At 35.9% G+C, this 72,089-nt stretch overlaps 3 protein-coding genes and 1 non-coding gene across 4 annotated transcripts; all 4 read right to left on the bottom strand.

The window, feature by feature from the left end:
- Positions 1–10,517: 10,517 nt before the first annotated feature.
- On the bottom strand, positions 10,518–10,623 carry LOC145583538 (small nucleolar RNA R71). Its single transcript, XR_014100179.1, has one exon. It is a non-coding gene; the product is annotated as a small nucleolar RNA R71 (small nucleolar RNA).
- A 27,990-nt stretch (positions 10,624–38,613) lies between these two features.
- LOC145580871 (uncharacterized) lies at positions 38,614–40,071 on the bottom strand. The gene has a single exon (XM_081637957.1). It carries the CDS (start codon positions 40,069–40,071, stop codon positions 38,614–38,616), a length of 1,458 nt encoding a protein of 485 aa, XP_081494083.1.
- Positions 40,072–41,308: 1,237 nt separating this feature from the next.
- LOC145581975 (U11/U12 small nuclear ribonucleoprotein 35 kDa protein-like) lies at positions 41,309–47,112 on the bottom strand. The gene is made up of 8 exons (XM_081639014.1): positions 46,883–47,112; positions 46,702–46,799; positions 46,528–46,579; positions 44,964–45,034; positions 44,299–44,389; positions 43,327–43,402; positions 42,257–42,335; positions 41,309–41,884 (listed from the first exon to the last, which is right to left on the bottom strand). Exons 1-8 carry the CDS (start codon positions 47,034–47,036, stop codon positions 41,522–41,524), a joined length of 984 nt encoding a protein of 327 aa, XP_081495140.1. The 5' UTR covers positions 47,037–47,112; the 3' UTR covers positions 41,309–41,521.
- A 507-nt stretch (positions 47,113–47,619) lies between these two features.
- On the bottom strand, positions 47,620–53,704 carry LOC145582995 (alkaline/neutral invertase A, mitochondrial-like). The gene is made up of 6 exons (XM_081640086.1): positions 52,601–53,704; positions 51,673–51,838; positions 51,381–51,592; positions 50,169–50,662; positions 50,020–50,068; positions 47,620–48,262 (listed from the first exon to the last, which is right to left on the bottom strand). Exons 1-6 carry the CDS (start codon positions 53,390–53,392, stop codon positions 47,936–47,938), a joined length of 2,040 nt encoding a protein of 679 aa, XP_081496212.1. The 5' UTR covers positions 53,393–53,704; the 3' UTR covers positions 47,620–47,935.
- Between the last annotated feature and the right edge of the window lie 18,385 nt (positions 53,705–72,089).

Here is a 72,089-nt window from a genome sequence, read left to right as displayed (position 1 = left end):
TCCTTCTCCCCCCTCACACATGGCCACACCACCGGCGGCGACAGCAACACCGGCAGCCCAGCGGGCCGACGTCACTCTCCTCCCTCTCTCTCCTCTTTCGGTTTGTGTGTTAAAAAAAACTTCTTTAATCCTAAACTTAATTCTATTGATTATTGTTTTAAAGGCATGATTTTTATTATGTATTAGTGTTGATTTTGGGATTTTGATGTTGCTAATTTATTGAGATAAATTTCAAATTTTTATTTAATCAAAAACCCTAAATTATAAACCCTAGGAATTGGGGATTTTGTATAATTGGTTAGAGATTGAGGCTAGGTTGTTGTTATTAATTAATTCATGGTCTAATCATGATTTTGATGAGTTTAAAGCCTTCAATTCAATGCTGGAATTTTTTTTACACACACTACTTTTTAATTATTGGGTTAGGGTTTGATTACCCATAAAAGGGAAAGAGGTTTTAATGATTTATATATGATTTTCTAATCTAAAAGTAATGTTTTATACTAAATAAGTATGCTGGAATTTTATTTAAGTCATGAAAATCAAGTCTTTTTGAAAGGATTTAAAGTACCCACTTAAAGAAAAGGTTTATGGCTTTTATGTCATCATGAGGGGTTGATTAGTATGATTTAAATAATATTATAGTTGCTGGAAATTTGTGAGAATAGTGGATTAGTATAGTTATGTGTTTTAATAGCGGGAAGTTTCGAGCTAGGTGATTTCTAGCAAGTGTGGCCGAGTTTAGGCGTTATTCAAAGTACGCATGTGCACAAGAATATTTGTGTATGCGTAGTATCATGCTAGGATTGTGAATTGTGATTGAAATGATGAATTAGTAGCATGCTTGGTTGATTATATGCTTGGAATTGATGTTGGTTGAATATGAATTATTATGTAAGCATGTGAATATGATATTTGAAGCATGATACAAGTTGAATATATGTGAATCATGGAAGTATGTTTTATTTTTGAGTATCAAGGAAGCATGAAATTAATAAGCAAGGCTTATGTATGTTTAAAAGAGCTATAATTAGAATTATTGAACATGATTCATGAAATTTATTCTCACCCATTTATTATTGGTGTTGAGTTAAGGAAGTTTGTTTATTTATTTGCTCACTCAAGTAAGTTGATATTGAGTCAAGAAAGTTTATTAGTGCATTCTGTGCACCAAGGTAGTAATCGTGCAAGTGTGTGCACAATACTAGGCAAGGAACCTTAATTAAAATAAATAGTAGGTGCTCACTAATTAATTCAAGAATTAATTGGAAGAATGTGTTGGTTATTATTATGTTTATTCTTGATTGATTGGTTGGAGTCTTCACATGTTAAATGGATAAATCACGTAAAGTGTAAGAGGATACGCACCAAAATTCTTGGAATGTATATACCTTGAGTATGAACATATGGGGGGAGTTATGGGGTTTATATTTAACCATAGCTTCTACAAGGGTACAGGACGTTGTACTTTCTTTTATTATTATTTATGCACTGATATTCCATCACCAAGGTGTGACATAGTAGGTGCCAATTAGGGAAGCTCCCTGGTTGGAAGCTCCATTTTAATGGGATATATTTTTAAGGAAGGAAACCCATTCGATGCATAATCCAAAGCTATTAAATAATAATTCATATTGCTAGTTATGAGTCAAAGGTAAGTTGTTTGCGATTGTATGGAAAGCATGTTTTATTTCTATTCTTATTGATAAGATATTCATGTTAGCTAGTGTGGTACATATGTACTTAGCTTTTGCTGATTCGTACTTTTGTGTTTGTGTTTGATTTTCCTTTAGTTGGCCCTACTATGACCCAATATGGTGAGTAGAGGGTTGAAATAAATGGAAAGTGACAAGTACTTGAAGCATGAAGAGCATGATAGGAATGAGTGCCGAGAGTTACTTGTTATGCTATCCTAGTTTTATATTTTGAATTATTTTATTATGGACTAACTTTTATGTGTTATATTAAGTTGGATTTTTTGAAAGGGCCATGTTTGGAATGGTTCCGGCTTGTCATTTAATTATTTTTATTTTGTTTTGAGGTTGTTAACTCAAGTTTTATTTTGAAAGTTGGTTTTTAATTTAGACTTTTGTTGTGTGACTTTGAAAAATAGCCTTAGCCGTTATCACGGTGGCGGTAATATTTTGATTATTTCCTTAAAAATATTTTAATTAGAGTAAAAAGAGTATTTTGAAATAAGGGAATTTTCGGGGTATTACAACGGCCCTAAAGTACACTCGCCTCAAGCCGGAGTTTGGCCCTTTCGGTCCCTAAGGCTGAAGAATATCCTTTGTGAGGGTTTCTATTTATTACATTAGATGTTGCTTATAGTGTTGTCTTTTCATTTCTGTTTAGTTTATGTTTACTTCATATGTAAATATGCACTATGTAATTTACCATATTAATGAAAAGAATTCTTCGGTTTATTACGTTGCTTGTTTTCATGGTCATGGTACATTATGAGATAACTCACTTGCTTAATCGATGGACTGATTAAAGTCGGATGTGTGCACCGAGTGCCACTCCACTCTATAAAAAAACTGACTTGAAACTACGCAAGTGTAATAATGTGGGATGTGGGTAATAAGTCCTTAAAAGAAACAAGGTCTCTTGTGAATCATACTTAAACTTTGAGAATTCCAACCGGAATGGGGGACACCCTGCAAAGGTTGGCAATTAATTTAGGGGTTACGCCCGATTCTCAAAGTGATGAGTGGGGATGTTGAAGGAACGATGTTTATGATAAGGCAAGACCCTTCTCGATGCAACCAATCAGCGAAGTTGTTTAACTTTACGAGCTTAGCTTGGAGAGGTAAGCAAGTTAAGAAAAGCAACACGAGTCCTAAGGGGTTGGGCGCATGGTCATCTAAGGCCATGAAAATCCGAATGTCAAATTTCTTGGTTGTACTATGGGAACCTCTTGGTTTCAAAGGGGATGGCGTCAAGCATCCTAGCAACCAGGGTGTTGCACCCTTGCTAGACTAGAAATCTAGGGCATGGAGATAATGACTTTAATGCCGGACATTGGTGATCACCCTTGAGAAGGGTTTGGTATAGCAAAACCATGAATAAGCCATGGAGCATGGCCAAGTAGTGTCATTGCCTTGCTTAAGGACTATTCATATAGGTGAATGTGTGCCGAGAACGATGTTCTTGTGGCCAAAATGTTATCCTTGCACAAAAAGTCCGGATTAAAGGTAAGAGATCCTTTGATGACCTTAGAGGGTCAGTGAGCCTTGGTTGAGCCTGTGGCTAACCAATGAAGCAAGCAAAACAGCTTGTGCGCTCAATGCAAAGTGAATAGCATTGAGGTGAACAAAGTTTGAGACATTCAAAATTATGCCTTGTTAATGATTTTGATCAGGTAAGGATAGGTCTTTGATTGCTCAAACTTGGCTGACTAGGTCGAACACTTGTGGAGTGACCACAAGTGTTACTGGGAGCAACACTGTCATTGACGCTATGCAAATCACCTTGGAAATATGCTCCATGTATGTGTAATTTAATTGGGATGTCAAGAAAGTGGTCTTGACTGCAATCACTTTATGTTGGTTTCTAATCAAGGAACGTTGCTATGATCAGATGGAATGTTCGAGTTATAGTCTATGAAAGTTTGAACAATTAAAGGAGTCCTTATGTCCATAGGCATTACTATGACTAGAGGGGTCATGCTTGAAGGATAGTCCTGAACATGTTCATGCGATAGATGGAGTACGGTGGTGTAGGGAATATTTCAAGCATCCCACACTTGAGCCCCACTGTGATCATACGCTTAAGCATGGTGGCATCCAAAGGGAAGGAAGCTAGACCAAAAGAGTCGCCAACAAGTTTTAGGAACTTGTAAATCGTTCACAGGGTGAAGGTTTCACCCCTTCACGATCCATGAGATCGCTAACTCCATAGTGGTCCTGAACCATGACTGGATATTCGGGGATGAAGGTACAAATCCAACCTAAAAGAGATTGAACCTACCCTAAAAATAGGCCTCTACTTTATTCTTCTCATATTCATGTGTGCTTTCTGACTAACATACAATCATTAAGTTAATCCTAAAAACAGTTTCATCTATGTTGGTTGAATATTAATGCACAAACAAAACTATTATTGGCGATCACTTGAATTAAAATCACATTAGCCTAAATAAACTTATTAATTATCTTATTAAGCGTGATTACAAGTACAAATTCCCTTTAAACCTGCAAGAAAGGGCGTGATCAAGCAATAATCACAATAATATCAAGCAACATAATAATATTGACACAACAAATCATCATCATCATAATAATCTCAATCCCATCAAAGCATAATAATATTAGCAAGATCCTAGGCATGATACTAACAAGATTAATAACAAATCCTAGCATGTCACTAAACAATAAAAATCAAATCTTTACCCCTAACATGATTCTAACATCATAGAAGAAAATAGGAAGCAACCTAAACATGATGCTAGAAAGCAATAAATAACATCCTAACATGATACTAGGAATTAAAATAATCTAAGCATGATTTCTACAAAAATATAGCAATAAACTACTTACTTTGTTGCCTCGTATCTCTTTCTATCAAAACAATACACACGTTAGTAACTTCAAGGAAAATATTAATTCGAACAATTAATTTAAATAATTGAAATAGAGATTTGGGACCAAACCCTCATAAATTATCAACCTTTCACATCTAAAGCAAAGGCAACTTCGAACTTGGCTAGGTATGTCTAAGTCTTGTAAATGAGGAATATTGTATTTTGAAAAGGCTAGGCTTAGAAATCAAGAGAGAGAAGAAAAGAATAACCTTTAGCTTTTAGAGAGAGAAGAGATGATGATTGTTGGTGATTGAAAACGGGGAAAAAGACCCAATTTATAACACAAAAGGGTCTCGAAACGATAAGAAAAAGATCGAATTCAATTTGGAGTAAAACTGCTCCCATCGCGGCGCGACAGTGTCCATCGCGACGCAATGGGTCCTGTCGCTTCGCGATGGAGAATGTGTTATCTAAAATCCGTACGGAATCCTTAATCTAATTAAATTATATTAATTAAAGTCCGTACTTATCTTTTAAAATCTGATTTAATCTTTCAAAACACTTGTTTTATTCCAATAAAATTCTTTATTTTTCAAAAAGATATAATTATTAATCCTAATCCCACTAGAACTCAAAATAACCTTCTAGAATATTCTAGAAAATCAAAATCAATCCTATTGACCTTAGGAATGATAATTGATGGGCCCTCCACTTGATCATTGGGTCGTATATAAAACTCATTTCAGGCCCAATTTAGTATTCAGGCCATAACTTCCTCATTATTCCTCGGAATTGGGCTTATAATATATCGTTGGAAAGCTCTTTTAGATCCCAATACAAATACACTATTATTGGACCCTTATCATGGACCAAACTAAACTGGACTTGACATTTTCCATAAATAGAGTACGAAAAAAAAAATTTCGAAAACAGAAATAAGTATTTTTATTAAAACGACCGCATCACAAGACTTTTCACATTTTCACCTTGTTCGATAATCAAATGATGTGAAAGATATTCATCACTGGGTTTGATTTGGGAGACACAATCAGGTGTCTACAGGTGGGACCTTACTGCCATCATCTCTCATAGAAAGATAAGAATTGTTGAGCGAACTCAACAAAGAAGAGATACCATGGTAAGAATTTACTCAGAGAATGAGAAGGTCTATGGACCAACAATCATTGAGAATGATTGGGATTCTGTTGGGAAGCAATGATGCTTGCTGCCGACAAGCCCGAGGTTAGCAAAAAGCTAACGGAAGTCTTGGTAGTAGAGCTGCATGTAGATCCTGCATTACATGAGCCCTTCCAAGCAAGTGAATGGCAAGGGTGTGCTATCACTTTAACCCAATTAGGTGTTAACCTGAGCAAGGGGGACCTTTGGGAGAGATGTGGATCATCTTATAAGGAGCTCTGTGGGGGAGATTGCCTTTGTAGAATACGAAAGCAAGTTCAAGGAGTCCCGCGCCGGCTTTTAAAGGGAATATTGGACAAAAAGGGTTTATTAGGGACCTATGATGTTGCCTATTACACACTAGCGCTATGGGGTAGCCCAACTTAGTGTCAATGAGGCAAGTCGTGTTAGGCACGGCTAGTTCCGAGCAAAGGAAAGTCATAGTCCAAAGATGATACTAGAGATATCATCGAGGTTAAATTAGTGGCTAGCAACCTCAAACCAATGAGAACGGGGTAAAGCCCAGATTAAGTAAAGACGTTTGTGCTTGGAGAACATAGATCGAGTGGCGATCTACCTTCTTAATCTTTAACAATGACGTCAAGCTCATTTTTGTGGGGGAGGTTTGTCACATTCACTTTTGGTCGACCTAGGCTAGGTCGTTGACCACCCCGGATAGGCGCATAAGGCCTTCGGGATCTCACTTGCCTAGGCGAGCAAATGTACGCTCGGTGTTGGAAGAACGAGCCAAGTGAGGCTAGAATCTTGTCTAAGGCTTGTGAGGTTGTCAGGAATAACCCCCCAAGTGTTTAGGCTATGGTGCTAGCAAAGACTTAATAAGCTAGGCCTTGGGCCTATGGCTAGCACGCGTGCACACACCAAAAGAATCACGGAGTTTTTGGATGAGCAAAACTCCATAACAACCTTTCATATGATTGAGGGGACTTATTAGGACCCTAATAAATCATACATAGCCATAGGGCTAAGGTTGGGTTCGAGGATCGAGCTTGAGAGCCATTATTGTGTTATTGTCACTTGGGTGTTCACTAGTATTTCTAGGCCAAAACAAAATAAAGCTCTATAGGGGGCGAATGCTCACTCAAAGGGTTAGTGGCTGACCTAAGGGTGGCCCTATGGCTAGGAGCCTTGGGCATAGTATTGGACATTGGATGGCCTATGGAGACTATAGCACACTTGGAGGGCTATGCTGGACATTCAATAGAAAAAACCAACTCAGTAGTCTTGACTAGGGCGAATGCGGGATGACTATAAAGGACCTATGGCTTAGTATGGTGCATGCTAACCAGGTGGTGCGTGGTTTGACTAAGGGATGCTCTTAGGATCATGTTAAGGTACCTCTATGGTCTACTACAATGGTGGAGACCATAGTGGCTCCGGCATGGAGGAACAAGTGTTGCCCGGGTCACCGTTGACTATGGTGCCTTCGAGGGATCCATGGGCTTGCGTGGCCATGTGCTGGATGCTAAGGAAAGGTCTTTGCTTGTAGATTGGTCTAACGTCTAACCAAAGCTTCCTTGGTGGACTATGTATAGTAGGGACTCCTTGACGGTTATGCTTAGTAGTGGGGCTTGTGGGCGGTTGAGGTAACCACCCATGTTGCACCACTCTTCCTAAATTGTCATGACGGTTATGCTGAGGTGGCACATGGCTAATTATGGTTCCTAAAATATAGGACCATGATGTTAGTAGGTTGACTAACGGTTATCTTGACCGGATCTTTGACTAAGGTCAAACGAGAACGCGGTTAAGCCACTACGAAGGCAGTTCCCATAAAATAGGAATACCAGAATAGTGGGGTGTGGCCAAGTACGTGGGTATTTATTCTGAGAGGATAATGTCACGTCATAAGGAAGTTACACCACTCACTTAGTGCCCCTAGAAAATAGGAACACCAAGGGAGTGGGCGGTTACACCGATCAGCGGTTAAGCGCCACATATGCACACTGATGCATGTCTCCTAAAATCTAGGAGCATGGCATAGTGGGGCTTGGCGGTTACCTAGCAGTTGAGAGGATTATGCTGAACGTGGGTAACTCCCCTAACACGCGGACAAGGCCAGATGTATCCAAGTAAGCATGCAAGTAGTGGGCGGTTATTAGTTCATGGGTGTAGTAGGCTTAGTGGGCAGTTATCCTAGTTGAATGGGCTATAGTCGGTGCCTATAAATAGGCCAAGGCATTCATTTGCTGAGCATTGAATTTGGAGAGAGATTCTAGAGAGAGAAACTCCTTGTAATTTGTAAGCCCCGAAAATAATAAAGTGTTTACGTTGTTGGTGCTTTGTCTCTTGCTTGTGTGCGTTTGTTCTTTGTTGCTTGAGTGTTAGGCTGGTCTAAACTTGGTCTAGGCGTCATCATAGGAACCTCCTATGTTCCTAACACAACTAAAAATTAAGGTTTTTGCAACCGCCACTAACGGTCGTTGAATATAGTAAAAACAATTGCTAAACATATTTGCGACCGTCAACGGTCGTAACTTGGTGGTCGTAATTTACATGGTCGCAAAAAAACAAAATTACGACTGATTGACGGTCGCAGATTAAATTGCGACCGTTTTATTTATTTTCAACGACCGGTAGTGATAACTTGTTATTTGATACGATTTTAGGGTGATTTTTGAACCTTGTTTACTTGAAATGTTAGCATTTTGGTTCACTTTCTATCCTATTTTCATTCAATTTTTGTGTATCCCTTGCTTCACGGGTTTTTAGTGTTTTTGTTGAGTTTTCAGGACCAAAAACCGATGATTTGAAGCATATGGATGACAAACCAAGTTTAGAAGCCGTAACAAAGGAGCAAAACTGAAGAGAATGTGAAGAAAAGGGCCTAGAAGACCCTGCACGGACGTGCCATGTCCTGCACGGCCGTGCAGGACAGTCTCAGTCAAACTTTGCTACTGCCCGATTTGGCACGGACGTGCAAGGATTCAGCACGTCCGTGCATCTCAGCCAGCACGTACGTGCCATAAACTGCACGGCCGTGCAGTTAGCCTGGCCAAATCTGAGCTACTGCCCGAATCTGCACGTCCGTGCCACCTTGGCTGCACGTCCGTGCCACCCCTGGCACGTCCGTGCGCACCTGCAGAAAATCCCGACTCTTGTTTTCTCCGTCCTTTTTATTTGAGGGTCATATAAATACCCCCTTAGACTCTATTGTAAGGGGGGATCCAAGTTTTCAGAGCTTCCTTTTAGTTTGTAGTTGTAGAAACATAAATTCTCTCAAATCATTAGTTAGATTCAATTATTAGTTGGGAATTCTCAATCTCAATCATTGTAGAAGACAAGTTCCTCCATTGTTATTCAATTTCAAGCTTCAATTAGTAATTTCTCCAACCTTTTTCTACTTAATTTCTGATTTCATTTGCTTTTGCATGTCATTTAAATCTTCTTAAGTTCTTGGTAATTTGTTATTGGATGATAGTTATTTCAATCGTTAACCACTTTCTCCCAATTATTGAAGTAGTTAGAACCCTAATTGTTGATTGCATGTTTATAAATATGAGTTGTGAGTAGTCTTCTTGCTAGGGGTTGGGTGAAGCTCAACCTTTTGGGTTAGTTATGCAAATATGGGAGGAACATTGATGTTTGTATTGCAATTAAATTGATTATATGAGATTGCTTGTTAGTTCTTCATGATAGGATTAGCTACCCTTGACTTAGGAATTTGATAGCATGATGTGCCTAATTTGACAGGGAAGTGTAAATTGAGTATGTCATTACTTATTGTAATTTGATTATGTATCATCTATTGCTAGACTAATGAGGAATCTAAGTTTAGTAGTGTGAGTTGTTTTCCTATTGCATGAGGTTGATTTTACATATAGTCCTTGCTATAACTTGTCTATTTTACTCCCGTTTGCTTAATTGCCTTGGTTGAGTGGATTCCATTCCCTAGTGTCTTTAATCCATTGATTAGAACCATAGTTTGTTTGTCTACTTGACGAAACCCAATTCACCTTTGACTTCGAATTAGCTTAAGTGTTAAGATCTTTAGCAACCATATCCCGTTCCTTGTGGACCGAACTCTTACTTGTCATTACGCTTGGTTTGTAAGGTGTTTGTTAATAAATGTGTTTGATTGAGTGTGGAATGAGCGACCGTTCTAACGCCCATCAAAATGGCGCCGTTGCCGGGGAGCGGTGTTGTTGATTGCTAATTGATTACTTGAGTCTAGTTCACCATAAACCATAAAAATTTCAAAAAGAATTGTTTCTTTTTGGCTACACTTGTAGCCTTGGTACTAATTGCGTTTGTTGAGAGTGTATGCGCAGAACTCATAACAGGATCTTGGTACCTTACGATCCCGAGATTGAGCAAACTTATAGAAGGAGAAAAAGAACCGGTTTTAGGCCGTTCATTACTCCCCCAACTAGAGAGACCAATTTCGAGGAGGATCGAGATCAAATGGGTGACGCGGAACCACCACCTCAAAGACCTTTAAAGGAGTTGGGAACTCCGGGAGCTTATAGAGCTTCAAGCGGCATTGCTCCACCCGTCACTCAAGCCAATGACTTCGAGATTCGGCCCGCGATGATAAATTTGATTGAAAGGAGGCAATATAGTGGAGCAAAACATGAGAGCCCTCTTGCACACTTGAACGAGTTCGAGAAATATTGCAACACAATCAAGGTAAATGGGGTAACTCAAGAGTTTGTGAGACTAAAGCTATTTCCTTTTTCTTTGATAGGAAGGGCTCTTGAATGGCTTGAGAAGGAGGTGAGGCCTAACTCCTTGAGAACTTGGGACGAGGTCACCACGGCCTTCTTAGGAAGATTCTATTCTCAAAAGAAGACGGCCGAAGCAAGGGCTTTGATCCAAGGCTTCCGTCAAAGGGCTAGTGAAACCATATATGAGGCATGGGAACGATACAAAGAATATCAAAGGGAGTGCCCTCATCATGGCATTCCATCATATCAAGTGCTTCAAATTTTCTATGGGGGATTGAGCCCACAAGGAAAGACTAGCTTGGATGCGGGAGCGGGTGGCCCGATTATGAACAAAACGGAGGAACAAGTCATCGAGATAATTGAGGATGTGGTGAGACACCACATGGATTGGCAAGAAGGAGAGAGGGAGTCTTTAAGCAAAGGAGGGAATGCGGTCTACTCCGTCGATCACCTAAACGCCATCAATAATTTGACATCTCAAATAGCCAATCTTGGCAAGGAGATGACATCTATCAAGGCAAAGCTAGAGACTTCCACTTCACAACAAGAGCATCCCTCCCAATCTAAGGGGAGAGGTATGAATTCTAACTCTTCTCCTTCTACATCTAATAACATGCCACATGGGTGTTTGTTTTGTGAAAATTGTGGGTCATATGACCATGATACCTCTTCTTGTAATTATGATTCCCAACCCCAATCCCATTATGAAGAGGGTAATGATAATGAAAATGAACAGGTCAATGCTTTGTCTTATGATAATAGACATAGGAATGACAATCAAAGATATTTACCACCTAATCGAAGGGAACAAGGGGGAAATGCTTATAATCAAAGAGGAAATGATTATGATTACCATAACCAAAACCAATGGGGTAATAGGAACCAAAGGGACCAAAATCCCCAAGGTAACTACAACCAACAAGGTGGTTATGGTAACCATAACCATAATAATCAAGGGAATTATGGGAATCAAGGCCAATATCACCAAGGGGGGAACTCTAATAATAGGAATAATTGGAACAACAATAACAATAGAGGTTTTTCTAATCAAAATGCTTCCAATTCAAATGTGAGAGGTAATAGAGCTCCCCAAGATAACTATTATGCCCAAGCATCACCTAGTAAGTCTAATCTAGAGGAAATGATGGAAAGTCAAGCTAAAATGTTCAACACTTTCATGGCCACGAGTGACAAGAAGTTTAATGAAGTAATGACTCATAATAAAATGCTTGAAACTCAAATTTCACAATTGGCCAATGCTTTGAAGGAAGGGGCTAGCACTTCCAAACTTCCACCCCAAGGACTAGATCCTAAGAGGCCCGTTAACGCCATATCTACTAGGAGTGGGAAGGTGTTGGAAGATAGTGTTCCTAAGAAAAGCAATGAGAGAGTAAACATGAGTGAGCCTCCCTTTGAGAGTGATTGTGAGCAAGAAAAAGAGAAAAATCAAGAGAGTGAAAGAGAAAAAGAATGTGAGAAAGAAAAAGAATGTGAAAAAGAGAATGATTTTGAGAAAGAGAGTCAAGAGAAAAGAGAAAAAGAGAGGGAAACAAAACAATTGCAAAGGCTACCATATCCTCATAAATTTGTTAGAAACAAATTAGATGTGCAATTTGGGAAGTTTCTTGAGACATTGAAGCAAATTCATCTTTCAATTCCTTTTACCGACGCTATCAAGCAAATGCCTAATTATGCTAGGTTTTTAAAAGACATTTTGAGTGGAAGGAGAAAGTGTGAATTGGTTGAAACGGTGAATCTCACCGAGAATTGTAGTGCTATTATCATGAATAAGATGCCACCCAAGTTGAAAGACCCCGGTAACTTTTCTATCCCATGTGCGATATACAAGATGCAAATTGATAATGCTTTGTGTGACCTAGGGGCTAGTGTTAGCCTAATGCCATACTCGGTATACCAAAGACTTGGGATAGGGGAACTTCTACCCACCAACATCACCCTACAATTGGCCGATCGCTCTATTAAATTCCCAAAGGGTAAGGTAGAGGATGTTCCTCTAAGGGTAGGAAAGTTTGTAATCCCGGTGGATTTTGTTGTGTTAGAGATGGACGAAGATGTTAACATTCCAATAATTCTAGGAAGACCTTTTCTTGCTACTTCGGGTGCTTTAATAGATGTTAAAAGTGCTAAAATTTCACTAAAAGTAGGAGATGAGGTAATAGAATTTGACTTGAATGAGAGCATGAAATATCCAAGCTCTAATCTTGATAATTGCATGATGATTGATACTATTGATCCTATTGTAACTTCCATGCATGAGCACTTGCTCACTACTAATGATGCCCTTGAGAATGTCCTTTTGAACAAGGAAAAGATAGGTGACCAAAGCAAAGAGATGGAATTGTATGAGGAGATGCTTGAAGGAAGTACGGAATCAAGCGATGAGCAAGTGTGCATGGGAATCACAACACATGATGCACTAGAAGTAGCTACCTCAAGAGAAGGTAAGGGTGTTCCAATGGTAGAGTTGAAACCTCTACCATCACACCTAAGGTATGAGTTTTTGGGCCCCAATTCAACTTTTCCGGTTATTGTGAATTCTTCTTTGAATGAGTGCCAAACTCAAATGTTATGTGGTGTTTTGAGAGACCACCAAGGTGCTTTAGGCTATACCATAGATAACCTCAAAGGTATTAGTCCCGCTTTATGTATGCACCACATAACACTTGAGGAGGGTGCTAAGCCTTCCATTGAGAGGCAAAGGAAACTCAATCCTCAAATGGGGGAGGTGGTGAAGAAAGAAATCACCAAACTCCTTGATGCCGGCATCATCTTCCCCATTTCGAGTTCTAGGTGGGTTTCCCCCGTTCATGTGGTCCCTAAAAAGGGAGGAATGACCGTAGTTGAAAATGAGAATGGTGATCTCATTTCAACTAGAACGGTGACCGGTTGGAGGATGTGCATAGACTATAGACGTCTAAATGCATCCACCAACAAGGATCATTTTCCTCTCCCTTTTATCGACCAAATGCTTGAAAGACTAACCAAGCACAAGTATTACTGCTTTCTTGATGGTTATTCGGGTTTCTTTCAAATCCCTATAAACCCGGATGATCAAGAGAAAACAACTTTTACTTGTCCCTATGGAACTTTTGCATATAGGAGGATGCCCTTCGGGCTTTGCAACGCACCGGCAACCTTCCAAAGATGCATGATGAGTATTTTTGGGGACATGCTTGAAGCCGAAATGGAAGTTTTCATGGATGACTTCTCGGTAGGGGGCCTTTCATTCGAGGATTGTTTGTCCAACTTGGGCAAGTGCTTGGCAAGATGTGAGAAGGTCAATTTGGTTTTGAATTGGGAAAAATGCCACTTTATGGTGGAAGAGGGAATTGTCCTTGGTCACAAGATTTCGAGCAAAGGGATTGAGGTTGACAAGGCCAAAGTTGAAGTGATAGAGAAGCTACCGCCACCAATCAATGTGAGAGGAGTAAGGTCATTTTTGGGGCATGCCGGGTTCTACAGAAGATTCATCAAGGATTTCTCACAAATTGCTAGACCCCTAAATGCTCTTCTTCAAAAGGATGCCATCTTTATTTTTGATGAAAAGTGTCTCCAAGCTTTCAACAAATTAAAGGAGGCCTTAATCTCAGCTCCAATTGTACAAGGGCCAAGATGGGATTTGCCATTTGAACTTATGTGCGATGCAAGTGATGTTGCGATTGGAGGAGTATTGGGGCAAAGGGTAGAGAAGAAGCTTCACGTGATTTACTACATGTCTAAGACCTTGAATGAAGCTCAACGGAACTACACCACAACGGAGAAAGAGTTTCTTGCCGTGGTTCATGCTTTTGAGAAGTTTTGGAACTACCTCATTGGTTCCAAAACTATTGTCTATACCGATCACGCAGCCATTAGGTACCTTATTGCAAAGAAAGAATCCAAGCCACGTCTTCTTCGGTGGGTCTTATCTCTCCAACAATTTGATGTTGAAATCCGTGATAAAAAGGGGGCCGAGAATGTGGTTGCGGACCATCTTTCCCGACTAGAGAATGTGCGAGCTAGCGATGATGAAATCCCTATATGTGATGAATTGAGAGATGATGTGCTTTACATTTTGAATGAAAAGGAGCTTCCTTGGTTTGCCGACTTGGTGAACTACTTGGCTTGTGGAGAATGTCCACCCGATTTCTCCAAGAATCAAAGGAAGAAGCTAAAAAGAGAAGCAAGACATTATGTATGGGATGATCCCATTCTCTACAAACGAGGAGTAGATGGTTTGCTCCGTAGGTGTGTCCCGGATGAACAAGTGCAAGAAGTGCTCAAGATGTGCCATTCCGATCCATGTGGAGGGCATATGGGAGCCAACAAAACTGCATTGAAAATCTTGCATAGCGGGTTGTGGTGGCCTCACATTTTCAAGGACGCTTGGGGATTTGTGAAGACTTGTGACCGGTGTCAACGAACCGGCAACATATCCAAGCGCAATGAGATGCCCCAACAACCGATTCTTGAGCTTGAGGTATTTGATGTTTGGGGTATGGATTTCATGGGGCCATTCCCGAATTCTCATGGAAATCAATACATCCTTGTGGCGGTCGACTATGTATCAAAATGGGTGGAAGCCATTGCCTCCCCAACCAATGACCACAAGGTTGTCATGAAGATGTTCAAAAAAGTCATATTCCCAAGATTCGGTATTCCAAGGGCGGTGGTGAGTGATAATGGTTCACATTTTGTTCATAGTGCTTTTCAAAAGATGCTAAGAAAGCACGGGGTCCACCAAAGATTCGGCCTTACCTATCATCCACAAACAAGTGGACAAGCGGAAGTGTCTAACCGTCAAATAAAGCTAATCCTCGAGAAGACGGTTGCTAAGAATAGGAAGGATTGGTCGGAAAAGCTTGACGACGCTCTATGGGCATATAGGACGGCGTACAAGACCCCAATAGGCACAACTCCATACCGGCTAGTGTATGGAAAATCTTGTCATCTACCGGTGGAGCTTGAGCACCGAACCCAATGGGCGATCAAGAAGATTAATTTCGACTTGGCTAGCGCGGGAGAGCAAAGATGGCTTGATTTGCATGAGCTTGAAGAGCTAAGGTTGGAAGCCTATGAGTGTGCCAGGAACTATAAGAATCGCACTAAGGATTGCCACGACCGGAACATTGAAAAGAAAGCATTTCAAAAGGGCGATAAGGTACTCCTCTATAACTCTAGGATGAAATTGTTTCCCGGGAAACTTTTATCAAGGTGGAGTGGGCCTTTTGTCGTCAAGGAAGTGTTTCCTCATGGAGCCGTGGAAGTTTGGGATATGGACGGCAAGAGATTTTTCAAGGTGAATGGGCATCGCCTCAAGCTTTACTACGAGGGTGCTCATGTGGGTGTTTTAGAATCAACTCAATGTAATCTTATCTCCTAGGTGTGGAGGTCGTCAAGCTAGTGACGTTAAAAGAGCGCTTCCGGGAGGCAACCCGAGTTTCTCAACTCTCTCTCTCAATAAGCTATTACTTAATTTCCATCACTTTATTATTACTAACTTTTCTTTGAATGTCTTTTGTAGGTGTTGATGAAAAGAGAAGTACGAAAAGGTTTTTGTGAAAAGGAAGTAGTAGGCAATTTTTTTTAAATAATAATGATAATAATGGTGATAATAATAATTTTATTATTATTACTATGCCTTACTTTTAGTAAAAAAAAAAAAAAAAAAAAAAAAAAAAAAAAAAAAAAAACGGGAAAGTACAGCATCAGGTAAGCACGGACGTGCAGAACATCGCACGTCCGTGCAGAATCAGGCAGGAACTCCAATTATTGCTTCGAAGATAGGCACGGACGTGCCAAAATCAGCACGTCCGTGTGTACAATTCAGCACGGACGTGCATAACCCAGCACGTCCGTGCCAAATCAGGCAGTAACTATTTTGCTACTGCCAGATTACGCACGTCCGTGCCAAATTCGGCACGTCCGTGCGTACCCTGTTCCAGCTGCTGTAAACTCGGGTTTTAAGCTTAAAAAAAAAAAAAAAAAAAATTTCTCATTCTCCTCATTTCAATCTCACGTTTCTCCTCTCTCTCTCTCTAGAACTCCTTTTCCTCCTCTCCATACTCACTCAAATCTTCATTCTCACCCAAATTTTCACCCAAATTCAACTCTTTTTACAAAAATCTTCACTCCTTTTCACCATTTTCACAAATTACTACCTCCTTCTATCACATTTAACCCCAAAAATCACCCAAACTACTCAAACCCTAACCTTGAAAATTGATTTCGGGGTTTTCTTTGGGAGATAAATTTGGAGCAATTGGTTGAAGGAGTAAGTTCAAGGAAGCAAAGGGAAGGTTAGAAAGGTTCATTTGCGGGTTTTACACCCACGATAAGCTCGGTATAATCGTTCCTCCCTTCAACTATTTTTGTGCTTGAATTCTTGGATTTTTTCATGAAATTGCTTATGAAAGCTTGTTGAAATTGGTTATGAGTGATTGATAATTGATAATTGCCAAGTATTATAGAGTTTGAATGAATTTTGGTGTGTTTTGAGAATTGAACTTTTGTAAGTGAGGGTGAGGAATTGATTTTCATACATGACAAAGCATGCTTGTTTGAGTAAATTTTTGTGTTGGATTTGTTGATTCTAGTGCATAATCTTGATATTAGAATTGTTGTGGTTGTGATTGGATTAAGTCTTAGTGGCTTGGTGATTTGCTTGTTTTAGGTGGGAGACTTAGAGCTTGGCTTGATTGTGTAATATCTATTGGCCTTGTTTGAGCTTTGGTTGTGTTTAGTGGACCTAGTGCCTATTGTGTGTTTATTGTGTTGATTATTTGGTTGTGGTTTGTTTGATTGCATTGCATAAATCCGACCATGTCTAGAAGAAATCGACCTAGAAACACGGACGCTAGGTACCGCAACCCTTCTCCTCCTCCTCCCGTTGGTCCACCACAAGTGGATACAATGGGAATAATTTTCAACGACGAAACTTTTGCAAACAACTTTCTGAGAAATAGTAGGAGGAGAATTAGGCCGACCAAGTTCTATAGTGAGGAGGTTGCCGAGTCCCTAGGGGTGGGGGAGGACATTAGAATGTTATTCGAGGGATGTGGCCTAGGTAGTTGGCTAGACTTACATGCCTTGACCTACAAGAGATTAACTCTTGAATTCCTCTCCACCCTACAAGTCCAACGGGACACAACTAGGAACCCCCGCCGTATCACCTTCCAACTCATGAACACCACCCATACCATGACTATCGATAGGGTGAACCAAGCGTTCGGGTGGCCTACGAACGGAACCATTGGGGCAAAGGATAGGCCACCCCGTAGCTATAACGCAGGTGAGTTTTGGAGGAAGATCACCGGCCTCTTTAACTACAACCCCAGGACCGATAAGGCCACGGCCATTATCCACCCCGCATTTAGGTTGTCACAGCGCACCATAGCGAACACGACGTTCGCTAGAGGTGACAGTTCGGGGGTAGTGTCCACTAGGGAGCTTCACTTCCTATGGCACTTGAGTATGGGTAGTTCGGCCCTAGATGTAGGGTCCTGGTTTGTAGACCACCTAGAGGATGTTGCCACCGGGTCCGGTAACATCACCATAGGTGGTATGATCACTGTTATTGCTGCTGCTCTTAATCTTGATTTTGCAGATCAGCAGGTTTGCCCAGGAGCGACGCGGATCGATATGCATTCGCTTAGGACAATGAGGTGGGTGGAGGACGTCGAGGGGCCACACCCCTACCTGTGGCACGTCAGTGGCCGGTCCTACGCCTACCTCCCCGACCCGGAGCGGACCTTCATCGACGACGAGACCAACTGGATCTTCGAGAGAGACCACGATTGGGCTCCCGGCGATGAAGACGATGAAGAGGAGCAAGAGCAAGGAGAGCAGCAGCAACCTCCACAACAACAATTCCAACAACAACAACACGATCACCAACAAGGGTACCAGCAAGGATACCAAGGTCAAGGCATGGGTGAGGGCAACCCACCCCTCACCTTCGAGCAGCAAATGCATATGATGAACCAAGGGTTCAACCGGATGACCACCGAGTTCGAGACTATGACAAAGTCTCACGAAGATATGAGGTCCTCCTACGACAACATGAGGACAAGCTTCGAAGGACTTCGGTCGGAATTAGGTGAGTTCCGAAATGCCTACCGACATTGGTACCCCGGGGGCTCAAGCTCCCAAGGAGGACCAAACCAATGAGTTAGTCTCTTTTTCCCCTTTCTTGTGCTTTTATTGTTTTAACATTGGGGACAATGTGTATGATAGCTTGGGGGGGAGTCTTTCTCTTTGGTTTTGTTGATTGGTTCTTGTTTGTGTTTGATTGGTGATTACCTTGCATGTTGTTTGTTCCTTCCCCTAACATCCAGACCCCTTAACATCCAAATTTGCTCCCTTTGAAATCCAACGCCCTAAATCCAAATCTCTTAATGTGTGAATACCTTTCTTTTCTCCTCTCTTCATTTATTTGTATAGTTGTGTTCTATTTTTCTTTTTTTTTTTAATTGCTTAGTTTAGTTCTCCTAACTCGTTCTCCAAAAAAAAAAAAAAAAAAAAAAAAAAAAAAAAAAAAAAAACCGAAAAATAGCCCTTGGATGAGACTCAAATGACGATGCTTATACGATTTGCTTGCTTGACTCTTGAGTGATGAGTAAAGTTCTTTTAGAAGGGTGTGTGCAAGAGTTGGGGTCATTTAGAGGCTTATTAATCTCGATTGCACTAGTGTATATGAAATGAAAACCGATGAATGCTCAATTGCACGTCTAGCATAGGATATTGTCTAATTTGCCCAAAGTAGGATATGTTTGAATCAAATTGCGGTCCCTTGTGCCCTTGGTGTGTCTCCCTTCCTCCCCGAAACGAAACTCTGCTAGGGAATTAGTTCTATGCATATCTTGTGTAATAAGTGGCATAATAAGCCACATGTTTCGAATAAAAGAAAGAGCCGCTCAAAGTTAAAAGAGGCGAGGGCAATGAATGAAAAAAAAAAAAAAAAAAAAAAGGGGGGGGGGAGAGTGGAGAGGTGAAAATAAATAAATAAATAAAACTCCTCCAAAATCCTCAAAATTTTCACTTTTTCTATTCTAGAGGTCAATTTGTGGATGCCTCCCACACGCTTTCTATTTTGAAGTTTCTTGTGTAAATTCCCGAATTAGAGCATAGTTGAAAGGGCTTGGGAGTGCATTTTGGGAGGTGGACTTGCATTTTGAGATTTTATAACCGAAAAAGGGCTTTGCAACTTTGGAATATCTAGACGTGCTCTAATGAACTAGTAAAAGGTATAACGAAGTATCCTAGTGCAGCCTTGCTTAGTTCGCCTCTCTACCCCCAACTTAGGTGCACATTTGTATGAACGGTAATTCTTGAAAGTTGCTCACTTGTTTTGCTTGTGTTTTGTATCCCGATGAGTTGACTTGGGCAATAAAAATATCGGTTTTGTGTGTTTTAACCACTTTGAGGACAACAATGTGCTATGTTAGTTGGTGTGGTTTGTGTGAGTTGTGGGTTAAGCTCAAGGGAAACCCTCACGAGATAAAAACTCGTCCTCTTAGGCGACTTAGGGGTTTAAATTGCTTTCACTTGTGCTAAAAGTGTTTATGGTTCTTGCCATGCGGATTTGTGTTTGAGTTTTCTCTCCTTGGTTTGATCATTAGCAAGTAATCTTCCTTCTCAATTTGGCATGTTTGTTTTGCTCGAGGACTAGCAAAAACTTAGCTTGGGGGGATTTGATAACTTGTTATTTGATACGATTTTAGGGTGATTTTTGAACCTTGTTTACTTGAAATGTTAGCATTTTGGTTCACTTTCTATCCTATTTTCATTCAATTTTTGTGTATCCCTTGCTTCACGGGTTTTTAGTGTTTTTGTTGAGTTTTCAGGACCAAAAACCGATGATTTGAAGCATATGGATGACAAACCAAGTTTAGAAGCCGTAACAAAGGAGCAAAACTGAAGAGAATGTGAAGAAAAGGGCCTAGAAGACCCTGCACGGACGTGCCATGTCCTGCACGGCCGTGCAGGACAGTCTCAGTCAAACTTTGCTACTGCCCGATTTGGCACGGACGTGCAAGGATTCAGCACGTCCGTGCATCTCAGCCAGCACGTCCGTGCCATAAACTGCACGGCCGTGCAGTTAGCCTGGCCAAATCTGAGCTACTGCCCGAATCTGCACGTCCGTGCTTAGGGTGGCACGTCCGTGCCACCTTGGCTGCACGTCCGTGCCACCCCTGGCACGTCCATGCGCACCTGCAGAAAATCCCGACTCTTGTTTTCTCCGTCCTTTTTATTTGAGGGTCATATAAATACCCCCTTAGACTCTATTGTAAGGGGGGATCCAAGTTTTCAGAGCTTCCTTTTAGTTTGTAGTTGTAGAAACATAAATTCTCTCAAATCATTAGTTAGATTCAATTATTAGTTGGGAATTCTCAATCTCAATCATTGTAGAAGACAAGTTCCTCCATTGTTATTCAATTTCAAGCTTCAATTAGTAATTTCTCCAACCTTTTTCTACTTAATTTCTGATTTCATTTGCTTTTGCATGTCATTTAAATCTTCTTAAGTTCTTGGTAATTTGTTATTGGATGATAGTTATTTCAATCGTTAACCACTTTCTCCCAATTATTGAAGTAGTTAGAACCCTAATTGTTGATTGCATGTTTATAAATATGAGTTGTGAGTAGTCTTCTTGCTAGGGGTTGGGTGAAGCTCAACCTTTTGGGTTAGTTATGCAAATATGGGATGAACATTGATGTTTGTATTGCAATTAAATTGATTATATGAGATTGCTTGTTAGTTCTTCATGATAGGATTAGCTACCCTTGACTTAGGAATTTGATAGCATGATGTGCCTAATTTGACAGGGAAGTGTAAATTGAGTATGTCATTACTTATTGTAATTTGATTATGTATCATCTATTGCTAGACTAATGAGGAATCTAAGTTTAGTAGTGTGAGTTGTTTTCCTATTGCATGAGGTTGATTTTACATATAGTCCTTGCTATAACTTGTCTATTTTACTCCCGTTTGCTTAATTGCCTTGGTTGAGTGGATTCCATTCCCTAGTGTCTTTAATCCATTGATTAGAACCATAGTTTGTTTGTCTACTTGACGAAACCCAATTCACCTTTGACTTCGAATTAGCTTAAGTGTTAAGATCTTTAGCAACCATATCCCGTTCCTTGTGGACCGAACTCTTACTTGTCATTACGCTTGGTTTGTAAGGTGTTTGTTAATAAATGTGTTTGATTGAGTGTGGAATGAGCGACCGTTCTAACGCCCATCAGGTAGTAAAACGGTCGCAAATTTTAGAAGAAAAAAAAAATAGTCCACAAATTATCCCGTGACATTTTCGATGGTGTAATTATGGAGGTGATAGATAGGATAGCGAAGCGGATAAATGGATCTAAAGCTATCCTCCTATAAAGATAGCTATAGGGAATATTTCAAGCATCCCACACTTGAGCTCCACTGTGATCATACACTTAAGTATGGTGGTGTCCAAAGGGAAGGAAGCCGGAGCAAAAGAGTCGCCAACAAGTTTTAGGAACTTGTAAACCGTTCACATGATGAAGGTTACACCCCTTCACGATCCATGAGATCGCTAACTCCATAGTGGTCCGGAACCATGACTAGATATTCGGGGATGAAGGTACAAATCTAACCTAAAAGAGATTGAACCTGCCCTAAATAGGCTTCTACTTTATTCTTCTCATATTCATGTGCGCTTTTTGACTAACATACAATCAATATATTAACCCTAAACCTGTTTAATCTATGTTGGTTGAATATTAATTCACAAATAAATCTATTATTGGCGATGACTTGAATTAAAATCACATTATTCTAAATAAAATTATTAATTATCTTATTAAGCGTGATTTCAAGTACAAATTCCCTTTAAACCTGCAAGAGAGGGCGTGATCAAGCAACAATAACAATAATAACAAGCAATAATAATAATATTGATACAATAAATCATCATCATAATAATAATCTCAATAAAGCATAATAATATTAGCAAGACCTCAGGCATGATACTAACAAGATTAATAACAAATCCTAGCATGTCATTAAACAATAAAGATTAAACCTTTAGCCCTAACATGATACTAACATAATAGATCAAAATAGGAAGCAACCTAAACATGATACTAGAAAGCAATAAATAACATCCTAACATAATACTAGGAATTAAAATAATATAAACATGCTTTCTAAAGATATATCAATAAAACAACTTACTTTGTTGCCTCGTATCTCTTTCTATCAAAATATTACACATGTTAGTAACTTTAACAAAAATATTAAATCAAATAATTAATTTAAATAATTGAAATATGGATTTGGGACCAAACCCTCAGAAATATCAACCTTTCACGTCTAGGGCTGTAGACACCTAAAAATGTCTCCCCAAAACCAAACTCGATGATAAGCAACCTTTCACCGCTATTATTGGTCGGGTTGAGTATTTAATCTTTGGATTTCTTAAACCCATGTTTCCATTCAATACATTTCATAAACCAATCCATTTCCTAGCCCATTTCCCTACACCATAACTTGTTTTCCTCTTTTCGTGTCCACATCACAAAACCGAGAGAAACTGATTTTGTAGCCCTATAATTTTGATCCATTTATTATTTGGTTGGATAGGCCTTGAAATAAGCTTTCCAACAATATACATAACTCCAATTCCGATTTAAAACGAAGAAGATATGAGCAAAATACTAAACTCGGCCTAAAACCGACACCCTTTCACTAAAACGGCCATATATTAAAATATAGAAATGATTTTGACCTGATTCCAAATGGGTTGGAAAATAGACTTGATAATCTTTCCAATTATATATTATATTCCTTATTCCGAGTTACGGTCAAAAGTTATCGTAGTTTTAAAAACGCGTAAAAAAAATTGGAATTACCGCGCAGCAGCTAAAATGCCGCGACGCGGCAAAGGGTGACGTGGCACGGTGCTTATTGCCGTGACTCGGTACTCTACACCGTGTCACGGTGCTTTTTCCTCCTTTCCTCACGCATTTCGAATAAAAAAGTACACCGTGACACGGCGCCACGTGCCGCGCCACGATGGACTTTACCGCGTCACGGCATTTTCTGCAGTGTCACGGTAAATGTGCCGCGTCACGGAATGTTTCCGTGTTTTCTCCGCATAAAACCTACACGCGTTTTATCTTTTTAGGGCAGTTATTTTTCTGCATCGCGACATATTGTGTCGTGTCACGGCAGACTTTGTCGTGTCGCGGCAGCCTCTGCCGTGTCACGGCGCCCCAAAACTAGGGTTTTATCTTTTTAGGGTTCCGTGTATTCCCTCTACTCGTTTTTCTCTATAAATACCCCCCTCCTTTCTACAGTTTGGGGCACCAAATCATTCTCTCTTCCTCTCTTCTACACCAAAAAAAATCATTCTCCTCTCTCTCTCATATTCTAAACCTTAAACCTGTATTTCTAGTTACATTATTCCTTCCCTAAGCACTCCAAGGAGTCCATACTTAACCCGAGGTTCCGTCCTTAAACCAAGGTGTGAAAAGGTATAATTAACTGAGGGTTTGGATCAAATAAACTCTACATTTATTTTATTTAATTTCAATTTGATTTATATTTTTTTTTAATTTACTAACAATTTATTCATGATGTAGCAACTTTAAAGGAACGCGCATAATGTGAGTAATTAACTATTTTAATTACTTATTTTATTTTTACATTTCTAGTATCATGATTAGGTTAATTTATATTTGATTTGACTAACAATTTATTGTTAAATTGCTTCTAATATTAATGTTTATTCTATTATTATATTTATTGATCACAATATTGCATGTTTAAAGGGAATATGTAATTGAAAATCACGCCTAATAAGATAATTTGGACGACCGGTTTAGGTTCCTTTAACCTTGTTATTAATTTAAGTGATCACTAATATTTTAGAATTATATTTTGCATTAATATTCAACCAATTTAGCCTAATAATAGTTTGGAGCAAATTGAATCTTTGTTTGCATGCCTTTGAGATCGCAGGAACCACTTTTCACTATAAGAATCGAGTAGAGACCAATACAGGCGAATGTGACTCCATGACTCACTTCGTACCATCATCCCCGATACTCCTTTCGTGGTTCCGAACCATATGGAGTTAGTAATCTCATGGATTATGAATGGAGTGTAACCTTCACGGGTCAATCGTTGTTTCCTATCGTTGTCCCTTTATTCGTGGTTGCCTTTTATGATCCGTGAATGGTTTACAAGTTCCTTAAAAACTTGTTGGCGGCTCCCTACTTTCCTTGTCCCTAATCGTATATGTTAATTCCCACTTCCTATGAGTGCACAGCATATTCACAACATGCTTAACGTAGGCGCGCTTCAAACAACGCCTACAAGGGCGAAGGCAACTTCGAGCTTGGTTAGGTGCGTCTAAGTCTCGTGATGGACGAATGTTGTTTTTTGAAAAGGCAAGGTTTAGAAAGAGGGAGAATGAATAAGCTTCTACCTTTAAGAGAGAAAGAATAGAATAGATGATTGTTGGTGATTAAAACGGAGGAAAAAGACCCTATTTATAGAGAAAAACGTCCGAAAATGATTAAAAAAGAGTTAGAATTTGAATCGGAATAAAATTCCCTTTGACGGGGCCAGATAAGGACCATCGCGACGCGTTAGGATTATTGCGTCGTGATAAAAACAGTTTTTTACGGATTTTGTTTTTATCATAACTTTTGATCCAGAAGTGCAAATAAGGCACATAATATTTCGTTGGAAAGATCTTGAAGTCTACTTTCCAACCTAATTAGAATCAGATTAAAATCTTTTTTAGAATAATAGATATGGGAGAAATAGTGGAAGGGTGTCAGTTTTGAATAGAGTTTCGTATTTCTTTCATATCTTTTTCGTTATAACTCGGAATTAATATTTATATATCATTGGAAAGATAATTTTAAGAGCTATCCAACCATATAAGATTTGGATAAAAATTATAAGGCACGAAAATAATATCTGAACATATTTCATTTCGCGCAGAACAAGGACTCTCAAAAAGAGAAGTTTTATTCAATTTCAAACTCTTTGATCTTTATTTTTCAAAAAGGATAATTAAGATCTCTTTGAAACTTATAGAAGCTTCTAATTAATCCTAATTGGGGTTAGGAATGGGATTAAACCTTTTGACCCTCCACATGATCATTGGGTCGTAGGTAAAATCCGGTTTGGGCTTATAATATATCGTTGGAAAGGTCTTTTCAAGACCCATCAAACTACACCATTATTAGACCCATATAATGGACCAAACTAAATTGGACTGGATGTTTTTCATAAACAGGATACGAAAAGAAAGATTTTTGAAAATAGAAAGAAGTATTTTTATTAAAAACAGATAGATTCAGGAGACTCTTTCACATTTCACCTTGTTCGATAATCAATGATGTGAAAGGTATTCATCACTGGGTTTGGTTTTTTGGGGAGACACAATCAGGTGACTACAGAAGCCCCCACTTTTACTGAGTTTGGAGAAACGTAAGTTTCGAAAACAAAAGTCAAAGTAGCGATAGGGATGGAGAATGATTCAGAACGTTCTGCGATCCTAAATCATTCTTGCAACACCGATACCTGCAAACTAGCATTAGTTTAAACAAATAAAAGAGTTTAAGAAACACGTATCTTGCACCGTCGAGTACACGTCTCTAGAGTAACCGATTTTTCTGCATTTGTGACGACCTTCCTCAAGCTTGAGTATATCGCCGAAGACCGCTCCGCTTGTTAGCTGTCTTCAATTTTTTTGCTGTGATAATCCTCCGCAAGCTAGGGAACACCATCAAAGATTGCTTCTCTTGTAGCGATCTTCTGATGTTTTGTGACCATCTTCGGCAAGCTAGGGAATGTAGTCGAAGATAACTCTGCTTGTAGCCATCTCCCGCTTTTTGTGACAATTTTCCTCATCCTAGGGAACATTGTCAAAGGTGACTCTTCTTGTAGTCATCTTCAGTTGTTTGTAACAACCCTCCACATCTTAGGGAACGTCGTCGAAGACCATTCTTCTTGTAAGGATCTTCAGTTGTTTGTGACAACCCTCCACATCCTAGGGAGCGTCGTCGAAATCTGCTACATCACGAGCTATTTTCTTGAATCATGGTGACAACCTTCACAATCATAGCGAATGTCGTCGAAGACCGCCTCATCACGAATCGTTCTTCTCAAATCTGGGTGACGACTTCCACAATCATAGAGAACGTCGTCGAAAACCGCTCATCTCATGCCATCTTCTCAATTCTTGGTGACAACTTCCACAATCTTAGCGAAAGCTATCGAAGATCGCCCATCTTGTGCTATCTTCTCAAATCTAGGTGACAACCCCCACAATCTTAGCAAAAGCAGTTGAAGATCGCCTGTCTCGTGCTATCTTCTCAAATCAAGTGATAACTTCCACAATCTTAGTGAAAGCTATCGAAGACCGCTTCATCTCGAACCGCCCTTCTCAAATTAAAGAAAGAGACCCTTTAATCTTAGTGCCTCCTTTTGAGTCTTCAAATTTTCTTGTCTTTACTCCTAGAAGTAATTGACCTTTCCATCTTTGGAAAATTCATTTTAAGAACCGTATCTAAGATTCTTAAAGTCTTCAAATTGGTTTGTAGAAATCTTCCATCCTAGGAATTCTTTGTGATTATAATCAATAACTACCCAAATCAACTTTCAAATCTGCTTCATTTGATCGTCATCAGGCCAATCGTCAATCAAGTTGTAATCGAGCTGACTACTAATCAAAGTGTAATTTTTCAAAGGTGTTCTTTTAATCAAAATATGATCGTCATCAGGCCGATCATCAATCAAAACTATAATCGGGCCGATTACCAATTGAACAGCTATCAATTGCTCAAATGCTCATCAAAAGGCTCAAATGGATTAGTCACGGATTGACCAATCCAAATTGGAGACCATAGAAGGCTGACGGGAGCAAATCAAAGCCATCGCGCTGCGACAGGTATATCGCGCTGCATGAGGGTGCATCATGCTACGTTAGGAACCTTCGTGTTGCGCCAAGGTGCATCGTGCTGCGTTGAAGTGCATCATGTTGCGTTGTTTATTTTGCAATGCGCTTGAACCTAAGTTAGAGATTTTTCTGCTCGTTCAGTTTTGGACTTAGTGTACCTGCATCTATACTTTGGACTATAAGACTTTGCTCATGTGTTTTTTATAGGGTTAACCTAAGGCTTGGTGTTATTCAACTCATTGTGTGAACTCGACTTAATGTGTTTTGACACATACGACTAAACATGACTCAAGTTGCAAGACTCCACTCGATGTGATATGACATGACTTAATGTACATAACTCGTGTGTGCATTGTATTGTAATGTGCTTGACTCAAAATGCAGAAAAGCAAAAATTCCATCATTTTTGTGGAGGGTACCGACTTTCTCCTGAAAAAGAATCAAAGTGAGTGTTTGCGATGCGTGTTGAATAAGCTTAGTCAAATGTATGCATTGATGTTGTATCTCATGGTGCAAGGATTATAACATCCTAGACTATCCTAGTTGATGACTCGATGAAAGTATTTGGATAACTTAGGCACGGAGGTTAAGTACTTCACACTTTGTAATGCAATGATGATTATGATGATGAGTGATTTCGATATGACAAGGCATGCTTCAACGTTGTGTTAAGATTTCATGACAAAGGGTTCCTATGGGAAGGTTTATGTGGCCATGTATCTGTGATGTGTGTGAAAGTGACACTAAAGTTTGGCCGCAAGGGCTAAGTGTGTGGAAAAATATTTTGAAAAGAGTCAAAAGATGGTGAATCTTAGGCTAGGTAAGCTAATAATGTATGGATTAAGCCCCCATGTAATACCCCGTATTTTTAAAACGTATTTTCTAATTAATTAATTAATTAGTATTCTCTTAAAAGGATATTTTAGTAATTTATTTTACTATTTGAATTTTGGAGCCAAAATGATATTTAAATTTTGGCGCCAAAAGTATTTTAAAACTCAATTATTATTTTTGGATTTTGGATAAGATTTATTATCCATTTCTTTTATTCTAAAACCCGGATTATTTATATATATTTCGGATATTTTAACTAAGCGAAAATTATATTTTAATTATTTAATTAGGAGGTCCAAATTTCCTAAATAATAAGCTATGATTTTCGGATTTTCTAAGTGTAGAAAATCTAATTTTCTTAGTGAATTTATTTAGCGATTGATTTTTTTTAATTAATTATTTTATCAATATATATTATTTACACAATTATTTCCTTAAAACTAGTAAATTAATTCCCTAAATATCTAAAGGGAGGTCCGAAAATATGAGCTGAGGAAAGCTCAAATTTTCGGCCAGCAACATGGATTTTTGGGTGATTTATTTTGGTAAATTGTATTTTTAATTATCTCCTTAAAATCTCTTATTTACCTTAATTTTATTTTCCATCTCACAAAGATTTTATCATCTTATTTCCCTACCTTATTTCATCCTTGATTATTCCCCAAGTAATCTCTTTTGCCATATTATTTTTCATGACAACACATTTTCCTTAATTCTATTATTCTTAATCACCTTAATATTTAACTTTCCATAATTCTTTAACTCTCTTCTCCAAGTAATTTTCTTAATTATTTTTACCATAATTCTTCCTACATTCTCCTACCATAATTCTTTCATTCGTGAGCCTATACATACCCCCTCATACCTCTCATATTCTTCACACCAAAACTCAATTCTCTTCTTCTCTCTTATTCTTCTTCTTTTCCCTAAACCTTTTCATACTTTCTTCTCCTCTTCTTACACAAATCAGCCTGTATACCTTTGAAGCCAGTTTTCGGGCACTTCTGCTCAGTTTTTGGGTTATTGGTGTTTCACAAAATATTGTTTCTCTCGAAAAATCCTTGAGGTTAGGCTCAAGAATCACCCAATTTGGAGTTATATTGAAGGATTTATGGCCTCTGCAAGTTCTGCCTATTCTTTCCAATAAAATTCAATTCTCTTTAATTCTATTCCTTTATCTTCTTCTTGGTTAGTTTTCTAAAATACAAATACCTGTTTCAAAGTTATAATTTTATATTAAAGTATTATTATAAAAGAGTTTTATAGTCCATGCACATTAGATTTGAGTTTATGTTGTGATAACCTTATGGTTATGTTATTTGCAAGGTGTATTCGTGATTGAACTTTGAAAGTGCGAAGTATTGATTGATATTCAGAATCAAGGTACGTTTAGGTGGCTAGATACTTTTGAAAGTGATTGATTTGAATAGCATGTTTCATATGATTTTATTAGTGATTGAATTGAATTGATTTGAGTTATGATTTATGAAATAAAGTATGGTTGAAGGAATTGATTTTAATATTTGTTTTGATAAAAGGATTTATTTTAAATATCATTTTTTGAATGGTTTGAAATTATTTATTATGTTCAAAGGAATTTGGATTTTTAAGAGTATGTTGGATTGATTTAAAGAGTTTTTAAAAGGGTTTTTGAAAGCTTGATTGAATTAAATACAAAAGGAGTTTTGATTTAAACTATAATAAAGGTTGATTTTATTCAAAGAGAAATTTCATGAGAATTATTGAATTATTATTATAAAAGCTTTACAAGCATGATTATTATATTAATCCCACTATGCGGATTCATTGAACACTATGGACTTTGTATGACCTAGTCTTTCTCCAAGAATAGCCTTGAAATAGTAGGAGACTAGCTTGGGGGGTGTGCACACTTAGAGAGGAAATTGGGCTTTTGAAAAGAATTGATTTTAATAATTACTATTATTGAATTATTGAGTTATTGGTATTATTTTTTAGTATCTCGAGATCATTGGTTTTTAAAAAGAGAAATTGGTTTTATAAATCATTTCTATTTACTTATTGAGTTATTGGAATTGTTTTGAGATTATTGAGAATTGGTTTTGAATCATGAGTTTTGGAATTATTGGATTAATCATTGGAATTGGTTTTAAAAGCATGTTTGCAAATGAATTAAGTTTACATTATCTTGCACTTATCGTACTTAGCATATTTTGCTAATCCGTATTTCATATTTGTTTTGGTTCGCCCTGTTTACCGTAATGGTAAGCAGTGTTAACTATTTTTAGGTGGAGTCATGAATGAACATATGGGAGTCTCGGGATTTGCTTCACCTAGTTTAGGAATGTTGGTCTCGTCTTTATTTTGAGTACTTATAACAATGTTACTATTTTTATAAGTATTAATAAAGAAAGAGTGTTGATGTTTCCGCTGCAAAGTATTGGTTTTTATTTAGTAAGTTTTGAGTAGCCTTGCGTAATCACGCGGCGATAATACACCTAAGTCTATCTCTACGGTATAATTAAACGTATTATACTAGTATTTTTGTAGAGGGAGATTTGGGGGTGTTACATTCCGAGTCTAGCTCTAAGTGGATAGGGATGAGCATTGGAGATCCCTTAATATAATTATGCGTGAATATGTATGTGAATGAATAAATGCATGATTATTACGGCCGCACCTTGTTGGCGAACCTTGCACAAGTGTGTGTACACCTGTAGGGAATATTTCAAGCATCCCACACTTGAGCCCCACTGTGATCATACACTTAAGTATGGTGGCGTCCAAAGGGGAGGAAGCTAGAGCAAAAGAGTCGCCAACAAGTTTTAGGAACTTGTAAACCGTTCACAGGGTGAAGGTTACACCCCTTCACGATCCATGAGATCGCTAACTCCATAGTGGTTCGGAACCATGACTGAATATTTGGGAATGAAGGTACAAATCCAACCTAAAAGAGATTGAACCTTCCCTAAATAGGCCTCTACTTTATTCTTCTCATATTCATGTGCGTCAACCCCCTAGGGAAGCTTACCTCTCTTTCTTGCAAGCGGAGCTCTCAGACATTTTGGCAAAGCGAAGCTTAAGTATATTTGGACATTGGACATACCCGATATACCCTTACACACCAACAATCGAGTTTTGAGAAAGAGAATATTAGAAAGCGTAATTATATTGAAGATTAAACAAAAGTGCATACAGTACATGAATGAACAATTGAAGATCAAAAAAGTAACAAACTATGACTAGGTAAAAAAAAATGACTAAGGGCCTATTCTGATTGACTGAACTAAGCTGAACTGAACTGAACTGAACTTATTGGAGCTGAACTGAACTGAAAATAATTTGAAGAGAACAGACCCTAAGTACATAAATAAAGAGTTAGGGATATACTTTTATTATCAACCTAAGATAAAGAGTAATTCATGGGATTACACAAACTATAAACATTGACTAATAATAATGACAAGGGTGATTTAGTCATCATTTTCCTTTATAATCCCATGTGATGAAAAGAGAGATAGAGAGAAAATATAATCATTGCATTAATATTGATGTTGCAATTATTATACAACTCCAAAATTGAATATGATGCACTTATTAAAATACTACCTCCGGTTACATATTATTTGCAACAATAAGACATTTTCCCTCACTACTTTATGTCAAATCGTTGCAAATAATATATAACAGAGGTACTACATGGGAAGTATAAGGGATTTTTCATCATTATTGATGATGAGGAAACCGTAACATGTACCTAGTAATGTGATATATATCTCCCTAGTGAAGGTGGAATACCAAGCCTTTTCAAATCATCATAGGGTATTATCTAGGGGTAAATTCCTATTTCTCTTCTTGATAAACATGAAATGCATCTCATAAGGGTATTTTGTATTTTTAAGGCTGGTAGCTAGGGGTAAGATCATCTTTGTGTGTAATATCACATAGAATGGAGTGTGAATTGGGTTAACGAAATTTTGTTGATGACGTTAGTAAAGTACAGAAACTTCCTTCAAAGTCCCAGTAATCCCATTTACTCCAACCTCAACCAAAATGGCAAAACCTTCTTCCCTCTTCGCTACTCTTCCTATTTCATCCTCTATTAAACTTATAGTTCTGGAATTAAAGATATGCGAGGTCGTTCGTGGTTGTAAGTTAGGCAACGGGGTGGTGGTGTAACAAAAGGTCTGTATTTCTGTGAGTAACTCCGAGAATCCGAAGAGCATCTTCAATGAGCTCAAGCGCCACTTCAATGGAGGAAGATGACACCCTTACCCTGTAGGGTTGATTATGCCCTTTTTTTCTCCCTTTTATCTTAGGGTTTTTGTTTAATTTGGCAGCAAAGCCGCCATTGTGGGGGTAAGTAAATCCTCATGTTCTCTACACTATTTCTCATAAGTGTCTTTATGTGTGTTGTTAGGAACTACGAATGTAGTGACAAAGTAAGACAGCTACTCTAGTTAGAGTATGATAAGCAGAGAAGAATCAAGCAGTTCTTATACAAGGATGGAGCAGATAAGTGGAGGAAATACAAGTTGATATCTGATATCAACTTGTATTGTTAATATCAGGGGTAATTCGGTCTTTTTGTCAGTTTAATGAGGGGCACGGTGGTCCATGCCAATAATCTAACTCATTCCTGTTATGTCAGCCCCGTTCTAAGGGTTCAAAGGAATAATTCACCATCTTCAAGCTTAACAGTCGACCACCACCTGCTGTTTCACCAACCAACCACCAACAACCTTTAGCTTCACTAGTCGACCCCAGCCGACCACCGCACGACCTCCCTTTACCTTCACCAGTCGACCACCACACATTTTCTAGCACCACTATTCGACCCTCGCAGCACCACAAGTATAAGCTAATCCCTTCCCTAAGGGGTTTGTATGGGCCCAATTTTCATAATTTGCTACTAGAGTGTCTATTGTTTGGTCGGCCGGCCGGCCGCTTTTGATCCGCGAAGGTGGTCGATCTTAGGCATAGCCAAGGGAATGGAGGAGAAAGAAGGAAGTAGTAGCCATGTGAGGAGAGAGAAGGAAAAATTGGTCATATTGATTATTCACCGCCACAACCACCACCACTATACCCACCACCATTTATCATGAGTTCCCACCAACCATCGAAAAAGATACAATTTTACCTTCTTCAATCCAAGTTTGGAGCAATTTCATCAACAATTGAATCCACGAAGCTTTCTTCAAGCTCGATTTTCGTCAAATCAAACCCCAAAGTTGCTCCATTGTTAAACCCAAATATCGTTGCTCAAAGACACCTACCATTTTAGGTTTAGCATTCCCCAAATTTATGTATTATTTCTTAGGGTTTTCTCTAAGTTTGGCGGCGAAGCCGCCGTCCGCCCGGTATTCATGGAATAAGGGGGTTGTTGGTGGCGTTCATGGAGTGAAAAAGAAGCAAGTGTGGTGATGGTGGTGTGCTACTTTGTTTGCCTTGGGAGGAATTACAGTACCGTTACAACTGACACAAAATGGTGTCCTCGTCACCATTCCACTACTAAAACATTACTTTTCAGAAATTCATGCCAACTATTTACAGCTATGCCATGTTATTAACAAACTTGGTTGATATCGGATATCAATGCGGACAGCCTCCAGATAAGTGCTTGATCGTCTAAGGGAATGTGTTTAAAAATCCATGTGTGTGGTGTTTCATTTCTCTAACAAAGTCTCGTATAATGAGTCTACGCTGTTGAGGTATCTGGCTTTGTAACCCTCTAATTTTTATGGTTATGAGATGCCTTGCTAGGAAATAGTGGTGTTGTTGGGGGGTGGTGAGGATGAAAGCTCAAGCTCCATTAAAGGAGCTTGATGTGAGAAAAGGAGGAAGAAGAAGTTAGCGTGTTAATTACAAATGGTGACCAAATGTTGCATTGCGTGAAGTAACAGAATGCTTCACATTTCTCAATGGAAATCACAGTCAGCAAGTGTATAAAATAAAATAAATATAAAATGCTTGTTCTAATGCAAATAATAATGAAATTGCCACTTGAAGTACATCCCATGTTTCTCCATAAGAGAATTTAGTGCGGCTCGCTCGTATTATAGGTCCCCTACATAAAGAAATTATATCAATAAAAACGAGAAACTTATTAGTTTAGGGTTTATTTGGCATAGCTTTTTGTTTGGCATAACTTATTTAATTTAGATTTTTTGAAAACAAAAAACCCAAAACAAGAAATATGGGGTTGTTTGGTTGTACCAAAAAAATGGGGAAAGTGAAAAATCATGGGAATTTGAAAATGGATGAATTGTTTGTTGAACAATAAAAAGTGGAAAATTTTGACATTTGCTACCAGGGAAAATACCTCGCTTCACATTTTCTACCGGTTTAATTTTATTTTATTTTTTTTATTTTTTATTTTTTTACTTTGCTACCACCTAAATCAGAGTTTGTTAAAAAAATCACTATCTGATGTTTTACATCATTACTATTTCCGTTAGTGGCACCCAACCACCGTCCAGCCACCTCTCCTTCCCCAGCCACCTCACTGCCACCTTCAGCCACCTCCGTTTTCCCTCATCCCCACCCTCGACCAGCGCCCCAAACACCTTTAGTCGCGCTGGCCGACCCACCTCATCCCACTCCTACCACCCCTATTCTCTCCCTTCCCCCAAACAGACACCCAACCATGCCGAAAACGACCAATTTCAACCCGCAACAACCCAACGCTGTCGCTACCCTCTTTACGAGTCCTCATCGCCATACACGAATCGCCCAACAGCCTCACGCCCACCAATCAGCCACCATAGCACCTCTCTTCACTGTAATAAAGTAGTCCGCAAATTGAATCGTGGTTTAGGGGCTAGGGGAGAAGAGCGGGGTCGCCCGAAGGAGTTCCCCAGCCACCCAAAACCGCCATAAGAGAAACCCAAAAACTCGTTTAGGGTGGTTTCGAGCTGGTGGTTTAGGGTTAGGGGTGTCGATTTTTGGGTGGGGGAAGGGGAGGGGTTCGATCCCGGTGGGGTCGTCGGCGCCGGTCGTAGCTTTGGGTGCTGGCGGGGGGGAGGGTGGCTGATGGGAGAAGCTAGGCTTTTTTAAGGGTGGCTGGTTTTTTTTTTTTTTTTTTGAATAAACTTAACGGATTCCGTTAAGTGGTAGTGATTTTTAACAAACTTGATTTAGGTGGTAAAAAAAAAAAAAAAAAAAAAAAAAAAAAAAAAAAAAAAAAAAAAAAAAAAAAAAAAAAAAAAATTAACTGGTAGCAAATGTGAAGCAAGGTGTTTTCGCTGGTAGCAAAGGTCAAAATTTCCTAAAAAGTGTAAATGTGGGAAATTGCAAATTCATGGGAATTGTGACTTCCCACAAAACATGAGAAGTTACTTACCCAAACCCCTAGATAAGTCAAAATTCCCATGAATTGCAACTTCCTTTTTGCCTACCAAATAATTTTATGCAATTCCCATGAATTTGAGATAGGAATTTAATTCCCATGAAATATACAAATTCCTATGGGAAGTAAATTCTCATAGCAACCAAACACCTAAAAAAAATGTGTTTCCACTTTTCAATTGTCATTTTTCAGAATTATCGTGATTTTTAATAAGTTGACTAATTTTATATTCATTATGTGAAAATATCATATAATTTTGAAAAACAAAAAACCAAAACACAGAAAAGCACAACAATGCTAAGCGAACCCTTAGATACGTGCACACACTTACACATTTTAAGAATAAAACAAAAGATAATGCAACAAGGCCATAAGGGTTCCTTAGTCAGTTAGTCCCATCTAAATAAGAATACAATATTGTTGTGTGATTTTTTTTTTCTTGACAAGAACTTATAACGAAAAACAACAATATACAACACCCCATACATGACAACAACTACATTAAGTAATAAAGCCCCTGGAAGGACCAATGCGAGCATGCTTCTCTCGAGCAAACATGTTGAACTCCAGATGAAGAGGCAAGGCGAACATAGACGTTGCTTTGAGCCCACACGATCCATCCTGTAACCTACAAAAACCTTGTCACAACACATTTTACCTGATGTCCGAAGCGAGAATCCATCCGTTGGTGATTTTAGCGAGACGAAATCCCGAGCCCTTAGCCCTAAACTGAGAAGTCGCCCCTGTTGGAGGACTTACTTGAACTGAAGGGACCTTGACCAACTCTTCTGAAACCTGATTTGTAGCTGCATCAACTGTGGACGATCGAGAAGAAGCACGCAAGACCTTTTGAGAGGGAACTGCTTGGTACTTCGAACCACATAAAGGAAGGACCGAAGAAATAGAGATACCTCTGTCAAGATTTGAGTTTTACTCAGGACAACCCGGACCGTCACTAATGACATAGACCTCGAATGAAAAAAAAAAAAAAAAAAACTGAGCACATCACCGTGCATAAGACGCTGCAAAATGGAAAACTATATACAATCCATATACTTCCTCCGCCACGCATTATGTGCAACAATTACCAAAAACGGATGTTTCACATTATGTGCAACAAATGATAAATTTCCTTTTTGAGTAAGTTTTTTTAGTGAAATTACATTTCTGCCCTCACTTTACTCTCACTAAATACAATCAATTTTCATAATTAGATTTACTTAAATTATAACATAACTTATTATACTTAATCATTCCCACCAAAATTAATTCATCCCCACCTAACAAAATCGAATTCAACCGTCAAAACCCATTTGCATCCCACATTCCACAAACCCTAAGTTTTCCCCAAAATTCCAGAAACCCTTCTTTCTCCCTCTTCTCAGTGATTTGCTTCAACTGTTCATCTTCTCCACCCATTTCGTTTCTCACTCTTCAATTTTCTTTCAAACTCTTTCATTTTCCTTTCTCACTCTTTAAATACATAACTCGTTCTTCCCTGTTCTACTCGGATATGAAATTGAGTCCCTAAAAATGGCAGATCTTACCCCTATGTACGATGCCTTTTTCGAAAGTGAGGACGACCATGAAACGAAGGTCCTAGCGAAACTTTTGAAGTCATTGGAGGGTAAATCTTCTTCACCCAAGCGTTTTTACAAATCTGAGGAAGCTAAGAAGGTGTTATCCGAGAAATCTTTCGAGGCTCTTAGTACGGTCCTTAAATCAATTGAGGACGACGAAAATGGTGTGGATGATATGACCGATGCTGAGTACTGTGCTTGGATGAAGACTTTGCCTAGGCCAAAACCTAAGCCTAAAAAATTGAAAAGGGTTTCTTCTGATGTGATGAGGAGATTAAGGGGAAAAGGGGCGAAACTAGTTGAAGAAGATGAAACTTCAACGGTGGCTGAAAAACCAGATGAAACCCCGGAGGAAGAAGAGTTGTACGGCTTCAAATTGTCCGACCCTCCCCCCAAGATGATTTTCCCTTCTGAAGAGGCCAAACTCGGGTCCAAGAGGGTCCGATCTGGGATTGTCGTTGATGAGGAGAAATTTGATCCTTGTCTCCTTGGATTTGTAAAAGATCTGGACCGCAAATTTCATCCCTCCAACTGATTGCGTGCAGCGTAACGGTTTCTTAACCTTAATCTTCTTTTTATTTTAATGTGCAGCGCATATAATTGCTGAAATTGGTTTGTGTTGGTGTTAATTGGTTGAAATATCCATTGTTGGAATTTATTAAGGAGTGTATGTTTTATATGATGTGGGGTGTGAAGTGCTCTTTGTCAGATTGTCTTTGAAGTCACCTAGAATTTTCTTACTTGCGTTTGGCATGATTGTTTTGCAAGTAGTTGGCTGATTTTGTTGGTACCTTGTTTATTTTTTTGGTATCCTGTTGCTAATGTTATTGGTATCCTGTTGATGGTGTTGTGAGTACCCTACTGCCTGTGGTTGCGTTTTGAGTCCCTAGTTGTTTGAAGGGTTTGCTGATGGGTGAATGATGACTTTATGTTTTTTTTGGGCTGTGATCTCAATGATCACTATTGAGAGATCACTATGTGTGCATCATGTTCCACTGAATTGGAGTCTTTTTGGATCCTATGTATAGAGTCCCCCTCATTTCATTTAGGTGTGCATTGTGTGGTCCATATGATGAAGGGACTCACATGATCAACATATTGCATTATGGATTTGCTCCACCTATGTTGTATGACATTGGTGTTGAGGTAACCATATTTGGTTTGTATGTGGTGATTAAAGTGTAAACCATCTGATGGAATTTTTGAAACCATAGGTTTTGAACCCTTATTTGAAACACACAATGCAATAATATTAGCAACTCAAAAGTTTTTCATTGAATGATTCATTCTTTTCAAGTGATACACCATAGTTGCCTTACAAAAGGGACCTATTCTAACTGCCTGATATGAAATACATTGACACATAAAAGAAAAAAAGGACAAAAAAAAAAAAAAAAAAAAAAAAAAAAAACTACTCAAAAGTTACACATAAGCACAAGTGTGTTTGAGTCCCTTACATATGGTTATGTGTGGCAGTCTGATTGTAGGCCCTAAATCCAAAAACTTACTTTGCACTTTACACACACTGAAATTTCCTAATCTGCATCAACTTCCATTTCATGATCATTAACTGGTGGTTGTTGATGTGCAGGCCTGAACCTATCATTCAGGTACTTCACAGCAGATTGAACCAATTCATATGGTACTTCCAACCTCTCTGGAAGAATGCCTTGTCTGTCCAATACTCTTTTCTTCATATGCTGCAATATGTAATTGTTCCCACCATCTTTCTTCAAAATTTCAGTCATACAGCTTTGCAATGACAGCCAAATGTATTTGTTTGCATTAGCATCAAATGTAGCAAATGCCTCTTCAACTTTCTCAATTAACTCATCCACATTGGTTGGAAAATGTTCATATTGAATTGATTGGATTGTGTTGAAAAGACCCAAATCTAAAACATTAAGATCAGGGGATTGAGGGGGTTGGTACTGCATTGTGATGTTGAACCCTTGTTGTGTTGTTGCTGCCATAAATTCCTCATCTTGGGGGATTTTGTGTGGCCTTGCATTGTCCCATTGTATGCATATATTTTTATCCATGCATGAGGGCCACTTTGAAATGATGGCTGGTATGACTTTGTTGAGGAGCATTTCTCTGATTGCATCTTTATTCACATTTTGCATTGCTTTTGTGACAAGAGTCCCTGCTTGCCTATTCTTGCTTGATTTCTTGGCTGGTTCCTTCACCACAAATGGGAAAATCCCATATTTTCCATCATGAATGACAACACCATTTCTGTCACGAATTGGGTGTCCAATGACTGCCATAAACATGACCTTAATCTTAAACCTTTTGGATTGTTGAAATCTGTGTGGGTCTTCTTCTTTTGGTAACAAGTAGAACCTCCTTGTTTCCGGGCTCAAATAAAACCACTTTTCATCTATGTGGATGACATGATGCATGTCCTCAAATGTTGCATTTTCAGTTGGTGTAGCAGGGGTGAGATGGCTTAATACCCATTGCAGCCTTGCCACCTTATGGTTATCACTTAAAGCTGGATGGTTGGTGCTAGTGTGCACTCTGAGTTTCCCTCTTTTTTTCAGCCTATGAATGGTGACATGGGATACTTTTAAGGCTGCTGCATATTTTCTTTCTATTGTTCTTAGCCTCAGTGGAACTGATTGCAGCCATTCATCAGAGAACTCCCTTGGTTTAGGACCTGTTTTGCCTAATTTTTTGGTTCTGACATCTATCAGCTCACCCTTCTCTTTTTGTTTCTTTACATCTGCATAAACTCTGCTGATTGTGCTTCTGTGAACACCATGTTTTCTTGCTAATTTGGTTTGTGCACCTCTTGGTAAATTATCATCTTGTAGTGTTGATAAAATGTCATCAACAATACTTCTTTTTCCATTTAGTGTTAGCTGTTTTCTGCTACTTACTTGTGCCACATTTTGTGCATGTGTGTTGTTATCTTGATGTTGTAATCCCACTTCTTCCATCAATAATTGATCCAACCCATAAAACTGATCAAAATCTTCTTCTTCCATTTTTTAGTCTTTTTTTTTGGCAGTTGATGAACTAAAGAAGCTAAGTACGTGCTGAAGATTGACCCTTCAAATGATGCTGCTTTGACCACCCACTAAACCATGATTATAATGCTGATTTTGTATTTTTGTAAACTGATTGTATTTAATGCTAACTCGGTAGTGTATTTATGGTGGTTGTAATTTATGAAGAGAGAGGGAAACTCCTTGACTGTAGTAGTGTATTTATAGTGCTCTTTTGGTACTTAATGTGGCTGGTGGAGCCAAACTTAAATTTGGCTGAAATTTTAAAAATTCTGAAAATTTAAAGTTCCCTCCCTTTTTTTATAAAGCTGTTCAGGTTTTTGCTCCAAAAGTAACGGTCCCACATGCATTTCATTTCCTTAATCACATGGGCTTGTTTTCTCTCTCATAAACTAATTTACACTTAACAAATTTCTTCTTGGAGTTTGTGCAAGCAACTTTGTTGCACATAATGCGTGGCGGAGGAAGTAGTTAAAAGGGGATCAATTCATGAAAAAAAATCAATTAATAACCTTGTTAAGGGTATCTTCAGCTGTGGAATGAGAGAGATGACCAACCAACAAAGTACTATAGGGGTCACCTATTTTGGATCACCAAATGGGTCATCTGCAAATTACCCAACCTTATACAAATGAATTGTGAATTGGGTGCAAAAAGAAAGAGAAAGTGTAAGAAAAGAGGAGAAAAAGGAGCACAGAGGCCAGCGGAAGAGAAGAAAATAGCTTTGTCAACAAAATTGTCATGAGGAAGAATGACGATGCCATCGATGCTGCCGACTTGAATGGGGTGGTATGCTTGTGCGTAAAACACTGCATTTACGCTGTTGCTGCTGCTTTTGCTTCCGCTCATCACTATTTTCTGTGTTAATTCTGTTTTTGAATGATTTTGCTTGGTCGTGTTCAAGAGAACTAAGACAGTTGGCAATCCAGCTTAAAACCGGTACTCCCTAAAACCGCTACCACTACCACTACTAGCATTAGCAGTTTTACCTATTTTTGCCCTAAAATATGCCGATTTGTACCCCTTAATATTTATCAGAATGATAATCCGAGGCTCCCTCCTTAAACCAATACTCCCCTCCTTTCCTTAAAAAATGTTTTATACTCCTTTTATTTTTGTTTTTTCTTTCTCAATGACTTACACAAAGGTATATTACACTCACCAAAATTATAGGTAAAATGAAAAATAGTCACGTTCGTATATAACAGAGAATCAATCTTGACTGATTCGTGGTTTTATTAAATCTTTTACTATAGTTGTATACAATAGATTAATTTTTTAAAATGGAACTTTATGACATCACGAACCGGCCAAAGTCACCGGAAAACAGAATAAGCTAGCAATAGTAATCAATGATATCCATATTGAGACACAAACTATAATCCTAGCTCATTGCAAATGAAGTTTAATAAACAAAAGCTTATCTTTGTCACATGAGTTTTTCTCGACTCCTAGATCTCTTTTCGTGATGATGGGAGTGTCTTCTATGCTTCTGATGCCTGTGTGAGTGCTTATCCCTTCTGCTTTCCTTGTCTTTGGGGCTCCTTTTCCTCCTAGGAGAATATACTTCCCTGTCTTCAGAATCCCTTTCCCTCCTTGATGTCTCTGAATGTTTGGAGTTCTTCTCTCTCCTTGATGATGATGTTTCCCAATCTTCGGAATGCCGTATCCTTCTGGGTGGAGATGATTCTCCCTCTTCATATTTCCTTTTCCTACTAGACGGTGATGGTGATTGTGATGGTGATGTTTCTCTCACTTCAGAAGTCCTTTTCCTCCGAGGTGGTGATGGGATCTGGCAATATGTAAAGCCAATCGGATTAATAAAATCGATGCAGAGTCGCAGAGTAAGCCCTACAATTTACTCTAGCTATAGGCTGCAGACATGGTAAGAGAGACAATAATGCAAAGAGGAAAAAGGCTAGACTGAAGATGGTATACAATTAGCTTCATTGATTGTATGAGGGCAGACAGAATTTAGGTACTACCTCTCCCACAAAACCAGTTCCTTAATTCAAACTTCCCACAGATAAAATCTAACAGATAACTTATGGTCTACCCCCTTCCTATACCCTGCTGGTTACCAGAGTGCCAGACGAATATAAGGGATTTGTTTGATGTTGCTAAGAGAAAAATTCATAGACAAAAAGAAAACAATAACATGTACCTGGTAACGTGACATATATCTACCTTCTGGTGGAAGTGGAATACCAAGCCTTTTCAAATCATCATAGGGTATAGGTCGCCTGCATCAACAAATTACATCAGTAAACATGAGAAGTTTATTAGCTTACGTGTATGCACATACTTCAATATTGAGACATCAGACAATGCCACAATGGTTCCTTCTCTCAATTAGATACGAATAATATTCAGTCTGAGATTGTTTTGCAAATTACTACAAATCCCAGTCACTTGACAGATCAAAGCAGGACATCAGCAAGCATTTAATTGTGGACTTCAACTAGAGCTTACACAAGTGACACATCCGCTTCAGACATTCTAAGAAATCTACGATAAGATCAAGTGTGAGAAAGCAGAACTTTACAAGTGAGCATTACACTATCAACTTTATCATTGATAACCTGGTGTATGAAAACATCTGTTGGGAATTTCCACTCAATGGACCAAAATCCAGAGGCCTCGCATTCTTTTCAGATACTGTGGAAGTGCACAAGGAAGAACAAAAGACTAACTGACAAGTTTCAATAAGCTAACATTAAAAATGGTGCTGAACATTATGCTCATCCTCAGAGACAATAGCTATAAAAGTTTCAACAGCCAAAAGATACACAAATCATAAAGGCTAAGAAGTTAGGCTTTTGTTTGTAATGACATTCTCTTTCAAGAATTGCAGACGACCAACTGCGCTAGTGCTCCACTGCCTTTATTGACTCTACCCTCTTCCTCCCACCCTCAAAAAGCCAGAAAAATTAAGAAGAGAATTGGAATTTTTCTCTGATAAAATCAGTACGCTCCCCTTAACTAAAACTCAGAGGCCAAATAACAGAAAGCAGACAGTCAAAGGCATAAAAGCAAATGGACTAAAATGTATAGTGTCCACTGTAACAATAAATAAAAGGGGGGAAAAATAGAGAGACCATCAAACAACATTTAAACAGTACAATTTGTAAAAAGAGAATTTAGAGGGGGAAAGCAGAGATCCACAAATCATAACAATATAAGATTCAATATTCTTCACTTTTTTTCATTTGAAAGAAAAACCAAAGGGCATACAGGGGTGCACGGAATGGTCTTTCTCGTCCGCCAAAACGAAGTTGCCCAGATTCCTTCTTACCACCAAGCCCTCCTCCTGTGACAGATAAGAAACCAAGTCAAATTAATGATGAGCGTCATTTACATTGCTCATAAGCTAGAGAATTAGGAAGTTTTACGGTGATTTAGTTCCTTAACTTCTTCTAATCTCTCTGGTCCTATGTTTTAGGCTCTAACCTATGTTTTTCTCATTTATCTCCAAACACGTTCTATGATGATTTGCTAATGACTATACGCTATTTGGAGAGGACTTTATCAAGCTTGAAGCAGAGTTGGGAGAAGAAAATATATAGAAAAGGAGAATTGCAACAGTCCGCCTGAACTAAGAAAAGTTCGCCTGCACAAACATCACAGCCTCCCAAATAGACAAGTTCCAAGCAAAGCTCTAAAAAGCTTCTCTGAACCTACTATCATCTAATTCGGGTGAACTCCAAATTTTAGGTTTTGGGGGTACTGCTTAAGGCTCAAGGCCCTCTTGTAATAAGGATCTTCAGTTTTGAGATTTGATTACTTACAGAGAGAAAACATACAATTAGAATACTTTAGGAAGCTTTGTAATCAACTTTGAAGATTTAATCAAGCTATCTAATAACTTCTCTTAATCATTTCCCTTTGATTTCCTGTATTATTTTGATTTAGCTCCATGCTTAATCCTTTAGCTTGCTAGTTTTTCTTGTTTTAAGTTCAGATTAGAGTTTTCTAGTTGGCAATTGACGCATCCCAACTTGTTCTACTTGATTCAAATCAACATCCCCTTAGTCCTTGTGGATCAATTCCAAACATGACGCTAGACTTGAAAATTCTAAATAGGGTTTAGTTAGAATTTTAAAAAATTTGTTTAATTTTAGGGGTTTTGTCAAACGATACGAAATTTCCTTTCATCAGACAAACCTACATCTGTACTGAAAAGAAAAGGAAGGATAATAAACTGACCTAACCTTCTTGGGATCCATCCAGGCATCAGTTGTTGTCTGTTGTAATCAACAATGATTTCAGAATCATCAATAAAAGAATGGTGTGCATCCTACATGGAAAGGAAAACAATAAGAGGTACATTTTTCTTTTTTTGGAATTTAACAGAAAAGTAAACTAGAAAATTTTACATACACGTTACATTCCTTATAATATCTGTCCACTTTACTCCATATCAAAAGGACTTCCAAGGATAATGAACCACAAACTATAGGCCATAAGCTATCCCTACATTTATATACCCCCTCCCCTCCAATCTTGACGCAAGCTTTGAAGTTTGTGATTCACAAGTTCCAAAAGCCAGAGTTTGCTAACATTGTGAACAGTGTGCAATTCAACGTCATCAGCAATTCAGTATGGACCTATTCATTAATGGGTAGAAATTAAGATAAACGCAAAGCTATCCCTAGCCAAGCAAGGATCCAAGGTTGATAAAGTGGTTGGTTACCAGAGGGTGTTAACAACTACAAAGCCTTAGTCCCAAAATGATTTGGGTACCAAAGGGTTATAGATTTTTTTTTAAAAAAAAAAAAAAAAAAAAAAAAAAAAAAAGAGAGAGAGAAAGAGAGAGAGAGAGAGAGAGAGAGAGAGAGAAATATATACTGTACATAAAAACAAATCACAACCTCATATGCACACCTCATTTCCTTGTTTGTTTCATATTCAACAAATGCATAACCACACGATGCACCTGTAACTGCAACAATACAGCATAAAGTTAGCAGCTTGCTACAAGACAAATTGTCATTTCTATTTTAAAATTATTTGACAGAGGAAGCTACTCAGCTACTCTAATGAGTGTATTTCATGTATTCTCATTAATAAAAAACTTCAATAAGATTTCAAAGACTCCAAATCCAACAAACAATTCAGAGATTAATCACAGTTACAAAAGTCTAATTTTGAGAGATCTCCGGATGATATGAAGTCAACTTAGCTTAGTAAGAGCCTATATTCAACATAACCACCAAACATATCTAATTACACTAATGTGTGTAGAGACCACATTTAGCTACTTCGAGATACTTCAACATTTTGGCCCAATTAAAAGAATTCAACCGCAAAGACATCCTATGGAAACAAGAGTGATCAAATGACAAAAGTTTGGACCCAAAATGACTAATGTTTCATTGTTTCCATTTTGGTAGCTTGGCTATAGCATTGATCACATCCCTGTTTTCTAGCATACAGATCCTGACTGTTCTCTGTGAGAACACTTCTAGATGGATACAGATTACAGAATATCCTCATGAAATTATTTGTGTCACACTTAAGCCCACTGTCCAGCCGTCCAGGTACTCATACCTTGTAATGATTTATTAGTCTGTACCTATTCCAAATTCATAAAGGTTCCAGTATAAACAGAAATTTAGTAGTCTGTACAATCCATTGACAGGGTCAGGCATTTTTGAAATTTCAAATTGAACCAACCCCTAAGCCAAATGACATTCACTCATTCAAATCCTAAAATTGTAGTATTAGTACTCTGACTATTTATCCACTTTCAATCAAACAAATTAAAGAAGCATGAAATTGTTATAAATAACCCTCATGTGCACCCACGGAAAGGTAGATCTTCATGACTTGAAATTGCTACGTATTAAATTTTCTCATAGATGGACCTAGTTGAATTTGCACTTTTGCAGCTAAAACTAGGAAACTTAATAAATGGACTGCCAATAAGTTGGTACCATCCAAAATTGTTTAGAGGCATCCTAAAGTGTGAAATCTTCATTAACAAGAAAAAAAATTGTTTAGCTAACTAATTGAAGCAGGGTTCTTTAGTCTTTGTCACTCTATGTATTCCATACACTATAATTCCATAATAACTCTCTTAATCCCTTCACTTATACTAAGTTATTCCCGGCACCACTTATTCCCTTCCATTGCATATTCCCTAATCCCTATCTTTAATCTTAAACTTTGTTGCATGTTTTAGAGCAGAAACACAAAAGGTGAAGCTCTTACACATGCTTATTATAAAATCAACATACCAAATTGCATCAACCATATGCTACATTCAACAATCTACTCCATTAAACAACCCTTTATTGAACAATTAAGAAAACCCAAAATTAATATAACCATACACCACACAAAATCACTACAATTCTACGATAATAATGTATCCAATAACACAAATTTCACAAACCAAACAAAAAAAACCCGAAACGACGACTGTAATCTTACCAATATCTCTCACTATCCGAAGATTCTTCACCCTACCATACCTGTTCATAGCCTGTAAACACAACCAACGACCATAAAACAATCAGAATTTTATTTCCCCTTAATTCGAAAACATTATACACTCCAAATAATTAAAAGGGTATCACAATTCATGAAAAAAATCAATGAATTAACCTTGTTAAGGGTATCTTCAGTTGTGGAGCGAGAGAGATGACCAACAAACAAAGTACAATAGGGGTCACCTGTAACTTTAGGATCACCAAATGGGTCATCTGCAAATTACCCAAAAAAGAATTATATGAATGAATTGTGAAATGGGTTTCAGAAAGAAAGAGGAGAGAGGAAGAGGGAGTACAGAGGCCGGCGGAAGAGCAGAGAAGAGCTCTGTAAACAGCGTTGTCGTGAGGAAGAATGTCGGTGCCATCGATGCTGCCGGCTTGAATGGGGTGGTATGTTTGTGCGTAAAAAACTGCATTTGCGCTGTTGCTGCTGCTTCTGTTTCCGCTCATTACACTATTTTCTGTGTTGCTGTGCTTGCTTTTCTGTTTTTGAGTGATTTTGCTTGGTCGCGCAACTGTCTAAGGCTTAAAACTGAGAAAATCGAAGTTGGCAAAATCGGCATATATTAAGGTAAAACCGCTAGTACGACTAGGTTTTAGGTAAAACTATTACTCCGTAAAACCGTTACTGATATTAACGATTTTACTAATATCCACCCTAAAATATGCTGACTTTTACCCCTCATTATGTTCATCAGAATTCAGAATGATAAATCGAGCGTCCTTCTTTGAAACTAATACTCCCCTTCGTTCATAAAGATGTTTCATACTCCTTTCAGTTTTGTTTTTTCTTTTACAATGACTTAATACGAAGTATATTACACCCACCAAAATGAAAAATAGTCACGTTCTTATATAACAGAAAATCAATCTTGACGTATTTGTTTTTTTCTTGAATCTTTTACTGTAGTTTGTACAAAATAGATTAATTTTTAAAAATGGTACTTTATGACATCACAAAGACACAAACTGGCTAAAGTCACCAGATAACAGGATAATGTAGCAATAGCAATCAATGATATCCATATTAAGATACAAGACCAAATATTGAATTTTCTTTACTTTCAATCAACATACTTCGTAGGTTTTAAGAAAATTACACGTAGTAACATTCAGGTATATGTTGAACACTAAATGTCATGTCTTATCTAGTTCATTCAATCCTAGAATCCACAAGTTTACATGTTAGTGAAACAATTATCAGCAAGAATCTTAATACCATCAGGAGTTGTAATAAAAGCTCAACTCCTCTGGCGCTATATTGTCTAGATTTACAGTAGAAACAGATCCCAACTTGCATTAATAATTTGCGCTTTTTGAAACAGAGATTTGGCAACCAATATCAAGAACTACGCCATTTGCTGATGTCTAGTGACACCACGAGAGCACTTCTTTCGGCCTCCTTTATTGAGTGCACAAACACAAATCTCAAGAAGCTCATAATCCTCATCACAAGTCAAGGCCGAAGCAGCATTAGGGTTTTCCAGGAGCATCTTTGATGTTAGATACCCAGCAACAGTCCAAGTTTGATGAAGGCGTGCTTGTTTACCAATAAACCGTCCCTTTTTAGTATCATAATACTCTGGCCATTTGTCCACTGAAAGCCTTTTCTCAGCCAAAGTAATAGCTTTTTCAGCTAGCTCTGGCCTCCTCATCTTTATGCAAGCTAGTGTGAACTGCAAAACAAGCATAGTTAAGAGCAACATCATATAGCAAATTATCAGCATTCATGATGCCAGTGGTTGTGACGAGGGAAACACTGTTCATGCAAGCAAAGGGGTGAAGTGTAGGGGACAGTAATGTGTTCTCCAATAGATAAATATTAAGTTCCTTTGGTGATCTGATGATAAAACCACGCCTTGGAAAGCAACAGAGATTAGTGATGCTCACTTAAAACTGTTTATTCTGGCCCTCAATTTGACCAAGACTTGACACCAAAGTCAAGTTACAAAGGTCCATACTGCACAAATCACTCTAATTTTCTGTTGACGACAGATCTATTGAGTTTTTTTTTTTTTTTTTAAATAAGTGGGTTTAGGCTTAGTTCTATTATTTGGACTAGGCTTTATAGGTTTCATCATAAAAAGATAACTTTAATCTTTATTGAAAGACTTATTTATTCGATTTTAAATACGAAAAAATTACTAGAAATTCCTCTTGTTCTCACTACATAAAGTCCATATGCATGTGAAGTGAAGATAAACGTAACACTCACAAGACAAAGCAAAAGCAAGGATGGCTTATGCCAAATATCTTGAACTTACAGAAAACCAAGCCTAACAACTATCTTAGCAGGAAATCGAAGATGTGAAAAAAGAGTTCTCTAAAGAGTATAGAATCTCCATCTAGAGCCAAATGAAACTGATTTCACTTGAGCAAGAAGAGCTACCGACTCTTAAGTATGCTGACCACAGGTGAGGGTGCTTCAATCAAAAGAAGCAAAATGGTAATACAACAGCTGCCATTGTTAAAATTTGTTTCTGAAACTAGGCTTGTTTAGTCAGGTAGGAGAGAATGTACATTTAACAAAATTCAACTCATATCCACCACATGCTGACTACCAAAACATATGCCCTTGCTGTCTAAGTCTGGGCTACAGCCTCAACGAAACAGACGCTAAGAAGTTCTTTGCTAGCAAACTTCAATAGCCTTGATATTTATTAGCAAAATTCATTAGGATTTTATGGGTGTTAGTGTGTTACTGTTTAGTGTTTGTCTAGTGCCCCTAGTATTTAGTTATTTCTTGATATCTTCTATATGATATCCCATTCCACGTAAAATCGTGCAATCTGTATGTTGGGTATCTATCCTGCTGATGAATTGTTGTCATGTAGAGTTTCCATGTTGCTCTACACTTTACAAGTAAAGCACAAGGTCAAAGCCTAGTTACCATAGTACATGACTTCAGGTATTAATACTAGTCATCTAGTCAACCATCCCCTCTGAATAAGTGATGCTAAATGTCTACCCACTGCCCGTAACCAGTGAATCAGTTATCTCCAAAACAGAAAAACTGCCCCATAACAGAGCCAATATATGTCTTGCGCTTACCCAGTTGAAACTGGTATTGGAGCCTTGGCACTGATACAAAGAAATTCCATAGTAACACACTTTTGAACGAGAAATTGAGATTTGGTGGGGGGGGGAGTGGAGAAAAAAAAGTAAACCCCTTCTTTGAAGGCAGTGATACTTTTGACTGTAGGTGGAAGGAATAATTGGAAACTAAGAAAAAACAGATTCAAAGGGAAGTAAAAAAGAGGTAGAAGAGAGCCAGACACCATCTAACAGACTATGATTAGTTGATTACAACAGACCTTAGTAGATACAAGAATATTGCATTTCAATGACTAGAATTGACAGAGAAACTTTCACCCACACCCAAGTTAGGGGACCATATGGAAAGATATCGCGGTAAACATCGAAAAATACATACCTGCCACAAAAGTGTTGGCCAAGATCCACCATTATGATATGACCATGGACTGCATGCAAATGAAGAGGATCAGGGCTAACAACCAAGATCAAACACATCCGTAAACAACTATAAATTAGAAAACAAATGCAGAAGAAACTAGACTTTACGTGTTCTTTGGATCACAGCCAGTGATGATACGCCATTCCTCAGACTCCATAGCAGGATAACATATTTTAAGAGGCATATCTGCTATAAGGTCATCCCATTTTGATTCGATCAAGGTAAGTATACTCTCATTTTGCTGGGTAGTACCCAAAGATGAAATTATAGACCAAAGATTCCCAAGTGTGAAAAACCGAAAATCCATGTGAGCGGGTTGCAGATTACCAATGAAATAACCACCTTCCTCAACGATCCAGTCTGCCAGCCATGAAGGTATCTGTTCTGGATAGATATTAAACTTGTTGATGGCATCAGTAGAATATTCCTCTGTTTTGTAACGATATATTTCATTGAGCTTCTTCATGTCAACCCAATAATATTCCCTAATATGAAAAGACAGTGCACTTAATCTATTGTTGATTGCTGCTATCAGACTTTTGGTACCATCACTAACGATTAGCATCTCACGTGAGCAACGTAAAGCCGAGTAGAATAAGGCCTGCAAGATTACGGATAGTTATAATTATGACATAGATTAAGTTAAAACCCATTTGTATTCTCAAATATTATAATCCCATCAGAAAAAGTAATTTATCTACTGAACTCTAATCGGCACCAAAGCTACAAGCCAAAAATAAAACGCATCTCAGCTGAGATTGTACTAGAATAGCCACAACAAAATTGTAAGTTTCAAATAGCATGCCAAAAAAAATAATTAATAAATAGAATGCCAATTTCTGGGAAAAAAATGTTAGCTCTCCCAAGTTCTCCAATACTGCCAAAAGTCAAGACAACAGAAATGGGAACTACAACGATCTCCCATGCAAAGAGCAAAACAATGATCTGCCATGCAAAGAACAAATATTAATGCTTTAATATTCTGTCTAGAATGTTCACTAATTGTCAGACACTCAGAATTCAACTGATGCAGACCAGACCATTATAAACCCACATTAACACATGATTTAGCCATCAATACAGGAACATTTATCGATGAATGTATGACCAAATCAGACATAACATGATTATAGCCATTGTAAGCTACAATGTACCAATGGAATTAAACAGGACTGGCAATGGGTATACATACAGAACAGGTGACATCACATCACCTATTTTGCTTGAACATCATTGCACACCAACAAACATGAATATAACAAATTAGCGCAGCATGAGATACCGAAAGTAAGGCCTAGAATAATGAGAGGTAAACTTACTTGAATCTCAAGAGGATGGCCGTGTATACCCATGCGCCTATCAATCATGCAGGAACCATCAGTGACTAAAAGTGTAGGGAACATATCAAATCCATTAGTTAAGCAGAGGTTGACAATCAATCGAATCCCTGTCTGAACATCCACCCTTTCTTGTAGTGAATAATCACCAGTAATCTTTCCATAAGCTCTCAACAAGATAATCCACCACAAACCTGCACATCAAATAGCATTTTATGGATCGTGCAAGAACATTAATGAAATCTTCAAGTCTAAAATTAGGTGAATACAATACCAGAATCAACAGGAGCCACACGTCCAATGGCTGCTTCACCAAAATCTGGGTCCAAAACTTCTGTAAAGGCTCCTTCTTTTCCTTCAAGAGCCACGGTTTGAACTTTAAAACTTGCTGGCATCAACCCTTGTCCAGGAGAATAGCAATCAACAGTTTTCTCCCAGCTCTATGGATTAAGCAAGAAGAAACTTAGATAAATGCCTTAAGATATGCTTAACATTATAACACAGCAACAATTTATGCCAGCTTGTTTTAGAAAAGCCTGTTATTATACCTTCTAAGTCGTAAGTCAGCAGCCAAATTAAAATTACCCCGTTTTTTTATAACTACTACCTCAAATTACAATCACAGACTTAACATTTGTAGATTTCTCAACCGAGATATAAATTTCATAACAATGCTTCCTCTATCTCACTGTGTTGTCTCTTCACAAAAACTAAGGATTAAGGAATGTGATTGATAAAAGAAGTATAATGTATAACCAAAAGCAACCAGCTTTTCCGTTCAATAATTTTGGTTCCCAAATGCTATAATTATAATATATGTTCAGTGACAAATGGACATTCTTGCTAAAATACCAATATTCGGGTATTTGGCCCTTCAAGAGACCAGCAGTAATAGCATATAAGATGTCATGATAGGTAACTCATGAAGTACCAGCATCCAAATCTCAGCTACCTAAATCACTATGTGTAATTTCTGTATTTTCCTCTATAGTGCTTCAGTAGTTGGGCGCGAATGACAGGATATAAATTCAAGGGGTATAATGAATCTTAATTTTCTTTATCTCACTCCCACCTAAACATATATAGTAATTCTACATAGACAGCAACAAAGAACATAGACAAGAATGAAATATGCAGCATGCTACCATACATCTGAAGTGACAATGTCGGCTTCTACTTAGCTAAAGGATACAATAGATTACCTGCAATTGCAATGTATGAAGCAGAAAATTCTTCACAATGTCTCCTTCCCCATTGAGTAAAAAGGCAAGTGCTGAAGGAACAAAATCCCGAATAAAAACTTGATCATAGTTAAGCTGCTCCTTGTCATTCGGATCATTTGCTGCCACCGTCCCCACAGGATTTCCACAATAATTCACAATAGAGCTCCTCAAAAGCTCCCACGCCTCCTCCTCAATCTCCGACAACTTAGCCTTACGAGTGGAAGCTCCAACCTCATTCAACTCTTCTATGTCATTATTATTTACACCTACACTATCCTTCTTTTCTTCTACACCTATATCATCTTCTATCCTCTCTATCACCAAAGGATTCACATCTACATTCACATTCAATCCACCTTGAATGTAATACTTCTCAAAGCTCTTCTCATTAACACGAGCTTTAGACACCGATGATGATGATGAAGTCGAATTGTTCCTATAGTCCGACGCTACATTCACCACCATAGCAACACCCCTACTCCTATCATTGCCACGACGACAACGTAATAAAGTCCTAGCATGACTCCAACTAGAACCGGAATCACAAAAAGCCATCCGATTCGAGCCATTCTTACATTTACTACCTACAACATTCAATGTACAATGATCATATCTATACTTCCTAATCTTATAATTAGGCCTATAACCTCGTAAACTCGACATATCATCAATCACTATAACATTCCGTGAAAACCCTAAATTAATCGGATTCTTACTCTTACGACTAATCAGAGCTCTAGTAGAAACCCCAATCAAACCACCACTATTCATTCCAACAAATTCAAACTCAAATTCAAACAATCAGATACAATCTGATCTAAATTAGTAAATGCAATAACCAGTAATCAAGTATAGTATATAAATCTGTTGAAATTGAAAATATGATTCAACAGAAATAGATTAATAAACCCTAAATATATATATATTTACAAAGCAATCAAAATTAGAGAAAAGATTGAGAATAATGAAATTGAAAGTAAGATTGAGTGATTAATTAAATGATAGAACCTGGAAAATGGAGAGAATTGGAAGTGATGGTTGTGATTTGAAACTGAAATTGTTGTTGAGTAATGAAAATGGTAATAAAGAATGAAGTTAGCTTGCTAAAAATGCAACTTTAATTGTTTGTTTAAATAAAAGCGTGTTGGTGGGGGGAAAGAACATTGGATCTATTTTTGTTTGAAATATCAAATCAGGAAATATCAAAAGTTATTGCAAAGTAACATTTCTTACCTTCTTGCCCTTGCACGTGGTTGATACTTTTTTAAAACTCGGATGGTGTCTGACCCTATTGATCCGATCTGATTCGAAAAAATTTAATTCAGATTTTAATTCATATAGACACATAAACTTAATTTTTAAATAGATTTGACCGACTCGATCTCACCGAAGTCTACTCAACTAATTCAATTACTCAAATTGATACCCCTCAGGTGACTCGTACTTTCCTAAATCAACTTCCTTTTTTTTTTTTTTGTGTTTAGAGAGTCACCTCCTAGAATCAGGAGAGAAGTTCTGACTACTTAAAAAGCTCCTCACTCTCAAAGCGACACTTTTTTTTAAGTACATTGTTTTTCAAATCAATTGATTTTTTAAAAAAATTGCATTGTTTTTCTAAATTGATTTTTTTTAGAGTGTAATATTTTTAAAGAGAGAAATAATTTACGGAGTACATTTTATTTTACATATCTCTCCACTAATATAGACCTTACTCTTATTTTCGATGTTTGAAAATATTTGACGCATTGTGATTTTTGCATTATTTCTTTATGGAGTATTAAGTTTGACCAATTACTCATATAAACTTTTTTAACATTTAGTATTAATATAATTCTTCATATTATTAAGTTTTTATATTTGTAATTATTATTATATTTTTTCATATTAATAGTCAAATTTAAGCGTATAAATGTGTGTCTGATCAAATTAAAAGTAATTTTTTTTTTTATCTTTCATCGTTCTAGAAATATTGCACCATTTGCAGATTTGAAGTTATTCACACAATCCATTACAACCATATAGTGTGATTTATATGTAATTATGTAAATAGAAATATAGTCATGTTAATATTGTAAGACTTGTCTCAATATGTATTTTCATAATATCAAGTTTTTATTAATTACACCCATTGTATAACTAAATATACTTAAGGTTGAAAGCGTGCATTGAGATGCAAAAATCCCCTAATAGTGCAATAATAGCATAATAGGAAAGTATTGCATTTTGTCACTTTCTCTATTCTATCACAAATTCTTATATGTGGGTGGTTACATCGTGTGGCTAGCAATAATGAGGGTTACTCGATCAATGTTGTTAGGTTACTTGATCGGTTGGGTTATTCGGTCAGTGTTACATGGGTTACATTGGGTGTGGTCAGCCATAATGAGGGATTACTCATAAGGGTTACTTGGTCAGTGTTACAAGGAATATTTAATCAGTGTTATATAGAATACTTGATCAGTGTTAGGTTATTTTATAACTAGTCACACCAAGTGACCAGCCATATATTAAACAGGCAGAAAAAACTAACGAGTACAATGTAATACTCCGTAATAATTAAATAAATAAACAAAGAGAGTAAAGGGTAAAAAGGTCCAATGAATAAATTAGTAAATGGATAAGGTAGGCCACAGAAGAATCGGTGACTCGGTGCTGTTCACAAATAAAGAAGTGAAGAAAAATGTGGCGAATTCAGAAATAAAGCGACAAATTTGAATCCAACATTTCCAATTTTGAGGGCCACGAACCCAACATTGACAAGTAAAAAAATAATTAAAAATTGATGTCTTTACACGTGTCTTACTGCAAATGGTTTAGAACCTGTTGTGGCGAACAGTGTCCGTCGATATTGGAAGTTTTTTTCTGGACAAATTGTATTTTTTTTTTTTTTTTTTTAATGATGTTGTGAATGAATCTTATGAACTTTGTCTTAATCCTTATTGTACGGCAAACTATAATTTGGGCTTATAGATGGGCTAGTTTGTAAATCCTAATTTCTTGTTCACTTGGGCCTTTAGCATTATTAATAAAAAAAAATGCAATGTGAGCCTGCACCATATATAGGGTTATAATGTTAATAGACAGTTAGACACAAGCAACATAATCTTTCCAACATAATGGCTCATTGGAAACTCAAAAGCAGATGTTGATCCAAGAATATAAAAGTATACACTTTTGTATATCTACTTATTTTATACTTAACTCAGTTTGACTTTTACACTATTCACTTAATATGGAATGACTTTTGAGATTTACACGTAAGAAAAATCATACTCGCAGTGGCTTGGCCGAAAATATTAGAGGGGCCGGAATTTGAATCTTTTACCTCTCGCACAAAACTAATCACTATACTCCAATAATTTATAAGTTAAAAAACTAATTAATTACACGAATTTACAAGGGGTCGGGTTCCAAATGGCCCCGGTGAAAGGTCCCCCTCTGCATACTCGTACTTGTTATGCCTAAATTTTCGCTACAGATTCAGATGTCTGCAGGTTGCTAAATTGCAGGTTACATGTTACTACGAAGTCAATGACCAGGTTACCGGAAGTCAAGGGAAGTTAAATGAAGATATTTTCAGGGAATATTCTAAGAGAATCCAAGTTTGAATGAGTCAAGAGAAGTTCCATAAAATAGGAACCATAAACTCCAACTAACTATTGGCAAAGAACAAGTCAAAGGATAATAGATAAGAGCATGAAGAATGTGACATGAATCTCGGAGCTGAACCTGACAACTAACTCCAATTTTCAAAGCATCATCAAAGAAGTTGTTACAAGACTTCAAAAGGCTCTTCAATTATAAATAGGAGGAAAAACCATTGTAAAAACACAAGATACGAGCCTTAGGCATTATATTAGCACTTAGCAACCAAATTACAGATTCATTCTTGATCAAAAAACAACCTGCATTGTACCTGTACTTAATTCTCAAACTAGTAGATTGGTGGACTCAACGGCACCCACAATTTTTACCCTTATTCCTGGGGTTTTTTGCGTCATTATCTTGTGTCCCTTCTTCTCTTTCCCCTTTGTTCATCTTTCGTAGGTTATTCATCCTCTTTCATTGAACCAACATTATCATTCTATCCTCATTAATCTAGTTGTTGTCCTATTGAACCTGATCTAATCTAGCGATCAGATTTTGGCCAAAACAGTACTCATGTGAAATCTTTTTGAATCGTCTCGATAAAGTTTATCATGATATATGATTGTTATAATTTGTACTTATGAAGAATTAAAGATATTGATAGTGAGGTGTATGCATTGACAAGTGTGATAATGAGTAATGATAGGCTAAAGTCGTATCACCTAATCAAAAGTAGTACCTAAATCCTCTAACTAATGTAGATAGGGAAGTAGGGTCAAATCCACAGGGAAACAGTGTTCTTCTATTCCTAATTAATTATTATAATTTAAACTATCAAGTAACCAATTTATTTTAAAGTGAATTAAACTAAGGAGAAAAAATAGGGAGAAATCAATAATAAGAAGCCCAGGATCACAGGTTCACGAATAATTAATATTCTGAGATAAAACATAACAATCAGTAATTAACATTTCACATATAACATGATTAACAGGCTCTCGCAATTTATTAATCAACATAGATCTAACAGCTCTCGCAATTTACTAGATCTAAGTTCCTATTGAAAATAGTCTTTAATATCAAATTAACATCTTCTCAATTCATCAATTCAATATTGTTATACTTTTACAATCAAATCACATCTGCTTGATTCATAATCCAATTGTAAAGAATTAAAACAATTCAATAAGAAATTATCATGCAATATTAATAATCAACAATAATAATTCGTCCCTTCATATTAATTATGGATCCCCCAAGAACCCTAGAATTAATTTACTCGTGCATAATTAAAACTAAACTAATAAAAGCAATTAAAATAAACATAATAAAAACAATAAAATAAGACTAAAGTAATATGGAGAAATAAAATTAAAGAATACGAAAGAACAAAAACTATGAAAACAAAGTAATTGACAAGAAGTAAAAACTAATCCAAAAACTAAGAGCGTATTAGGCATTATTTTTTGTTTTCAGTTTTCTGTTTTTTTGAAAATAAAAAACCAAAAACAGGAAACAAGAAAAAGGAGTTTTCACTTTTTGGTTGTTAGTTTTCAAAATTATCATGACTTTAACAAATTTAACTAATTTTTTATTCATTATATGACATATATCACATTATTTTGAAAAACAAAAAACCAAAAAACAGAAAACCACAGCGATGCCAAACGAACCCTAAACTGTAAAGCCAACCTAAAAACTTGCCCCACCTACGTAACTACTACCTCCTTATGTAAGAATAGTCAAAACATATAATCCAAGAATCCCAATCCCACTAAAACAAGGATTACTCAATTATAATGAAAAGGCCTCAATCAGATACGGAGTGTATCTAGGCCCAAATCAAAAAGCGGGCCGACTTAATGCACCTTGCATCACAATCTCTCGATCGGGCCCGGTTAGTCTTCACTCCTAGCAGGAGAATTAGTAAGCTCTCGGGTCGTTTCAAGCTTTTGGTCCAATTTCTTTCCTTGGTTGGTCCGTAATAATAACTTGTAAAATCTTGGACCTTCTCACGTATTGAGCCCTTAATCACCGAACTAAATTTCTTTCACTCGGTCTTGGGCTTAACTTATTTGGTCATAAAATACGATCAAACTCTAATATTTTCGTAGTGGTTCAATAAACTCGGGAATTGACATAAATCTGCAAATTCCTACAAAATAATACCAACTCTACAAAAACACTAGAAAACGTATATTAGTAATAAAAATAGCTCCTCAGAGCTCAAATAAGCACAAATATGATCGTGGGACGGGGAATAAAATATATATAAAATAGACTCATCAAGTAAAAAAGAACAAATGAAGTATCACTTAAATTCTGTAACTACATTGATTATACATAAACCTAATAAAATTGACTCATATCCGATCACCTGACCTAAAAATACCTATCCCAAGATCCAAACTCGGCCCAAAAGCATTGATTTTCATAGACTCTCATCCTAACCGACCTGATGATCACTTATGATTAGTTTTTTAAAGCATATTGGAAATACAACCAAAAGTGACCTAACCCCCACCAGATTGGATCCGAACCCCAAATTTATCTAAACAAGTCTTACTCGAACATGACTCAACCAAATTTATATAAAATGTTATGTAGACACCAAAATGTGTCTCTCCAAAATAAATTCCAATGATAAAATGTACATCACCAGTTAATTTGGTTTGGGCTACGCAATGGACTTGAATATTGCTTGAATAAAATTTTGTTCAAACCCAAACACTATAAGAAAATTACCTTTTCGTAGCGATGATTTTGTAGTGATTGTTCAATCGTTACATGTGCATGTATGTTTGTGAAATAGTAGCGAAAATCGTATCATTTTACAGTCGCTATAGTAAACCCATATAAAAATGATACGAAAAATGTAATAATATATATTCTCCTTTTTTTCAGCACGGTTAAATAATTATGGTAAATCGTATCGTTTACAATCGCCACTAAAACCCAAAAATCGATACGAAAAGCCTTTTTTACACTAGATTTACAAATTTTGTTTGACAAAGATATCATAAAATATTTCATAGCTTATTGATAAAACATTTAATATTATAACTTGAGGTTGCATGTTCGAACACTGTCTTGTATATATCAATTTTTTATTTTTGAAAATCAGTTCAATATTTATAGCGATTATAATCGCTACTATAATCACCACAATTGGATGTAGTTTTTCGTATTGATTATTGAGGACAACCCTAGTGAAATCGAAAAACACTACTAAAGGCTATGGTAACGGCGAATATTGTATCGAATAACCATTGATTTGGAATTTTTTTTTGTAGCATATACAATCGATACCAAAAGTTAGAATAATCGCTACAAAAAGGTAATTTTCTTGTGGTGAAAGCCTTTTATTCTAATGCACTAGTCTATTCTAACAACTTTAGCTTTTTCATAATCCCATTCCTTTTGTTAAGCCCAAAATTCAAAGCAAAGCAAATCTTTGCGGAGTTAGGGGCCAAAGATAACAATACCTATTGATGGGCTCGTGTTAACCTAGGATGTTACAAATTAAATATTTTTTACTTTATATGTTTGCAATTTATACATTTCGTAATAAGAACCGAGTATTGGCCAATACAGGCGGAATTGTCTTTGTGATTCAATTTTGTATTATCATCCCTAAACTCTCTTGAGTTTCGTTACCATACGGCCATACAAAGCTAGCAATTTTATGGATTATGAATAAGCTAAGGTGTAACCTTTATAGATCAAATTGTTGTTGCTTTCGGATTTGTCCATATTGTGGATGCCTTTTTTTTTTGCCCCTTTCGTTAATGATTCATGAACAATTTACAAGTTCTTCAAAAAATAGTTTGCGGCTCCTTACTTGGACCCTTGTACTATCCAATACAACGTCAATTTCACAATAATCACGCGTGTCAAACACATTCACACGTGCTAAGGTTGGTCGATTCCTATGACACCAAGTACATTCACACGTGCTAAAGTAGCTTAACTAACAATCAATTTGAGTGATTGATGTCTAATTGGGATGTGGAAGAGACTTAAAAGGTTCTTTACATGTATTTTTGCAACTTAATCAACATTGTCTGATATAAGCATCTTGCATCAATGCTTCGAACGATTCTCCAAACTGTGTCAATTAAGCTAACTTAATTTGCCACACAAGTACATGTTTTATGTATGTGGCTAGCCCCCTAGGCATGTAGACTATGCCGATCTAATAATAACAATAATAATAATAATAATAATAGGCCTGTCTTAGTACATAAAGCTACCAAACCATGCATAGAGTCATTAAGAGTATGAAGTAAAGCTTTTGCAAACCTTAAATATACATATTCTAAATTTAAAAAGTGAAATTATTTAAGAAAAGCATGATCATGTGAATCTTATTTGGTTTCAATATTTCATAATACGTATCAAATTTCAAATATTTTAGGTATGGGTGATTGCGTACGCGTGAATGAATAATGATATTATTGTATGTGTAGAGCTTGCAAAACAGTCAATCAGTTTGGTATCAACATATACTAGCTACCTAAGTACTCAATAATCCATACAAAATTACTGAAAATGGTTGTACAACTAGTAATTCCCTTTACTTAATAACAATAAATTACACATAAAAGAAATAGATATGCCATTAAGTTAAAATTCTAGCACATGTAACGCAAACTACGCAAGTTATAATGGTAATCTAGTGACCTATTCCAAAGAATTTTGAGTAGTTACGAAAAGGGTAGTTGCCAATAATTAAAATTTTGAGATTTGGACAACTATCAATTAAGATGAACATGTGTAAAAATTTCCAATAAAAGAAATCGAACATGGAAAAATACCCAAAAATGTTGCGAAGGCGTTATATCAAATGCACTTATTAAGTATAACCTAAGATGGTTAGTAATTAAAGTAAATCATCAAATTAATTAACTAATTTGATCATGATATTAACTTGTGGTTCTCAAGTATTGAAAAAATTGATGTGCATATATCATTCAACATGGTGTCTTTTAATGTCACTTTCAAATCAATGCTTCACGCAAGTGAGAAATTTGAGAATGAAAGAACAACATAGGATCAATTAGTACTAATTTTGAATTAATGGATGAAAAAGGGACAATGAAAGTGCATGGTATTATTTGATCATATCATGTGGTCTACAAAGTTCTTTAATTATTGTAATAATAGTATCATAACTCATAATATGACTTTTCAATGTACATTAAGTTTCATTATGTAATATGTGACGTGGGTGGTTGTAACTAGACCATAGACGTCATTGTGTCTTCTCCTTATTTGATCTTTCTTTTATGTTTTTTTAAAAGTAACTTTATTTTATTCTTAACTTTAATTTACATATATGTGACGTTTTTTCAAATATCTCATATTATACCATCTTTACAAGTATTTTAAAATGTTTACCCTTATATTTTTTTCATACTTTATTGTGTCAAACTTCTTTTACAACAATATTTTTTTCCTGATTTTACTTTTGGAACTTTTTACAGTAGTTATTAGATATGTGATTAGGTTTTCTAACATGTGATTGCTTGCAAATTGAGTGATAGTCATGAAGAGAGTAAAAAAAATAAAATAAAATAAAATAAAATAAAACAAAAAATAAAACTTGGCTGACATGGCTCATAGCTGTCCATATTTGCCAAGTTGGCAAGTTGATCCATTGTTACAGTTAACTCAATAAATCTCACATTTTTTTCATGACAATATAAAAGTTTCCGAAAGTGTAGGTCGCAAATTCATTCACATGAAAGAACAAAAAGGAGGTAGACATAACTATATTAGAATATTTGATTTTGATCATATAAAAACAATTTTAGAAGTCAACCATAATAAGGGTTTTTTTCTTTTTTTTTTTTTTACTTAAACAAAAACAACTAGAACGTTGTAGTTAAGAAAATTTAAATGTTCTATTAGTAGATTTGTCAAATCAGGATTGTAGTCGGTTATAAATTGTCTTTGATTCATTCATAGCGTATTGGGTAAAGGTATATGAAACCATATAATTTTGCATTACTTTTAAAATCTTAAAATTTGAATCAGATCATTTTTTAACAGCTACTCTTAATGTGAGGTTATCTTTCATGCAAAGCTTACTAGCCAAATTTCTCACGACAACATGAATGATGGATTATTGGAATCTGATAGAGTATAAAACATTATCATGGACCTCAACTCAACAATCAACTTAACTAAAAGTTTAACCTGATGGTTGAGACCTATGATAATGTTTTATACTCTATCATAATCTATAATGGCGTATAACTAGTTTAAAAGGATATTGATAGTTTGATACTTAGAAAGTTAAATATTTGATTAACATGCTAGCTAGTCTTGTTCCAATTAAACAAGAAGTAGTACATACAAACACTTATAAAGGGATTGCGAAATCAACAGCATTTGCTTAGGGGGACCATTTCTGTTCTCTAGTTATTTAGACAAATTTGTACAAATTAATTAAAGTCAAGAAGACATGTTATTTTTTGAATTGGACGTGGGTTTTGGACATTGCAGTGGTAAGTGAGGCTACTCCCAACTTAACACTAAGCTCATCAAGTAAAATTCCCAGTCACTGCTCAGTTAGGCGCGCTCTATTCTTTTGGACTTACTTTCACTTTAATTCAACTCAGTTTAGTTTATTTCTTTATTTTTTTAACGCACCTCTGTCACTTTAATTTATTTCGGCTCATAAAGAACAGGATGAACCTTACTCTATTTTTGCTCTTATGTAAGGAGGAATCTTACCAAGCCTCAACCATTACAGTTAATTTTTATCCAACGTTAATTTACGAGTCATGTACTTAATTAAACTAAGCTAAGAATGGTAAGGAAATTCACACCTTCAAATACCGGTTTGAGTTTATAATTGGTACAAATTAAATCATCTCATACGAGTATTGTGCATTTGTACTTAAATATAATTGTATGAAGTATATGTATAACTAAATGGGCCTACAGCCCTACACTGAACCCATTACCATCATTATTACTGAAATTGTATTATTGTATGTATTTGGCTTATTAACAAAGTTTACATGGATAATTATTAGTAATTATACTAATTAAAAAGGTAGTCCATGTAGTTCCATGAATGAAGTTGATGAACTGATGAGACATCATCAACTCTTTGGGACAAGGATGTTTGGAGAAGAGAGACAAGGAGAGAAACATGGAATTGGAAGCATATCAAGCTTGTAAAATAAGGGGTTTTGTTTGGCAAACTTCTACTGCTAATGATTTGACTTAATTAATTAGTTTATTATGGAGTACTAGGTATATATTAACTACGAGTATATATATATATATATATATATATATATATATATATATATATATATATATATATATATATATATATATATATATATATATATATATATATATATATATATATATATATGTATATGTGTGTGTGTACTACTCCCTCCGTCTCTAAATTACATTCTTATTTCTAGCATTTATTCCTCACATAATAGAGAAAAGTAAGAATGTAATTTAGGAATGGAGGGAGTAAACAATATGAGATGAGTTATTTGCTTTCAAATTTAACTAGTATAATATCCGTGCAATTGCACGGTTTTATAAAGTTTATGTATTAAATCTCTTAGAATTTAAATTATAGTTAGTTTGATGTATAATAATGGAATCCTCTACACTTATTGATTATTCATAATTTCTTAATGATATTACTGACAATAATGTGTACCCATACATCTATCAGGCACAATATTTCGCACCATATTTTCAATTCAATGTAGAATTAAAAAATAGAAATATAATTATGAATAAGGTTCTTGCCACGTACATATCTCGATCATATATATTATTTTTTAGATTATAATTAATCATGTCCTTACACATGTATCTTACATATCCCTTTATATTTTGTTTTAATCAATACAATAAAAGATACTCTCTTCGTCTCATAATGTACCTACAGACTTATAAAAAAATTCAGGTCTACAATAATAAATATTGTATATTTGTTATATAATTTCCCTAAATTGATCAAAAACTGCTACAATATAATTAAAATCTAGCTTAAGGGCCTGTTCACATTTACTTAATTTCAGTTCAGCTCCAATTAGTTCAGTTCAGCTCCAATCAGTTCAGTTCAGTTCAGTCCAGTTTAGTTCAGTTCAGCTCCAATCAGTTCAGTTCAATTCAGCTCTTAATTTCTCTCTCTCATAAAATATTCATTTCAGCTTAGTTCAGTTCAGTTCAGCTCCAATCAGTTCAGTTCAGCTGCAATTAGTTTAGTTCAGTTCAGTTTAGTTCAGCTCAGTTCGATAAATATGAATAGGCCCTAAGTCCCGTGCAAATACACAATTGTTTAGAATGAAGTATAAAATTAGTTATTTCAATGCAAAAGAGGAAGAAATGATTATATCTTTATATATCAATAATATAAATTGAATACTATATTGACAATATAACAAAGACATAAAGGTTAATACGCGAGCGATACTTTGTCCATCCATATCCAGTTGACAAAGTATGATTGGCATAATGTTTTAGGAAATAATAATAAAAAACATATGCATATTGGACGAAAAAGAGTAACTAAAATCAGATGAAATAGCAAAAGATAAAACAAAATATTAATAATATTCTTAATTTTTTCTAAGTTGAAAATAAAGCCGGAAAGAAGTCGTGTACTAAATGTTGACATACATCATTAATAGTATTAAATATTATATATGGCTCTAGATATATGTGATATATAGTGGTTTAGTTAAAAAATTATTTTATGATAAATTAAAGTAAAATGATAAATTAAAGTATGAGCAAAGAAAAAAAAAAAAAGTCAACAAACTATTATAAAAATATTTGGTAAAAATATATTTTTGATATATTTTTTTGTTAAAATTCATCATTATTTATGACTACTTAATATAAAAAGATATGAAAAAATTGTATGTAAAAGAAATATAATGATTAAACATGGAAAGCTATTTTAGGTTATAAAATAGCTTAAATGGGAAGATTTGGCAAAAAAAATAAAAAATATAAAAAAAAACATTTTGGGGGGAAAATTTTGGAGATGACAAGTGTCACACTCGGTCTCTGTTTTAGTATATAGTTATTAATTGATATTTATTGTGTAAATATTATGAATAGAAAATGATATAGATAGAAAGAAAAAATATAGGTAGAATTTATTTTATTTTTTTAATTTTAGATTGAAAATGAATTTTAGAGGGAAAAGATAGTACCAAAAAATGACATATGTCATTCATGGTTTCTGTTTTAGTATTATGTAATGTAATATACTATTTAAAGAACTACAATTAAGATTAATTAAAATGATTTCAATTGCACTTAAAGTTATCTAGGAAAATGACTAAAAAAACAAGATTACCAATTATATATATGTTGACCAATTTTAAAAAATAATATTGAATTTGAAAAAAAATTGATAAACTTAAACCCTGAATTATAGGAAACAATATTAGAGTTAAAATTACAATTACACAAGGAACAATAGGAAATATTTAGATTCTATCCATACATCTATATATATACTAAAATAACAACCGCTGACGTCATCAGTGCTTATGTGTCACTTTCTTATTTAATTTTTCCCTCCAAAATGCAAGGATGATGTCATATTTTTTCCTTTTTAAGCTACCCTATTTAACATTGCTTTGAAATTTAAATTTCATTTGAATTTTTAAATTTTGGGTTTTCTACACATATTATGCTATTTAGTTATTTATGAGTTGTTAACAATAGTTAAAAATATAATTTTATTAAAATTTCCTAATTAAATATGAAAATTATGCACTTTAGGGAATTGTACATTCATATTTAATTAAAAATTAATTAGGAAAACGGAGGGAGTAGTTATTTTCTTTCAATATGTGTTAAAAGTCTATAATTCAATTCTTATTATAAAACCGTGCATCGCACGGTGTTAACCTAGTAACATAATAAAATCTTTCCCAAAATGGCTAAAATGAAGAGAAAAAGGGGAAAAAAAGAAAATAGGTTTTTGGAGGGAAAATTTTGCACCAAGAATTGATATGTGTTATTCCTGGTGTCTGTTTTAGTATTATGTGTTATTGATTTACAATCATATATTCAAACTTCGAAATACTCTCTTATGGCAGTTAATTACATTTAACGTTTTTTTTTTCTTTTTTTTTTTTTTTTTTTTTGTTTGTATATTGGACCGTGGAGTACGTGTAGAATGCAAGTCGCATGATTTATACTTATATTGTGAAATCATATCATATCATATTGTATGTTGGGTATGGCCCAAATTTTATAAGCCCATTATTTTGGTGGAGTATTGTGCATATTTAAGAGGCTTTCGAAATCTCTAGAATAATATCCTACTTGAATGTTCTAGAGCATTATTGACATTGGAAGCTATTAGCTAAAATATAATACATGGTTCGTGAATTTTCTAGAATATTATGGATACAAGAATGATGGAGGAATTTCTTGAATATTCCGGCCATTTCTTCCAAGCTCCATTTACACCTATAAATATAGCTCATGGGCATTCAATCATGAAAACAACACAACACAAGAATCCATACCATACACAAGCCTTCCTACACACTACACCTCCTTGTACTATTTACCTTCTTTACGAATCTACTATTCCTACATTGTAATACTCCTTAGAGAGTAATATAGAGGGAGTCATATTGTGATATAAAACCTTAAAGGGATACTTGTACTCTCCTATTTTCAAATAGTGGAATAAAAGTGCTCGTCATTACATATAAAAATCGTGTGTTCATTTATATTAATTATCTTGCCAATTATCAATTCAATTTATACATCTCAATCAAACACATCTTCATTTCCGCTGTGCACTCACCAACCCTAACATTGTATATAATAGAAGCTAAGTAAGGTTGATATTAGTAGTTTTCTTTATTTTATGTTTGTACAATGAGCAAGGATCGATAGATATAACATTTGTTTGACCATCTTTTTCATGTAATCTTCTGATTAATCGATGTAATCCCCCGTATTTTTAAATATTTTATAAATGAAATTTTATTTAATTTATAATATTTATTTGTATTTTTCCGAAATTTAATTTTAAAAGTTTCAAATTATTAATTTGGGTCAAAAAAAAAAAATTATTTTAGCACAAATTATTTTATGAACCTATATCCTACAATCCATGATCATAAAAACAAAGCCTAACCCATTTGTTTATTTAATTGGCCCATTATTTTCATCAGGCCTATTTCTACTCTAAAATTCTCTCCTATAAATACCCCATGAATCCCAAAAAAGAATTTCCACACAAAAAGGTTCGTTAGTCTTATTTTCTTTCTCCTTTGTTTTATTAATTTGTGTAATTATAATTATTGATTTATGGGTTTTGATTTTATTGTTTGAAATTAATTTAATTAGTATCAAATTGTATTTTGATGATTAAACTTTATAATTTCAGATTTTATAAATGTCATAATTTTCAGATTTTGTAAATTTTATAACCTAGGGTTTTTAATTATTGAAAATCATGATTTTAGGGTTTTTATCAATAATTGATTTAGGGCTTTTATAGTAATGATGTTTTGAAATTTTGGTGATTATAACTAATGATTAGTTTAACTTAATTCCAGATTATTTTGAACACGTAAATTCGTGTTTTAATTTTTAGATTTCCGTTCGTTAATATTAATCCCGTTTTAATCCCGATCAGGTTCTGAACTCATCCGATTTTGATAAAAAAAAAGTAGTGTTTTCCATGTGGAAACAATGTTTTAGAAAGACTCACTACCTATGGTAGTGAGCACCACCCTCTCGTGGCCAAATTCAGCCTCTAAATATGATTTTCGGGCAGTTTTTGATTTTTAACGAAGTTTTTTTTATGCTTAAAATTTAATCCTTGAGTTTGATTAATAAAATTAATTATGTTTAAAGTTAATTAAGCATAAATATATGTTTTTATTGAAGCCTTAAGAGGTTTTTCATCATATTATATTGTTGGAAATTACTTGAGTTAGTAATATTAATTGTTGGTTGTTTTTTTTAGGAAGTGATTATTTCCTAGGAGACTTTTAATTGAGTATAAAAGTGATGTGTTGATAAAGTTTTGAAGTGTTTTTAATTAATCTAAAGTGCTGGAAATAGTTTCTAAGTACTACTTTTGATGTTTTATAAAGAGGGTTTAATCACCCATTAAAAAGGGAGATTATTAGGGGGTTTTTAAATAATTTTCAGATTTTTATTAAACTTTAAACTTGCTGTAATTTCATGTATAAGAGTATATTTTAAGGTTTTTATGAAGATAAAGAACTATATATAAGCCTTTAATTTTAACTGAAGGGAAGGTTTTAAAGTGTTGTTTAATTGGATTTTGAAGGTTTTTAAGTAAGTTAGTATTGCTGTAAATTTAATTGCTTGTGTATTTATTAAATTATTGTTGTTTTGTTTAGGGAAGGACTTTATAGAAGGTGATTTCTAGATAGCAAAGGGGCATACCAACTCGTATATTCAAGGTACGTACGAGTTACGAAACCTTGCCTTTAGAAGCATGTTTAGGGATGTATCGCGAACTTAGTATCATGTATAGAGAAGACTGGGAATGATTGTTTGGTTATACATTGTGATTTCCGTATGATGTGAATTATTTTACTTTGCAAATATTATTTATGCATTAACTTTTCAAGATGCGCTTAGAGGCAACGGTATGTGAATATGTGGAATGATTTATTTATTACTCATTCATGATTATTGAAATAGAATGAGTAAAGGAAGAATTCAAGTCTTATGAGACGAGGTTAAGGTTTTGGGGGTGCCTTATGCACTCAAGGTGTTTATACACCGAGGTAGTTAAAGGAACCAATAATGAACATTGCTTGTCACTAATTAATCAAGAATTGAATTGGAAATTTAGTGTACTTGATTGAATGGATATTGGATTGATTGTATTGCTTGCATATGAGTCGTCACCAAGTCTAAACTTGTAAATCACGTAAAGTGCAAGATGGATGAGTAATAAAACTCTGGATTGGTGCACATCTAGAGTAATGACAATCAGGGGTTGGGGTACACGGGGTATTAGCCGTGCACTTTTCTCGAGGCCGTCTGATCTACGAGTCTCTTATTTTAAATACTTTTCAAAACTAGGAGTTAGATGAGATCTCATACTAGCTACGGTCACGGAGTCGCGCCCGTGGTCGTTGGATGTTTTATTGATGTTTCCGAAAGGAGGCATGGGGTTTTCTTTTATTGATGTTCCAAATGGAACATGGGTTGGACAACCTTGTCTATTGCTTAATCCAATGAATAATAATGATGAGTTAACTACTTTTAACTAGTGAAGTCTTAGTAAATTGATAGTTGAGTCATGTGTCGAGTCTACAATTAATGGTGTGTGATGATTGATTGTTAGTAGCATGCTAGGGTTTTCTTATTATGTTTCGCAGCTTGTATGTACTCAGCTTTGCTGATTGCATGCTTTGTGTGTCTTTCTTTGGTCATGGCCTCGCATTTCAATGACCCTGTGACGATCCAATTTTTACACTTGTAATATTGGGGAGCAGATTAACCACAGGTTCTTACACATGCAGTATCCGTATCTAGGTGGTGGGATCTTGAGTGGAGTGTTGGTTGCTATTTTTATTTTTATTGTTATTTACTTTTAAAGTCATCTAAACTCAATTTTTCTTTCATACTACCTCTATTGATTTGAGTTTTGAATAAGGGCCTTAATGTTTCCAAGTTGTAAGATTTAATTTGGTTATTGGTTTTGAAACTTATTTAAAACTGTTTTAGTTTTTCCGCTGCTAATTTCTGAAATAGCCTTAACGTTTGAACACGTGGCGGTAGCACACCAATAATTCTCTTGAATATTGTTCAGGATCCTCACAGGTTTAAAGAGAGAATTATCGGGGTGTTACAATCGATCTCCTAATAAATGTATCAAAGTAATGCTTGACCTAGTGATGAGAAGATTTGCATGTTACTTTTCATTGCTATAGTCTTGTAAGATCAAAATTCAACTAGATGTTGCATTCTATGGAGATGATGATTTTCTTACCGTTCCCTCTACTTTTAAAGGCTTGTCTGTTAACTTGAATTGGATTGATCTATAAGAGATTCTGTCTTCATAGATTTTTCTTACCTTTTCAAAAATATTATTTTCTTAATATGTTCAAATTTCATCTATAATTAAAGATGAGATAAATAGATTTCTAACTTAACCCTTACAAAAGAATCTTTAAAAAAACATATATAAAAATAATTTTTTCTTAAAAAAAAAAAACAAAAACACGTAACCTAGAGGACCATGTCCGTACGGTATTAAACAAGAATCCAATAAAGGATTCACACTTGAAAATTTTATACTACATACAGTCATACATACTATGATTATTATCACTCCATTAAAATATTTTACTATTTTTGTTTCAATGCAAATTGATTTATTTAAATACCAAAAATACCCCCTAATCCAATACTCACGTGCACCTTTTGAACACACATCCATCAAGATAAGACCAATCTTTAAAGCCTTGTTTGGAGTTCCCAAAGCTGACTTCCAAGTCTTCCCCACTCAATAATCATATGCCAATTGTCAATATGATCACTAGCAGACTTTTCTCATTTTTTTTTCCTTCAATTTTTATTAGTAATTTACAAAGAAATTAAAGTAAAAAAAATAAAAATAAAAATAAAGGGCGTCCTTTAATTTTAGTCTTGGTTCAGACCCCATAGACTATGTTCCAAAACAAATTCCATATCATAATTATTAAGAAATAGTAAGTGTTTAATTCTTGTATTTAATAATGACATTACAAAGAAAGATGGTGGAACCAATTATGCTTCTTAATCAAAGTCTATTATTTTATGGTGACCTTAATTAAAACAAGTTAACTTAGCTTCTTCTATCCAATCAATGTTTGTTTGTGTCCGTGTGTGAAAATGTTACCAAAAGCAAGTTCCTAGCTAGATGAGACCTAGCACACTCTCTAGAAGCATGGTTTTCTAAAGAGCTGTCCCTGTTAATTCCCCATTTATTTATCTGGGGGTATAATTGTCTTTTCAAGTATCAGTTGAGAGGTACATGCGCCTTTTTATGTACTAGTTGAGGGGTATATGTGTAATTTCCTCACCAAACAGTAAAAGCAAGTTGCAAACAGTAATTGGACAGTCCACCAAATGACCAAACTTTTTCAATATATTTACAGAAATACCACCAGATTAACAAAATTTTGTTTATCTGGCAAATAAACTTGTATTTGCTGTTTTCTAAATAAAATAGTGTCAAATTTAATTAAAAAATATATGAAAAAATTATGTTTTTGATGGGTTCGTTGAGTTTTTAAAGGTTTTACAGTACTATACTAAGTATTGTTTTGTTTTATTAGTGACCATTTTGTATTATTGTGATTTTTTGTTATTTTTTTAAAAAATTATTATTTTGTTCTTTTTTAAGTACATGATATATGCATATAATAAATAAAAAATAGTCAAATTTATTTAAAGTCAAGTTAATTTTAAAAACTGACAACAAAAAGATAAAAAAAAATAACTTTTTCAAGTTTCTAATTTTTTAATAGGAAATTGAAAACAAAAAATGATCACGAACAAGCCCTTAATTTTAAATTATTGTTTAGTAGAAGTAGTAAATAATGAAACAAAGAGACAAAGATACAAACGGGATTTTTTCTTCTTTCTTTATTTTTTTTTAATTATTTTTATATAGTTTTTTAGATATCATGCACATATTGATGATGATGATGATAGCTATGAAATAAATGTTCATGTGATCAATAATTTACCATTTTAAATCACTATTATTTGGACATTCTAAATAGAGATTTTGTTTTGTAAATGAGCTCATAAATTTAAGATGAAATATATAAAATACTCTGTATCTATATCTATGCGTCAATATCAAGAA

The sequence above is a fragment of the Chenopodium album genome, chromosome 15 (assembly GCF_948465745.1).
Source record: "Chenopodium album chromosome 15, dcCheAlbu1.1, whole genome shotgun sequence".
Classification (NCBI taxonomy): domain Eukaryota; kingdom Viridiplantae; phylum Streptophyta; class Magnoliopsida; order Caryophyllales; family Amaranthaceae; genus Chenopodium; species Chenopodium album.
This window is presented reverse-complemented; position numbering and strand designations above follow the sequence as displayed.

Excerpts from the sequence above, each read along its gene's own strand:
- LOC145581975 (XM_081639014.1), bottom strand. The coding sequence starts at position 47,036 with ATGAGCGGAAACAGAAGCAGCAGCAACAGCGCAAATGCAGTTTTTTAC. Across the intron at positions 46,800-46,882 it reads CTGCTCTTCCGCCGGCCTCT|ATGACCCATTTGGTGATCCT; the intron begins GTACTCCCTCTT and ends GGTAATTTGCAG. Across the intron at positions 44,390-44,963 it reads AAATGAGGTGTGCATATGAG|GATGCACACCATTCTTTTAT; the intron begins GTTGTGATTTGT and ends CTTTCCATGTAG.
- LOC145582995 (XM_081640086.1), bottom strand. The coding sequence starts at position 53,392 with ATGAATAGTGGTGGTTTGATTGGGGTTTCTACTAGAGCTCTGATTAGT. Across the intron at positions 50,663-51,380 it reads GCCATCCTCTTGAGATTCAA|GCCTTATTCTACTCGGCTTT; the intron begins GTAAGTTTACCT and ends GTAATCTTGCAG. Across the intron at positions 50,069-50,168 it reads GGCTGTGATCCAAAGAACAC|TCCATGGTCATATCATAATG; the intron begins GTAAAGTCTAGT and ends ATTTGCATGCAG.
- LOC145580871 (XM_081637957.1), bottom strand. The coding sequence starts at position 40,071 with ATGGAAGAAGAAGATTTTGATCAGTTTTATGGGTTGGATCAATTATTG.